The sequence below is a fragment of the Hyla sarda genome, chromosome 6 (genome assembly GCF_029499605.1).
Source record: "Hyla sarda isolate aHylSar1 chromosome 6, aHylSar1.hap1, whole genome shotgun sequence".
Classification (NCBI taxonomy): domain Eukaryota; kingdom Metazoa; phylum Chordata; class Amphibia; order Anura; family Hylidae; genus Hyla; species Hyla sarda.
This window is the reverse complement of record NC_079194.1, coordinates 125,450,504-125,522,592: the sequence shown is the minus strand read 5'-3', so window position 1 is coordinate 125,522,592 and position 72,089 is coordinate 125,450,504. Positions and strand designations below refer to the sequence as shown.

At 44.3% G+C, this 72,089-nt stretch overlaps 2 protein-coding genes across 3 annotated transcripts; both read left to right on the top strand.

Annotated features, from left to right (window-relative positions):
* Positions 1-2,779: 2,779 nt before the first annotated feature.
* LOC130277611 (protein spinster homolog 1-like) lies at positions 2,780-5,660 on the top strand. Its single transcript, XM_056528315.1, has 2 exons — positions 2,780-2,936; positions 4,070-5,660. The coding sequence occupies exon 2, from the start codon at positions 4,095-4,097 to the stop codon at positions 5,607-5,609; it is 1,515 nt and encodes a 504-aa protein (XP_056384290.1). The 5' UTR covers positions 2,780-2,936; positions 4,070-4,094; the 3' UTR covers positions 5,610-5,660.
* Positions 5,661-38,804: 33,144 nt separating this feature from the next.
* Positions 38,805-42,125, top strand: LOC130277610 (protein spinster homolog 1-like). 2 transcript variants are annotated; one of them, XM_056528313.1, is made up of 2 exons: positions 38,805-38,944; positions 40,570-42,125. In XM_056528313.1, the coding sequence occupies exon 2, from the start codon at positions 40,595-40,597 to the stop codon at positions 42,101-42,103; it is 1,509 nt and encodes a 502-aa protein (XP_056384288.1). In that variant the 5' UTR covers positions 38,805-38,944; positions 40,570-40,594; the 3' UTR covers positions 42,104-42,125. The 2 variants fall into 2 exon arrangements, with proteins under 2 accessions (XP_056384288.1, XP_056384289.1); XM_056528314.1 differs by lacking the exon at positions 38,805-38,944 and adding an exon at positions 39,042-39,436.
* The last annotated feature ends 29,964 nt before the right edge of the window (positions 42,126-72,089 follow it).

Sequence of the window (72,089 nt, the reverse complement as noted above, 5' to 3'; positions counted from 1 at the left end):
CATCCAGAAAGTTTGTTAACCCTTTAAGTGTTTCACAGGAATAGCAGCAAAGTGAAGGAGAAAATTCAAAATCTTAATTTTTTACACTTGCATGTTCTTGTATACTCATTTTTATTTTTACAAGGGGTAAAAGGAGAAAAAGCCCCCCATAATTTGTAACTCAATTTCTCTCGAGTAAGGAAATACCTCATATGTGGAGGTAAAGGGCTCTGCATGTGCACTACAAGGATCAGAAAGGAAGGAGCAACAATTGGATTTTGGAGAGGGATTCCTGAAATGGTTTTTGGGGGGCATGTTGCATTTAGGAAGCCTCCCATGGTGCCAGAACAGCAAAACAAATATCCAACACGGCATACTTTTTTGGAAACTCTACCCCTCATGGAACGTAACAAGGGGTAAAGTGAGCCTTAACCCCCCACAGGTGTTTGATGACTTTTTGTTTAAGTCAGATGTGTAAATGAATATTTTTTTCACTAAAATGCGCCCCAAAATTTGTAACCCCATTTCTTCTGAGTATGGAAACACCCAATATGTGGATGTAAAGTGTTCTGTGGGCGAACTACAATGCTCAGAAGTGAAGGAGCACCATTGAGCTTTTGGAGAGAGAATATTTTTGAAATGGTTTTTGGGGGGCATGTCACATTTAGGAATCCCCTATGGTGCCAGAACAGCAAAAAAAAAAAAAAAAATGTAAATAAAAAAACGCACACATGGCATACTAGTTTGGAAACTACACCCCTCAAGGAATGTAACAAGGGGTACAGTGAGCCTTAGCACCCTACAAGTGTTTGACAATTTTTCATTAAAATCGCGTGTTTAAATGAAATAATTTTTTCCACTGAAATGCTGTTTTTTACCCAAATTTACATTTTTACAAGGGATAACAGGAGAAATGCCCCCCAAAATTTGTAAAACATTTCTTCTGAGTATGGAAATACCCCATACGTGGATGTAAAGTGCTCTGCGGGCGAACTACAATGTTCAGATGAGAATAAGCAAATTTTTTTTCCTATTTTCTCTATGAAAATGAAAAATTTAGGTTAACACAGGCATTGTAGTGAAATATATATATTTTTTTTCACATCCAACTTTAATAAAAATTTGTCAAACACCTGTGGGGTGTTACGGCTCACTGTACCCCTTGTTAAGTTCCGTGAGGGGTGTAGTTTCCAAAAAAGGGTCACATGTAGGAATTAATTTTTTTGCGTTTATGTCAGAACATCTGAAAAATCAGCCACCCCTGTGCAATCACCAATTTGGGCCTCAAATGTACATGGCTCTCTCTCACTTCTGAGCCCTGTTGTGCGCCTGCAGAACATTTTACGTCCACATATGGGGTATTTCCGTACTCATGAGAAATTGTGTTACAAATTTTGGGGGTCTTTTTTTCCTTTTTCCTTGTGAAAATGAAAAGTATGGGGCTACACCAGCATGTTAGTGTAATTTTTTTTTTTTTTTTTTTACACCAACAGGCTGGTGTAAAACCCAACTTTTCCTTTCTATATGGGGTAAAAGGAGAAAAAGCCCCCCAAACTTTGTAACACAGTTGCTCCCTAGTACGGAAATACCCCATGTGTGATCCTGAACTGTTTCCTTGAAATACGAAAGGGCTCTGAAGTGAGAGAGCGCCATGCGCATTTGAGGCCTAAATTAGGGATTTGCATATGGGTGGGCATAGGGGTTTTCTACACCAGTGATTCCCAAACAGGATGCCTCCAGCTGTTGCTATACTCCCAGCATGCCTGGACAGTCAGTTTGCAACAGCACGAGGCTCCATTTTGGAAATACTGCCGTACGAAACGTTCAACGCCCTGTTACCAGTGGTGAACAGAAACACCGAGAGCCCTTAAGTCCCACCATGCCCTTGGTCCTAGTGGGGTTATAAGGTCAAAAGATTAAAATACATAAACTAAGAAGACACTGTGAAGTACGGGGATATACACGGCAGGCCTGGAGAAATATTTTTCTAAAAGATGTTTTTATGTACTTGATGTATTTCAAGGTGTATATTAATAAATATATATATATATATATATATATATATATATATTTATACATATATATATATATATATATATATATATATATATATATATATATATATAGATATATATATGTCAAAGAAGAAAGCAACACTCCAAAAGCGTGAGTAGGTGCCTCCAGCTTGGATCCGGGTCCAGGATCCTGCATACGTAGTTCCAAGGAAAATGTTGTGGCACTCAAGGTATGGTGAAAAAATGAAAACAATTTATTCATCCCAAATGTGCAAAGAGCGACGTTTTGATAGTCTCACACCATCATTTTCAAGTGGCTTGATAATGATGGTGTGAGACCATTGAAACGTCGCTCTTTGCACATTTGGGATGAATAAATAGTTTTCATTTTTTCACCATACCTTGAGTGCCACAACATTTTCCTTGGAACTATATATATATATATATATATATATATATATATATATATATATATACAAATCAAAAAAATGTTGCAGTCTCTTGTAATACCTTTTTTATTGGACTAACAGAATTTTGTGGAGACAAGCTTTCAGGATTCCGCCCTTTATCAAGTCCAATAGTCAAGGACTAATGATCAAAGGACTTGATAAATTATCAGGGAGGAATCCCGAAAGCTTGTCTCTACAAAATTCTGTTAGTCCAATAAAAAAGGTATTACAATCTGCATCACTGGACTAATATGGCTACTCACATTTACTATACAGATATACACATACCTGAAGATGGTTTAGAACCCTGTGATGTCACACATGCTTGTGATGATGTCACCGTAAGCTGTACAAGGAGGTGCGCGCCGGCTGCAGTCTCTTCAGTGTGTTTTGCATTCACAACCTGTGGTGCAAAGTGTTTGTTAGAGAGTTTCTATTTGCGATAGAGAATTCGAGATTTTGACCGTTCCTTGTCTGAAGAGAGAACCACAAGGTAAGTCTCAGCCTCTTCTATTCATACATACACAGGGCAATTTGTTTGTCAAAGTTTTTTTTGTTGTTGTTGCTTTTTTTTTAGCATAAAAAAACAAGAAATTAATTTCCAAAAGAAATAACAAAAGTTATATTCCTCATAGCATTGTGACAATACTTGGCTTAGGCATTAAACATAATAAAACGCACAGATAGTATCATGACCAGACCTTTTTCTTGCAAAACTGCTAAAATGCAATTATGCCCAAAAAAGCCCCCAAGAAAAAGAGTCCTAATTCATGAAGTTCGAAATGATATAAGTCTATGAGAAAGATTTGGTGGTGTAGTAAAAGAATGACAGAAAGATTAGGGCAGAAATATAATAGTATATAATAGAATTCTGTGTGTACTAACAATAGAAATACTCCGGGTACTCCGAAAGGGAAAACATTTTTCAAATCAACTAGTGGCAGAAAGTCATATAGGGGACGGATAGATCCCAATGAGGTGGGGTAGGTTCATTATTAGTAAATGTATATAGCAGGATAGCCCAATTGTATCTACAGTATGAAGTTCACATGGCCCAGTGACCATACAGCCAAGCCCTTATAATCCGCCATTACTAAGACAGATTCAGGGTTGTCAGATATAACTAGGACAGGAAAGGTTTAGGGTTATCAGATATTACTAGGACTGAACAGGTTCAGGGTTATCAGATATTACTAGGACCGGACAGGTTCAGGGTTATCAGATATTACTAGAACCGGACAAGTTCAGGGTTATCAGATATTACTAGGTCCGGACAGGTTCAGGGTTATCAGATATTACTAGGACCGGACAGGTTCAGGGTTATCAGATATTACTAGGACCGGACAGGTTCAGGGTTATCAGATATTACTAGGACCGGACAGGTTCAGGGTTATCAGATATTACTAGGACCGGACAGGTTCAGGGTTATCAGACATTGCTAACCTCAGGGAAGACGTCTCCATATAAAACACTTATAGAGAAGCGTCTTCTTCTGAGGCTGCGATGGTCATAGTGTTATCTTGTGGTTCTGTGCTGGACATTTCTGCTCTGTATGAAGGATCTATTGTATAATGACAGGAATGATGACATGTTGTCTAATGTGTTCACTTATCTCTCTCTCTCTAGTGTTTTCAGGCTCTGACCTGTGACCATGGCCTCTCCACAAGACCCATTGCTGAAGGAGGAGGAAGAAGCAATGGAGGACCATAGTGATATGGATGTAGAAAAGGGCGATATCCCTGAGAGGCAGAACCTGCCATCTCTAAGCGTGATGTCCACCGCACGTTCCATCATCACCGTAGTGATCCTCGCCTTTGTTAATTTGCTCATCTATGCAAATCGCTCCAGCGTGGCGGGGGTGCTGCCTTATATACAGAAAGCATATGACACCAATGCTAGTCTGTCTGGCTTATTGAATACATTGTTCATTGGAAGCTACGTGCTGGTCGCACCAATTGCCGGATATTTGGGCGACCACTGTAATAAGAAATATACTGTTTGCGCAGGAGTCATCGTTTGGCTGAGCATGACACTTACCCTGTCATTCATCCCTGACGGGTACTTCCTGCTCTTCCTGCTGACGAGTGGACTGATTGGAGCCGGAGAGGCGACTTTCTGCACCATCGCCCCCTCCATCATTGCAGACCTTTTTACAAGTGACCAGCGGACCCGCATGCTGAACATGTTTTACTCCGTCATACCTGTAGGCTGCGGACTAGGATACATCATCGGGCCCAAAGTGACTGATGCAGCAAGGGGCGATTGGCACTGGGCGTTTCGGGTCACCCCTGGCCTGGGCCTCATAGCTGTGGCTTTGATGATTTTGGTCACAAAGGAGCTTCCAAGAACGACTACAAACGGGAAGAAGAACAACAAATCCCAGAAGTTTGCCAAATGGGCGACAGATCTGAAAAAACTATTTAAAAATCGAAGCTTCATGTTAACCACCATGGGATCGACGGCGGTATCCTTCATAGTGGGAGCCATAGGTGTATGGGGTCCGTCATACCTGACCCACGCACGAACACTCCTACAAGAGAAGGACCCTTGCCGTGCTGAACCGTGTGACTATCACGACATCCTAATATTTGGTGTGGTTACAGTCGTCTCTGGCATTCTGGGAGTTGTAGCAGGGTCAGAGATAAGTAAAAGATATCGCAAATCCAACCCACGGGCGGACCCGCTTGTGTGTGGCTGCGCGATGATGCTCTCTGCCCCTTTTCTTCTGTTGGCATTGACTTTTGGCAACATCAGCCTCGTTGCCACCAACATCTTCATCTTCATCGGAGAGACGCTTCTGTCAGTAAATTTCACCCTCATATCTGACATTATACTAAAAGTAGTAACTCCGTGGAGGAGATCTTCAGCCCTGGCCGTGCAGATGACAATCTATCACCTCCTAGGTGACGCCGGCAGCCCGTACCTCATCGGCCTGATATCTGACACCTACGAACGAGGATATGCCAAATCCCCTCTTCTGAAATACCGCAGCCTGGAGTATGCCCTCATGACCTGCACCATAATGGCAGTCATCGGAGGGGCCTTCTTCATGGCCACGGCCCTATTTATAGAGAGGGACGAAAAAGAAGCAGAGATGGAATCAGAACCTCCGTCATCCTCCTCCTCCTCACTGCTTCCTGCCGATGAGGACCGCGCTTCAGACTGAGGAAAAGTCATTGCTTACCTTTATCTCGTTTACTTCATTAAAAAAAAAATTAAGAAAAAAATTGCTGCATTTGTTCTATGTTTCACTTTACCCCATAAAAATATTCTCTACCTATCCAACTGTGTCCAAACCCCAAATAGAAAAATGTAAATCTCCTACCAAGACCTTAAAAAGACTATTAATAACAAGAGGAATATATATGAGTGTGTATGAGTTTGTGTATATGTGCATGTGTATGTATATGTGTGTATTTGTTTGTGTGTATATGTGTGCATGCGTTTGTGTGTTTGTGTGTATATGTGTGTATGTGTTTGTGTGTATATGTGTGTATGTGTTTGTGTGTATATGTGTGTATGTGTTTGTGTGTATATGTGTACATGTGTTTGTGTGCATATGTGTGTATGTGTTTGTGTGCATATGTGTGTATGTGTTTGTGTGTATATGTGTGCATGTGTTTGTGTGTTTGTGTGTATATGTGTGTATGTGTTTGTGTGTATATGTGTGTATGTGTTTGTGTGTATATGTGTGTATGTGTTTGTGTGTATATGTGTACATGTGTTTGTGTGCATATGTGTGTATGTGTTTGTGTGCATATGTGTGTATGTGTTTGTGTGTATATGTGTGTATGTGTTTGTGTGTATATGTGTGTATGTGTTTGTGTGTATATGTGTGTGAATGTGTTTGTGTATGTACATGTGTGTATGTGTGTGTATTAGGGCTGCAAGATATGTGTATTTGTGTTTATGGAGGTAAATATTGTGATTTCGATATTATAAACAAATGGTGAAGTTCCCCCTATTTAATGTCCAATCCCCCTATTTTATATAGCCATCTCCCCCCAATTTCATGTTCACTGACTAAACATAAAATGGAGGGAATTAGATATGAAATGGGGAGAAATTTGCTTAACTCCTTGGGGACAGAGCACATTATAACCCTAAGGACGGGAGCATGTTTTGCAATTCTGACCACTGTCACTTTAAGCATTAATAACTCTGGGATGCTTTTAATTTTCATTCTGATTCCGAGATTGTTTTTTCGTGACATATTCTACTTTATGTTAGTGGTAAATTTTTGTCGATACTTGCATCATTTCTTGGTGAAAAATTCCCAAATTTGATGAAAAAATAGAAAATTTAGCATTTTTCTAACTTTGTAGCTCTCTGCTTGTAAGGAAAACAGACATTCCAAATACATTATATACTGATTCACAAATACAATATGTCTACTTTATGTTTACATCATAAAGTTGACATGTTTTTACTTTTGGAAGACATCAGAGGGCTTCAAAGTTCAGAAGCAATTTTCCAATTTTTCACAAAATTTCCAAAATCTGAATTTTTCAGGGACCAGTTCAGTTTTGAAGTGGATTTGAAGGGCCTTCATATTAGAAATACCCCATAAATGACCCCATTATAAAAACTGCACCCCTGAAAGTATTCAAAATGACATTCAAAAAGTTTGTTAACCCTTTAGGTGTTTCACAGGAATAGCAGCAATGTGAAGGAGAAAATTCAAAATCTTCATTTTTTACACTCGCATGTTCTTGTAGACCCAGTTTTTGAAACTTTACAAGGGGTAATAGGAGAAAAATCCCCCCAAAATGTGTAACCCAATTGCTCTCGAGTAAGGAAATACCCCATATGTGTATGTCAAGTGTTCGGCGGGCGCAGTAGAGGGCTCAGAAGGGAAGGAGCGACAACGGGATTTTGGAGAGTGAATTTTGCTGAAATGTTTTTGGGGGGCATGTCACATTTAGGAAGCCCCTATGGTGCCAGAACAGCAAAAAAAAAAAAAATGCCATGGCATACTATTTTAGAAACTACACCCCTCAAGGCCCTTAACAAGGGGTCCGGTGAGCCTTAACACCCCACAGGTGTTTGACCACTTTTCGTTAAATTCGGATGTGTAAATGAAAAGAAAAATTTTTCACTAAAGTACAGTTTTTTTCCAAAATTTACCATTTCTACAAAGGGTAATGGGAGAAAAATCCCCCCAAAATTTTTAACACAATTTCTCCCGAGTACGGAGATACCCCATATGTGGCCCTAAACTGTTGCCTTGAAATACGACAGGGCTCTGAAGTGAGAGAGCGCCATGCGCATTTGAGGCCTAAATTAGGAATTTGCAACAGGGGTGGACCCGGTTACAAGGATGGGGCTTGTCTCCACCAAAACCCTACAGCAGTGTTTCCCAAACAGGGTGCCTCCAGCTGTTGCAAGCCTCCCAGCCTGCCAGAACAGTCTATGGCTGTCTGGCAACACTGGGAGTTGTGGTTTTGCAACAGCTGGAGGCGCTGTTTAGGAAACAATGCCGTATGAGACGTTTTTCATTTTTATTGGGGGGGGGGGGGGTCGACGTGTAAGGGGGTGTATGTGTAGTGTTTTACTTTTTATTATTTGTTAGTGTAGTGTAGTGTTTTTAGGGTGCATTCACACAGGCAGGGGTTCACAGTAAGTTTCCTTGAAGGAAACCCACAGTAAACCCGCCTGTGTGAATGTACCCAAACCTTCAGCTGTGGCAAAATGACAACTCCAAGAATGCACTGACAGACTGTACATGCTGGGAGTTGTAGTTTTACAACAGCTGTAGGCACACTGGTGGGGAACCGCTGAGTTAGAAAACAGACTCTAGCTCAGTGATTCCAACCCATGTGCCTCCAGCTGTTGCAAGACTACAACTCCCAGCATGTACGGTCTGTCAGATCACTCTGGGAGTTGTAGTTTTGCAACAGCTGGAGGCACACGGGTTGGAATCACTGAGTTAGGAAACAGACTCTAGCTCAGTGTTTCCCAACCAGTGTGCCTACAGCTGTTGCAAAACTACAATTCCCAGCACTGCCAGACAGTCAGGGTTGCTGGCCCTTCAGATGTTGCAGAACTACAACTCCCAGCATGCCTGGACAGTCTGGGCATGTTCGGAGTTGTAGTTATGCAACAACTAGGGAAGAACAGTGGCCTCCAAACTGTAGCCCTCCAGATGTTGCAAAACTACAACTCCAAGTGTGCCCAGACAGTCAGTGCATGCTGAAAGTTGTAGTTTTGCAACATCTGGAGGACCACAGTTTAGAGACCACTACACAGTGGTCTCCAAACTGTGACCCTCCAGATGTTGCAAAACTACAACTCTCAGCATGCTGGGAGTTGTAGTTTTGCAGCTTTTAGAAGGCCACAGTGAAGATCACTTATCGCGATCTTCACTGCAGCCTTCTCCGACGCACTTTCCGGCCGCCGCTCAGATGATGACGCCGCTGCTCCGGGATGACGCCGCCTCCGACGCCGCAGGTCCGGGTAAGCCGGGCAATATTTCCCCCCCCCTCGCCGCCCGTGTTTCCCCCGCTCTGTACCGACTTCGAACGGTGGGCAAAGCCGAGGGAAATGAACTCCAACCCCCCCCCCGCCCCCCTCCTGCCATTGGTGGTCAGCCTGACCGACCAATGGCAGGCGATAAGAGGGGGTGGCAAAACTGCCATCTCGCTCCTATCCTTTAGGCTGGTCGGAGCTGTCTCTGACAGCTCCAATCACGCTTATTTTCCGGGAGATCGGGTCTACAGTCTGAATTGACCTGCGATTTGCTGTGATTGCCGACATGGGGGGGTCTCAGGACCCCCCTAGGCATTGCCACGGGATGCCTGCTGATAGATATCAGCAGGCATCCCGGTATGATCACCGCCTGGCGAGCAGCAGTGATCGGAAATATGGAGGGCGTATGGATACGCCCTCCGTCCTTAAGTGACGGGACGCGAGGGCGTATGCATACGCCCTCTGTCCCCAAGGAGTTAAAGGAGTACTCTGCCCCTAGTCATGTTATCTCCTCTCCAGTGGCATAGCTATACAGGTCGCAACGGTCGCCATGGCGACTGGGCCCGTTAGCCAGGGGGGCCCGCAGGGCCCCCCTTGCCACAATCACATTATGGCCGGCACCGCCATGAATTAAGGCCAGCACCGCCATTAATTAATCAGTATGACTGCAGCCGCTGCTACCAGACCTGTCCGTCTGGCAGCAGCGCAGTCTACATGAGGAGGACCTGGGGTGGGACCTGAGTGACTATCCCACCCCTGCCTTTCCGCCGTATTAAGTGAGTGGAGGAGGAGGAGCATGGCACGTACGGCACCAACAGGAAGCCCTGCCTCTCTCCTTCCGCAGTGACTGCCTGTAATCTCACCTAGTCACACCGCCTGCAGGACCGTCAGTCACAGCCTGATAATCCGCCCGCAGGACCGTCTGTATGACTGCTTCCCTTTCCTCCGCCCTGTATGAGTAAACCCTGCGCATTATAAATGAACGGTGCTGCAGCGCGCAGCGACGTTCATTTATGGCAGTGTTCTTCAACCTGCGGACCTCCAGATGTTGCAAAACTACAACTCCTAGCATGCCTGGACAGCCGTTGGTGGTCCGGGAATGCTGGGAATTGTAGTTTTGCAACATCTAGAGGTCTGCAGGTTGAAGACCACTGATTTAAGGCATCCCTATGAAGTTAGCGCAGGAACTCCTGCGCTCACTTCATAGTAGTTGCGCATAGTGACATCCTCTGATGTCAGAAGCCAGTGTTTTACAACCATGGAGCCTTATGCTGTTGTAAAACTACAACTCCCAGCATGTGCAGACAGCCTTTGGCTTTCCGGGCATGCTGGGAGTTGTAGTTTTGCAACGGCAGGAGACACAAAACTACAAATCCCAGCATTCCCAAACAACCTTTGGCTGTTTGGGCATGCTGGGATTTGTAGTTTTGTGTCTCCTGCTGTTGCAAAACTACAACTCAAGCCAAATGCTGTCTGGGCATGTTGGGAGTTGTAGTTTTGCAACAGCTGGAGGTGCCATGGTTGGAAAACACTGGCTTACAGTAAATGTCTTAAAGGAGTACTCCAGGATGCAAAAATTGTCATTCAGACTGCCAGCAGTAAAATAATAAATATACATACTTGCTTTCGCTCCCCCGGTGCCTCCAGTAACCCACTCTGGCCTCCGCCCCGATCCTTTTCCTGGTTGCCGGTGGTCGGTGAGTCACACTGCCGCTCAGCCTATCGCCGGCCGAGGCGGCAGGTATGTATATTTAATATTTTACTGCTGGCAGTCTGAATGGCAATCCTGAATTTGCATCCTGGAGTACTCATTTAAGTTAGAGAAATATATATTGTGAAAACCCCTCTTATCATAAATCCTCCTGTACAGATTAACATTAGGGTACAGTTACATGTAACAGATCCGCAGCGTATTTTACGCTGCGGATCCGCCGATGACTTGACTCTATAGAGTGCCTCCTGCTGTTTTCCCCCTTGTGTGCTGCTCACAACAGCAATCTGCCACTAACAAGCAGCCACACAGGGATCTGCGAGTCACCGCGGGCACATGCTATGTACTCGGAAACATCATGGAGCGACTCGTAGCGGCGGATTGCTGCTGTAAGCAGGACACAGGGCAAAACAGCTGGAGGCACACTATAGGGTCAAGTCATTGACGGATCAGCAGAGTAACATACACTACTGATCTGTTACATGTGACCGTACCCTAAGGGTGCATTCACATGTGCGTATTTTTGCTGCAGATTTGCTTCAGCAGATTTTGCTGCCCATTGACTTCAATGGGTAGCAAAATCTACCACAGCAAATCTGCAGCAGAAAATGTATTGAATCTGTGGGGGGAGGGGGGGGGGGCGATTTGTGGGCTGCACAAGTTCAGCCATCCTGAATAATGGTATCTGCTTGTTTATGTTACAATTATGTTAGTCACTTATATAGTTGTGTATTCTCCTGGCTGTGTCCCATCAGTGCTGTAGTCACTGATATGTTTGTGCGGCCGAGTAAGGGATCGTCCGAGATTGGGGAAGCGGGTCGTCAGGGGGTAGGGGGGCCAAGGCAATTTTTCGCACCGGGGCCCTTGGGTTTCTAGCTACGACCCTGATTATTAGAATGGATTATTGTTACTTGTGTAAATCCCCAACATTATTGTCCTGTATGGGATTCATCTTATAACCTATCCTCGATATTTTAAAAAGGAAAAAAGAAAAAATAGTAGTAGTGAATGACGCTCCCCATGTCTGAGCATACAAAGATGAGCATTTTGCAATTCCTCTGTTGAACACTAGGGGCTGCAACATTTTTCTCTTGAAAAGCAGTGAAGAAGTCTTCCAAACAGTGTGCCTCCAGCTGTTGCAAACCTACAATTCCCAGCATGCCCGGACAGCCGCTAGCAACAGCTGGAGTCACACTGGCAACAGATGGAGACACACTGGAGTTTTTTTTTTTAGGGGGAGGAGGAAATAAAATAAATATAGTATAACTCCGCTATCTGTCTTTGTCCCTATCAAGGGTTAACAATGTACCAGGAAAGAAGACAGATAGCTGGCACTGTGCTGAGGGATGATTTGCAGTACACTACTATAGATGGCAAATAGGGGGAAGATGGGGGTTTCTGGTATACAATCAATTTGCCATATGAGCAGCAATAAAGGTTGTCCTGGCATGCTGGAAGTTGTAAGTTAGCAACAGCTGGAGGAACCCTGGTTGAGAAACACTGATTTAAAGACACAGTGTGAACAATCTGAAGCAAGCAGTCAGGCTCACAGATTGCAGGTATACAGCCTTGTCACTCTCCTGCAGAAGCTAAGCCCCACCCCCACTTCCTATGTTCCATAAAAGTCTTTCTGTTACTAGAGATGGACTAAGCCTAACAACAAGAAGTGAACAGCAGGTTGCTGTGAAGAAAGACACCTAGGGGTTAAAGGGATACTCTGCCCTTAGACATCTTATCCCTTATCCAAAGGATAGGGGATAAGATTTCTAATCGCGAGGGTCCCGCTGCTGGGGACCCTCGCGATCTCCCTGCTGCACGTGCCGTTCGTTTATAGCAGTGGTTCTAAAAGGGATTATCCAGGGAAAAAACTTGTTTTTTATATATCAACTAGCTCCAGAAAGTTTTACAGATTTGTAAATTACTTATGTTACATCCTTTCAGTACTTTTGAGCTGCTGAAGTTCAGTAGTTCTTTTCTGCCTAAGTGCTCTCTGATGGCACCTGTCTCAGGAACTGTCCAGAGAAGAATCCCCATAGCAAACCTCTTCTACTCTGTGCAGTTCCCAAGGCAAGCAGATATGTTAGCAGAGAGCACTGTTGTCAGACAGAAAAGAACAACTCAACTTCAGCAGCTGAAAATTACTGGAAGGATTAAGATTTTTTAATAGAAGTAATTTACAAATCTGTTTAACTTTCTGGAGCCAGTATATATATATATATATATATATATATATATATATATATATATATATAGTTCCTGGAATACCCCTTCAACCTTTTTGCCCCTGAGTACCCCTTGGCAGGCCATTTCCAATAATTGTACCCCAATATTAAAGACATGTTTAGAGAGAAACCCCACTTCCCCACAGCTTGCCTTGTGGTGACTTACAGTGGGGATCAAAAGTGTGGGCACCCCAGGTAAAAATTTGTATTGATGTGCATAAAGAAGCCAAGGAAAGATGGAAAAATCTCCAAAAAGGCATCAAATTACAGATTAGACATTCTTATCATATGTCAACAAAAGTTAGATTTTATCATCATTTACACTTTCAAAATAACAGAAAACAAAAAAAAAATGGTGCCTGCAAAAGTTTGGGCACCTTGCAGAATTGATAGCATGCACTGCCCCCTTTGCTAAGCTGAGACCTGCCAGTGTCATGGATTGTTCTCAATCATCATCTGGGAAGACCAGGTGATGTCAATCTCAAAGGTTTTAAATGCCCAGACTCATCTGACCTTGCCCCAACAATCAGCACCATGGGTTCTTCTAAGCAGTTGTCTAGAAATCGGAAACTGAAAATAGTTGACGCTCATAAAGCTAGAGAAGGCTATAAGAAGATAGCAAAAGGTTTTCAGATGTCAATATCCTCTGTTCAGAATGTAATTAAGAAATGGCAGTCATCAGGAAGAGTGGAAGTTAAAGCAACATCTGGAGGACCAAGAAAAACATCAGACAGAACAGTTCGCAGGATTGTGAGAAAAACAATTCAAAACCCACGTTTGACTGCAAAATCCCTCTAGAAAGATCTGGCAGACATTGGAGTTGTGGTACACTATTCTACTATAGAGATACTTGTACAAATATCGTCTTCATGGAAGAGTCATCAGAAGAAAATCTCTTCTACGTCCTCGCCATAAAAATCAGCGTTTGAACTTGGCAAATGAACATATAGACAAGCCTGATGCATTTTGGAAATAAGTTCTGTGGACCGATGAGGTTAAAATTTAACTTTTTGGCTGGAATGAGCAAAGGTACGTTTGGAGAAGAAGGGGGACAGAATTTAATTAAAAGAGTCCCTGTGCAACTGTTAAGCATGGGGGTGGATCAATCATGCTTTGGGGTTGTATTGCAGACAGTGGCACAGGGAACTACTCATGAGTAGAAGAAAAAATTGATTCAATAAAATTTCTGCAAATTTTGATGCAATCTGTGAAAAAGCTGAAGTCAAAGAGAGGATGGCTTTTACAAATGGATAATGATCCTAAACACACCTCGAAATCCACGGGGGATTACATCGAGAGGCGTAAACTGAAGGTTTTGCCATGGCCTTCACAATCTCCTGACCTCAACATAATTGAAAATCTATGGATAGACCTTAAAAGAGCAGTGCGTGACAAACAGCCCAGAAATCTCAAAGAACTGGAAGACTTTTGTAAGGAAGAATGGGCAAAGATAACTTAAACTAGAATTTTGGCTACAAAAAGCGTGTACAAGCTGTGATATTTGCGAAAGGGGGCAGTACAAGATATTATCACTGCAGGGTGCTCAAACTTTTGCAGATGCCATTTTTTTGTTTTCTGTTATTTTGAAAGTGTAAATGATGGAAATAAAATCTAACTTTTGTTGACATATTATAAGAATGTCTAATCTGTAATTTGATGCTTTTTGGGGATTTTTCCATCTTTCCTTGGCTTCTTTATGCACATTAATACACATTTTTACCTGGGGTGCCCAAACTTTTGATCCCCACTGTATTCCCTGCTGTCAGTTCTGAGCCAGAGCCTCCGAGTGTCATGGATCTCTACAGCCGGATGAAAAGTGACGTGTGCATAAGATGACATGACACGAAACAACGTAGAGAAGGTGAGAGAAAAAGATAGTGCTGTAGGGACCTAATGACAAAGGGGACCGGTGAGGAAGTGCACAGTGCCGAGCATACAGGCCGAGAAATACACTACAGATGAGACAACAACCATAATGTATGTTATGGACAAAAAGGAATAAGGAGGTCATTCATTATATAAATATGGTATAATGTGAAGATTATTTATTAATAATAAAAATTCATAAATAATAAGACCCAATGTAAAAATGATAAAAAAAATAAGTAAATAAACACTCACAAATAATGAAATTGGATTGTGTCATGTGAATAGAGGGTACATCAATTAAATTAAATAAACTAAAAACTAGTGGCAAATGTAAGAAAATACTGGTTAAATTAAATATAAAATGGGCAGACAGCCGCAAAGGTAAAGTATACAGAGCACATGGGTCAAACTGCAATAAATATTAAAAATGTCAAAGGTGCAACAAAGCCCGAGCAAAAAGATACCAGACCTACAGGAATACTGTGAAACTAACTATAATGGTGGAAAAAGCTATAAATAAACAATCCAAAGGGCAAATTGTGGTGCAAAAGTATTTATTAACCCCTTAAGGACCAAGCCCATTTTCACCTTATGGACACTTTAAGCATTAATAACTCTGGAATGCTTTTACTTTTCATTCTGATTTCGAGAATTTTTTCGTGACATATTCTACTTTATGTTAGTGGTAAACTTTCGGCGATACTTGCATCATTTCTTGGTGAAAAATTCCAAAACTTGATGAAAAATTTTAAAATGTTGCATTTTTTTTAACTTTGAAATTCTCTGCTTATAAGAGAAAAGGATATTCCAAATAAATTATATATTAATTCCCATTTACAACATATCTACTTTATGTTGGCATCATTTAGTTGACATGTTTTTACTTTTAGAAGACATCAGAGGACAAAGCTCAGCAGCAATTTTCCAATTTTTCACAACAATTTCAAAATCTGAATTTTTCAGGGACCAGTTCAGTTGAAGTGGATTTGAGGGGCTTTCATGTTAGAAATACCCCATAAATGACCCCACTACAAAAACTGCACTCTACAAAGTATTCAAAATGACATCCAGAAAGTTTGTTAACCTTTTAAGTGTTTCACAGGAATAGCAGCAAAGTAAAGGAGAAAATTCAAAATCTTAATTTTTTATACTTGCATGTTCTTGTATACTCATTTTTATTTTTACAAGGGGTAAAAGGAGAAAAAGCCTCCCCACAATTTGTAACCCAATTTCTCTCGAGTAAGGAATTACCTCATATGTGGAGGTAAAGGGCTCTGCATGTGCACTACAAGGCTCAGAAGGGAAGGAGCCACAATTGGATTTTGGAGAGGGATTCCTGAAATGGTTTTTGGGGGGCATGTCGCGTTTAGGAAGACCACCATGGTGCCAGAACAGCAAAAAAAAAAATATCCAACACTGCATACTTTTTTGGAAACTATACCCCTCAAGGAACTTAGCAAGGGGCACAGTGAGCCTTAACCCCCCACAGGTGTTTGATGACTTTTTGTTTAAGTCAGATGTGTAAATTAATATTTTTTTCACTAAAATGGGCCCCAAAATTTGTAACCCCATTTCTTCTGAGTATGGAAAGTGTCTGTGGGAGAACTACAATGCTTAGAAAAGAAGGAGCACCATTGAGCTTTTGGAGAGAGAATTTTGTTGAAATGGTTTTTGGGGGGCATGTCAAATTTAGGAATCCCCTATGGTGCCAGAACAGCAAAAAAAATAAAATAAAAAAAAAACACATGGCATACTAGTTTGGAAACTACACCCCTCAAGGAACGTAACAAGGGGTACAGTGAGCCTTAACACCCTACAGGTGTTTGACAACTTTTCATTAAAATCGGATGCGTAAATGAAATTTTTTTTCACTGAAATGCAGTTTTTTCCCCAAATTTTATATTTTTACAAGGGGTAATAGGAGAAAATGCCCCCCAAAATTTGTAAAACATTTCTTCTGAGTATTGAAATACCCCATACGTGGATGTAAAGTGCTCTGCGGGTGAACTACAATGTTCAGATGAGAAGGAGCGACATTGAGCTTTTTTCCTATTTTCTCTGTGAAAATGAAAAATTTAGGTTAACACCGGCATTGTAGTTAAATCTATATATTTTTTTCACATCCAACTTTAATTAAAATTCGTCAAACACCTGTGGGGTGTTACGGCTCACTATACCCCTTATTAAGTTCTGTGAGGGGTGTAGTTTCCAAAAAAGGGTCATATGTGTGTATTTATTTTTTGCGTTTATGTCAGAACATCTGACAAATCAGCCACCCCTGTGCAATCACCAATTTGGGCCTCAAATGTACATGGCTCTCTCTCACTTCTGAGCCCTGTTGTGCGCATGCAGAGCATTTTACGTCCACATATAGGGTATTTCCGTACTCATGAGAATTAGTGTTACAAATTTTTGGGGTCTTTCTTTCCTTTTTCCTTGTGAAAATTTAAAGTATGGGGCTACACCAGCATGTTAGTGTAAATTTTTTTTATTTTTTTTACACCAACAGGCTGGTGTAGAACCCAACTTTTCCTTTCTATATGGGGTAAAAGGAGAAAAAGCCCCCCAAACTTTGTAACACAGTTGCTCCCAAGTACGGAAATACCCCATATGTGACCCTAAACTGTTTCCTTGAAATACGACAGGGCTCTGAAGTGAGAGAGCACCAAGCGCATTTGAGGCCTAAATTAGGTATTTGCATAGGGGTGGACATAGGGGTATTCTACACCAGTGATTCCAAAACAGGGTGCCTCCAGCTGTTGCTATACTCCCAGCATGCCTGGACAGTCAGTTTGCAACAGCTGGAGGCTCCATTTTGGAAACACTGCCATACAAGACATTTTTCATTTTTATTGGGGGGGGGGGGGACAGTGTAAGGGGGTGTACATGTAGTGTTTTACCCTTTATTTTTTGTTAGTGTAGTGTAGTGTTTTTAGGGTACATTCACACGGGCGGGGGTTTATGGTGAGTTTCCCACTAGGAGTTTGAGCTGTGATGGAAAATTTGCCGTAGCTTAAACTTGAAGCAGGAAACTCACTGTAAACCCGCATGTGTGAATGTACCCTGACAGACTATGCATGCTGGGAGTTGTAGTTTTGCAGCAGCTGGAGGCACTGGTTGGAAAACCCGAGTTAGGTTCTGTTACCTAACTCAGTACTTTCCAACCAGTGTGCCTCCAGCTGTTGCAAAACTACAACTCCCAGCATGTACTGATGCTGGGGCAGATCAGGACCGAACTTTAAACCCCCCCCCCCCCCCCCCCCCCCCAATCTGCTATTGGTAGAGATGAGCGAATTTTTCAAAAATTTGATTTGGCCGATTCGCCGAATTTTCTGAAAAAGTTTGTTTTGTTTCAAATTTTTTCGTGGCGAATCTATATTAATAAAGGCTATTTCTAGCCTACATACAGCCTCTATAGGGGTATAGAACATTTTGCTGTGTTCTAAAACGCATATGGAGTTTGCTGGGTTAGTGAAATAATACTGTTTTTCAGAATAACATGCAGATTATCGGCATCGCTTTTAGAATCACTGCCGTACAGCAGCACAATGACAGAGCCTGGTGGTGACATCAGTGTCAGGAGACCATATAGTGACTGAATGACACAGCGTGGAGGTGTTGGCAGCATGAGGACACCATATAGTGGCTGAATGACACAGCTTGGATGAAGCTGAAGCATGAGGAGACCGTATAGTGGCTGAATGACACAGCGTGGAGGTGTTGGCAGCATGAGGACACCATATAGTGGCTGAATGACACAGCTTGGATGAAGCTGAAGCATGAGGACACCATATAGTGGCTGAATGACACAGCGTGGAGGTGTTGGCAGCATGAGGACACCATATAGTGGCTGAATGACACAGCTTGGATGAAGCTGAAGCATGAGGACACCATATAGTGGCTGAATGACACAGCGTGGAGGTGTTGGCAGCATGAGGACACCATATAGTGGCTGACTGACACAGCGTGGATGTGTTGGCAGCATGAGGAGACCATATAGTGGCTGAATGACACAGTGTGGAGGTGTTGGCAGCATGAGGAGACCATAAAGTGGCTGAATGACACAGCGTGGAGGTGTTGGCAGCATGAGGACACCATATAGTGGCTGAATGACACAGCTTGGATGAAGCTGAAGCATGAGGAGACCGTATAGTGGCTGAATGACACAGCGTGGAGGTGTTGGCAGCATGAGGACACCATATAGTGGCTGAATGACACAGCTTGGATGAAGCTGAAGCATGAGGACACCATATAGTGGCTGAATGACACAGCGTGGAGGTGTTGGCAGCATGAGGACACCATATAGTGGCTGACTGACACAGCGTGGATGTGTTGGCAGCATGAGGAGACCATATAGTGGCTGAATGACACAGTGTGGAGGTGTTGGCAGCATGAGGAGACCATAAAGTGGCTGAATGACACAGCGTGGAGGTGTTGGCAGCATGAGGACACCATATAGTGGCTGAATGACTCAGCATGGATGAAGCTGAAGCATGAGGACACCATATAGTGGCTGAATGACACAGCATGGACAGGTTGTCAGCATGAGGAGACCATATAGTGGCTGAATGACACAGCATGGAGGTGTTGTCAGCATGAGGAGACCATATAGTGGATGAATGGCACAGCCCGGAGTTGCCCGCAGCATGAGTAGGCACTAGGCCTGGATGAAGGTGAAGCATGAGGACACCATATAGTGGCTGAATGACACAGCATGGACAGGTTGTCAGCATGAGGAGACCATATAGTGGCTGAATGACACAGTGTGGAGGTGTTGGCAGCATGAGGAGACCATATAGTGGCTGAATGGCACAGTGTGGAGGTGTTGGCAGCATGAGGACACCATATAGTGGCTCAATGACACAGCGTGGAGGTGTTGGCAGCATGAGGACACCATAATGGCTCAATGACACCGCGTGGAGGTGTTGGCAGCATGAGGACACCATATAGTGGCTGAATGACACAGCTTGGACAGCTTGTCAGCATGAGGAGACCATATAGTGGCTGAATGACACAGCATGGAGGTGTTGTCAGCATGAGGAGACCATATAGTGGATGAATGGCACAGCCCGGAGTTGCCCGCAGCATGAGTAGGCACTAGGCCTTCACAATCCCTAAGTTTAATAGATGAATTAAGAAATTTAAACCGAAGATTTTGGATAGCGGGTACTACCTATGAGAAAATTTGAAATTCCCAGACCCAGGCCCAACAGCGGCATCAGTAACCTATATATTGCCTGAATGACACAGCCAGGAGTTGCTTGATGCACGAGTACACACCAGGGCTTCACAATCCCCCCCCCCCAAAAAAACACCACAATTTTAGAAATTTTTGAAAAAGATTTTGGATAGCGGGTGCTACCTATGAGAAAATTTGAAATTCCCAGACCCAGGACCAACAGCGGCATTAGTAACCCATATATTGCCTGAATGACCTGAATGACACAGCCTGGAGTTGCTTGAAGCACGAGTACACACCAGGGCTTCACAATCCCCCCCAAAAAACACCACAATTTTAGAAAGGTTTGAAAAAGAATTTGGATAGCGGGTGCTACCTATGAGAAAATTTTAAATTCCCAGACCCAGGACCAACAACAGCATCAGTAACCCATATATTGGCTCAAGGACACAGCCTGGAGTTGGCTGATGCACCAGTACACACCGGGCTTCACAATACCCCCCCCCCCCCCCCCCCCCAAAAAAAATCAACAAAATTGTATAATTAAAAAAAAAATGTATACCTTTGTGTAAAAACAAGCGCATATCCAACAGTTCAGAAGATTCTATAATGCAGGACAGTGGACCACCCAAAGACTTTCTTCTCTAAAATAATAAACCACACAATGTTTTAAATGTTTAAAAAAAAATTATGACATATGTGTGAAAGCGCATCTGTCTCCAAAAGATCAGATCACCAAAGGAGTTTTTTCGCTAAAAATGATTAAGCAGAGTTAATCCCTCTCCGTATTTTTATATATTTTTTTCAATAAAAAATCACACGCAACAATCGTTCCATTGTGTAACGGTTAGCATTCTGCAAAATTCAATTTTATTACTGATAAAATTATCAAAAAGTGAAAAGACAGGTCTTGCACTAAATGTAAGGCAAGAGAGGGGAGAAACTAAAACTTAGCTTTTATTGATTATAGATAAAGAATTAAATAAATAAACCAATTGCAACCAAGTGTATAGACCAAAGTCTAAAATGGCCGAATATATTCAAAAGAAGGCTGTAACAGTCCTTCCATGGATATAGTTGATGGAAAATGGTTACCAGGAGGCTATAAGTCCAGCCTCACCATTGATAACTCTAAAGAATAGTATCAAAAATTGGAAATCTCAACATAAGGATGCCCTACGCGTTTCTGTCACAGTGCAGTGACGTCATCAGGGGTAAAGCTTATGTATAAATGTGCTGATAAGGGGGGAAACATAGTGTTGATGGATCGCCAACACTATATATCTATGTGCCGTAAATTATTGGATGATAAACCATATTTGAGACTCTCCATAGTGACCCGACTAATCAATACAAACAGGAACTTGTGCAGTTGATCATACAGGCCAAATATGACAAACTTCTAGGTGAGGGTGAGGTTGAATTTCTAATTCCAAAGACACCGGTTTTGGCAACATTTTAGGCCCTGCCGAAAAATTCACAAAGGTACCACTCCCCTGAAGGAACGTCCCATAGTATCCGGGATAGGTAGCCTAGGACAAAATGTAGGCATATATGTGGATAAAATCTTACGGGAATTTGTACTAGCACTCCCCTCTTACACTAGAGACTCCATGGATCTACTACAAAAAATTGAGGGCATTGCAATAGATAACACCAAGACATTGACTAGTATAGACGTTGAAGCACTGTACTCGTCTATCCCTCATCATGTAGGTCTACAGACAGTAGAATATTTTTTGTCTTTCCGGGGTACCCATATGGTGGCCCATAATCGGCTGATTCTTAAACTTTTGGAATTTATACTCACAAGGAATTATTTTCTATTTAATGGCAAGATCTTCCACCAGCTCAGGGGGACGGCAATGGGGAGCCCTTGTGCCCCCACATACGCCAATCTCCTCCTGGGCTGGTGGGAGGCCACCATAGTTTTTGCCACCCCACGTGAAGTGTTTGGTGAGATGGTCCTTCTTTGGGCCAGGTTCATCAACGATATCTTCATACTTTGGCAAGAGACCAAAGTGACCTTTGAGGCATTTGTGACATCCCTTAATTCCAACAATATCGGATGGCAATTCACCTACGAGATTGGATCGAATCAACTAGCCTTTTTGGATATTTTGATTCGTAAAGAAACGGACAGTACTTTAGCCACATCAATACATCGCAAGCCCACTTCCACCAATAGCCTCCTGAGGTGGGAAAGCTGCCACCCGGGTCCCCTTAAAAAGGGGATTCCTAGGGGGCAGTACCTTCCGCCTCAGGAGGAATTGTTCAAGGCGAGATGAATTTGTAATGGAGGCCAGGGACCTTAGGGCACGCTTCAGGGAGAGGGGATATCCCAATCATATACTTAGCTGTGCATACAAACAAGCTCTTGATACACCGAGGGAATCCCTTCTTACCCCGAGACCCCGAGAAATCGGACCAGATTGTGCTAGAATTATAGCTACTTATGATCAATGTACAGACCAGATCAGAGGGATACTTGATAAGTATTGGCCTATCCTTAAAATGGATCAAGACATTGGAACAACAATCTCTGATAGACCACTTATCACATTTAGAAGAGGATGCAATTTAGGTGATTTACTAATGCAAAGTCATCTGGGTCCCCCAAAGAGAACACAGCAGACCTGGTTGGGAAATATGCCACAAATTCTTGGTAACTTCCCCTGTGGAAGATGCAAAGCCTGCCCACATCTTCAAAAAAGTGATCAGTTTTACAACCATACAACCTCTAAATGGATGAAAGTTCGTCACTTCTTTAACTGCAATTCTAAATTTATCATCTACATGGCTACATGTGAATGCGGCCTAACCTATATAGGCAAAACGAAGAGAGAATCTAAGAAGCGCATTCTTGAACATCTTGGTGACATCAGACACAATCGAGACACACCATTATCAAGACATGTTAACTCGATTCATGCAGGCAATACCAAGAATCTGAAATTTATTGTAATTGATAAGGTCATTCCTTCACCCAGAGGAGGGGACACTGATCGGTTATTGTTGCAGAGGGAGAGCCGTTGGATCCATCAGTTGAACACGGTATCCCCCTCTGGTCTTAATGAGCAATTAAATTTTGCTTGCTTTTTATAACCTGGCTCCATCCTGGTGACTGTTAGGCACATAGTGGAAGTTGTAGGTGACCTCCGGAGGTAGTCTCACCACCCCTAGTTAGGGCATCTGTAGTCCCAGGAGGTTCGTGAGCGGGACCGCCCTTTTTAAAGCTGACCATTCCGCCTAGGATTAGGGCTCATAGTTAGAGTAGGGTCTTATAGGTCTTTAGGCCCCGCTTTCTCCACATCCATCTTCCCCTTAGGGACTCCTAATCACCACCCCTCCTTACCATTACTACAGCATATAGGGAGTCATCCCTATAGCCCTTCATCAGTGTCTCCTCCAGACTGATTTCTATGTCCCCTCTCCTCTGAGTGTGGCCTATTGAGATTATCCCTGTTCCTCTATTGCTGATTAACATAACATCTCCCCTGGGCAAAAGATTTTTATTTGGAAAAATATTTTTATATAAATTCTTAGATAGAGATTCTTATATGGAAAGATGCAATCTGTATAATTTTATCTGGTTATAATTTGCCACGATAAACAGTGGCCAAGTGTCCTATTTAGTTTAGGGATACGTTGTGAATTTAACCACCTCTTTGCATCTCTATGTTAATATTTCTATTGGGAATATATAATAATTTTTTCATTTTTCATTTTTTCTGCTACCTAATTGTTTTTCTAATACGTAAAAACCATCATATACACAGCGATTGTTTTTTTTCCTAACACCCGATCCACTTACCATTATCTCTAGGGCTGTGGGTTTGGTGTTCTGATATAATTAGATACGCTATAGGTGTTTCTAGTGAGGGGACTCTATGTACTGAGTGCCAGAAATCACTGTTCCATTATGCATCTTCTCTTGCTGGACCGACTGCACCCCGGAGCATTGGGCCACGCCCCTCCCCTACAGACGTCAGACGGAGGTGTGACCGCTCTGACGCGGCACAGCAAGGGAAGCGGATATTATGTCAGACGCCGCTGACACGAGTTGACAGCGCTCTGAAGCCGAAGAGTTTGCCTCCCTGCTAATGCAGGTACGCGCTGCATCGCATATGTGCTGAAAGACAGAGACCGTGAGTACCCCGCTGTGCGGTATCCCCCTATCCCCAGCTCTGCTTCCCCTACAGGAGGACTATTTGGCTGAATGTGATTTCTTTTGCTCTTTTAGGTAATCTGACATGCCCATGGACATGCAGAGAGAGACTTCAACAGGGGTGTCGGCTTTGAGAGGCGCAGGTCACAGGACAATCAAGGTAGGTAAAAGCAAGGGTAGTTTATTCTCCCAGCATGCTTTTCTAGATGCCCATGGACAGGCTGTGAGTAAAATTGCATAAAATATGGGGAGGATTTTCCAGGAATGAGTGTTATTAAGTGCATATACAATATGTGTATCTTTCCCTCTCTCTTTTATAGGTTCCTGTGGTCTCGCGGCTGAAACACATATCCATCTGGATGGGTTTTTGTTAATATTTAACCCCTTCAGGACCAAGCCCATTTTGGCCTTAAGGACCAGAGCGTTTTTTGCACATCTGACCACTGTCACTTTAAACATTAATAACTCAGGAATGCTTTTAGTTATCATTCTGATTCAGAGATTGTTTTTTCGTGACATATTCTACTTTAACATGGTGGTAAATTTTTGTGGTAACTTGCATCCTTTCCTTGTGAAAAATCCTAAAATTTGATAAAAAAATTTGAAAATTTTGCATTTTTCTAACTTTGAAGCTCTCTGCTTGTAAGGAAAATGTATATTACAAATAAAAAATTTTTTTATTCACATATACAATATGTCTACTTTATGTTTGCATCATAAAAGTGACGAGTTTTTACTTTGGGAAGACACCAGAGGGCTTCAAAGTTCAGCAGCAATTTTCCAATTTTTCACAACATTTTCAAACTCACTATTTTTCAGGGACCAGTTCAGTTTTGAAGTGGATTTGAAGGGTCTTCATATTAGAAATACCCCACAAAAGACCCCATTATAAAAACTTCACCCCCCAAAGTATTCAAAATGAAATTGAGTCATCATTTTAACCCTTTAGGTGTTTCACAGGAATAGAAGCAAAGTGAAGGAGAAAATTCACAATCTTCATTTTTTACACTCGCATGTTCTTGTAGACCCAATTTTTGAATTTTTACAAGGGGTAAAAGGAGAAAATTAATACTTATATTTGTAGCCCAATTTCTCTTGAGTAAGCACATACCTCATATGTCAATGTAAAGTGTTCGGCGGGCGCAGTAGAGGGCTCAGAAGGGAAAGAGCGATAAGGGGATTTTGGAGAGTACGTTTTTCTGAAATGGTTTTTGGGGGGCATGTTGCATTTAGGAAGCCCCTATGGTGCCAGAACAGCAAAAAACCCTCACATGGCATACCATTTTGGAAACTAGACCCCTTGAGGAACATAACAAGGAATAAAGTGAGCCTTAATAACCCACAGGTGTTTCACGACTTTTGCATATGTAAAAAAAAATATATATTTTTTCACTAAAATGTGTGTTTTCCCCCCAAATTTCACATTTTTCCAAGGGTTAATAGCAGGAAATACCCCCCAATATTTGTAACCCCTTCTCTTCTGAGTATGGAGGTACCCCATAAATTGACCTGAAGTGCACTATGGGCGAACTACAATGCTCAGAAGAGAAGGAGTCATATTTGGCTTTTTGAGAGCAAATTTTGCTCGGGGGCATGTCGCATTTAGGAAGCCCCTATGGTGCCAGAACAGCAAAAAAAAAAACACATGGCATACCATTTTGGAAACTAGACCCCTTTAGGAATGTAATAAGGAATAAAGTGAGCCTTATTACCCCACAGGTGTTTCACGACTTTTGCATATGTAAAAAAAAAAAAAAAATTTTTCCACTAAAATGTGTGTTTCCCCCCAAATTTCACATTTTTGCAAGGGTTAATAGCAGAAAATACCCCCCAAAATTTGTAACCCCATCTCTTCTGAGTATGGAGGTACCCCATAAGTTGACCTGAAGTGCACTATGGGCGAACTACAATGCTCAGAAGAGAAGGAGTCATATTTGGCTTTTTGAGAGCAAATTTTGCTCGGGGGCATGTCGCATTTAGGAAGCCCCTATGGTGCCAGAACAGCAAAAAAAAAACACATGGCATACCATTTTGGAAACTAGACCCCTTTAGGAATGTAATAAGGAATAAAGTGAGCCTTATTACCCCACAGGTGTTTCACGACTTTTGCATATGTAAAAAAAAAATAATAATTTTTCCACTAAAATGTGTGTTTCCCCCCAAATTTCACATTTTTGCAAGGGTTAATAGCAGAAAATACCCCCCAAAATTTGTAACCCCATCTCTTCTGAGTATGGAGGTACCCCATAAGTTGACCTGAAGTGCACTATGGGCGAACTACAATGCTCAGAAGAGAAGGAGTCATATTTGGCTTTTTGAGAGCAAATTTTGCTCGGGGGCATGTTGCATTTAGGAAGCCCCTATGGTGCCAGAACAGCAAAAAAAAACACATGGCATACCATTTTGGAAACTAGACCCCTTTAGGAATGTAATAAGGAATAAAGTGAGCCTTATTACCCCACAGGTGTTTCACGACTTTTGCATATGTAAAAAAAAAAAATAATTTTCCCACTAAAATGTGTTTCCCCCCAAATTTCACATTTTTGCAAGGGTTAATAGCAGAAAATACCCCCCAAAATTTGTAACCCCATCTCTTCTGAGTATGGAGGTACCCCATAAGTTGACCTGAAGTGCACTATGGGCGAACTACAATGCTCAGAAGAGAAGGAGACATATTTGGCTTTTTGAGAGCAAATTTTGCTCGGGGAGCATGTCGCATTTAGGAAACCCCTAAGGTGCCAGAACAGCAAAAAAAAAAACACATGGCATACCATTTTGGAAACTAGACCCCTTGAGGAACGTAACAAGGGGTACAGTGAGCATTTGCCCCCCACTGATGTCTGACAGATCTTTGGAACAGTGGGCTGTACAAGTTTTCATTTTCACGGACCACTGTTCCAAAGATCCGTCAGACACCTGTGGGGGTAAATTCTCACTGCACCCCTCATTACATTCCGTGAGGGGTGTCGTTTCCGAAAATGGGGTCACATGTGGGGTTTTGTTTTTTTTTGCGTTTGTCAAAACCGCTGTAACAATCACCCACCCCTGTGCAAATCACCTCAAATGTACATGGTGCGCTCTCCCTTCTGGGCCTTGTTGTGCGCCCCCAGAGCACTTTGCGCTCACATATGGGGTATCTCTGTAGTCGGGAGAAATTGCGTTACAAATTTTGGGGGTCTTTTTTCCCTTTTACCTCTTGTGAAAATGTAAAGTATAGGGCAACATCAGCATGTTAGTGTAAAAAATAAAATTTTTTTACACTAACATTCTGGTGTAGACCCCAACATTTCCTTTTCATGAAGGGTTAAAGAAGAAAAAGCCCCCCAAACCTTGTAACGCAATTTCTCCCGAGTACAGCGATACCCCATATGTGGCCCTAAACTGTTGCCTTGAAATACGACAGGGCTCCAAAGTGAGAGCGCCATGTGCATTTGAGGCCTAAATTAGGGATTTGCATAGGGGTGGATATAGGGGTATTCTACGCCAGTGATTCCCAAACAGGGTGCCTCCAGCTGTTGCAAAACTCCCAGCATGCGTGGACAGTCAACGGCTGTCCGGCAATACTGGGAGTTGTTGTTTTTCAACAGCTGGAGGCTCTGCTTTGGAAACAGTGGCGTACCGGACATTCTTATTGGGGGAGGGGGGCTGTGTAGGGGTATGTGTATATGTAGTGTTTTTAACTTTTTATTTTATTTTGTGTTAGTGTAGTGTAGTGTTTTTAGGGTACGGTCACATGGGCGGGGGATTACAGCGAGTTTCCCAGCGCAAAATTTGCTGCATCTCAAGATGCGAGAAACCCACTGTAAAAGCCTCGCCCATGTGAATGTACCCTGTACATTCACAGGGGGGGGGGGGGGGTGCACCAGCTGTTGCAAAACCACAACTCCCAGCATGCATGGTCTGTGGTGTTATATGCATGCTGGGAGTTATAGTTTTGCAACAGCTGGAGGCACACAGGTTAGGAATCACTGAGTTAGAAACAGACAATGTTTCCCAACCAGTGTGTCTCCAGTTGTTGCAAAACTACAACTCCCAGCATGCCCAGACAGCTGAAGGGCATGCTGGGAGTTGTAGTTCGGCAACATCTGAAGGGCCAGATGTTGCTGAACTAAAACTCCCAGCATGCCTGGACAGTCAGTGCATACTGGGAGTTGTAGTTTTGCAACAGCTGGAAGAGCACAGATTGGAGACCATTATACAATGGTCTCCAAACTGGGGCCCTCCAGATGTTGCAAAACTACAACTCCCAGCATGCATGGTCTGTTAGTGCATGCTGGGAGTAATAGTTTTGCAACAGCTGGAGGCACACAGGTTAGGAAACACTGAGTTAGAAACAATGTTTCCCAACCAGTGTGTCTCCAGTTGTTGCAAAACTACAACTCCCAGCATGCCCAGACAGCTGAAGGGCATGCTTGGAGTTGTAGTTTGGCAACATCTGAAGGGCCAGATGTTGCTGAACTAAAACTCCCAGCATGCCTGGACAGTCAGTGCATGCTGGGAGTTGTAGTTTTGCAACAGCTGGAAGAGCACAGATTGGAGACCATTATACAATGGTCTCCAAACTGGGGCCCTCCAGATGTTGCAAAACTACAACTCCCAGCATGCCCAGACAGCCAAAGGCTGTCTAGGCATGCTGGGAGTTGTAGTTTTCAGACTCCTAGAAGCAGCAGTGAAGATCTTAGGACCACATACTTACCTGCCGGTCCCGTCCCTGCTCGTCCACGTGGCCGGTCCTGCCGCTGCTCCTCGGTCCCGCCGCTGCTCCAGGTAAGGCCGCCGGTCCCCTCGTGTTCCCCCCCTATGCCGCAGGTCCCCGTGAGCCCCTGCAGCCATCGTCCCCCGTTCTGCCCGACTTCCAGGGGCGGGCAGTGCGGGGGATCTGAACTTTCACCCCAGATCACTGTGATTGGTCCACAGGGACCAATCACAGTGATCGCTGACCAGGACCATCAATGGATGGTCCTGGGGGGTGAAGCAGAAGTTGTCCCCTGCTGGAAACAGCGGGACTTCTGCCAGTTAACCCGTGCGATGCTGCGCATCGCCGGGTTAACTGAATGTCATTTATAAACGTCGGGATGCGCGAACGCACTGCACAACCCGGCGTTTATATATGCCATTCTGCGGGAAGGGGTTAAAAAGGAATGCCTGACATCATGGGCTGCCATCCCCCATGGATATGCTATCATTGACTAGTATCTTTCATATTTAATATTGAGTTCTTGGGCCTAACCTAAGTGAGCGGCTTTTTGTATTACAGCACCACACTAGTTCAGCCACTATATACATAAGCTTTACCCCTGATGACGTCACTGCACTGTGACAGAAACGCGTAGGGCATCCTTATGTTGAGATTTCCAATTTTTGATACTATTCTTTAGAGTTATCGATGGTGAGGCTGGACTTATAGCCTCCTAGTAACCATTTTCCATCAACTATATCCATGGAAGGACTGTTACAGCCTTCTTTTGAATATATTCGGCCATTTTAGACTTTGGTCTATACACTTGGTTGCACTTGGTTTATTTATTTAATTCTTTATCTATAATCAATAAAAGCTAAGTTTTAGTTTCTCCCCTCTCTTGCCTTACATTTAGTGCAAGACCTGTCTTTTCACTATTTGCTTTGGGAGTTTTGTTCACATTATTATTTTGGTCCTTGCTGCTGGACCCGTTATTGTAAAAGCAGTTAGTGTTCATATGATAAAATTATCAGTAAATTTAAAAATAACACTACCCAAGAGTGTTTAATTACCCCATACATTGCACCAGGAACAGTCAGGAGTAGACCTCAGCAGTACCCAAGAGGCTTTAATAACCCCTTACATTGCACAATCAATTGCGAGATCGAGCAATAACAAGTGTGTTATAGCCTCAGATGTCTGGGCCGCACGAGAGCTCCACTGAATGGATTAGCGTGTCTCTATCTTTCACCGACAGGTGTGGGTAACCCACTACCTCTCTGAAAGGTAAGCTGCCTTGAAGCAGGTGGTCTCCCCGGGCACGTTTGTCTCCTGAATTTCCACTACTGCCACACCACGCTGACTGCCAACCGTGCTACCGCCTTGCTGACTCAAGGGCAACCTGCAACTCTCTTCCATTGATGATGAATAAGCCCCTTATTAGGCATCATGGATGTCCCCCAGATTAGGAGCATAGTTGTCCCCCAGATTAGGAGCATAGTTGTCCCCCAGATTAGGAGCATAGTTGTCCCCCAGATTAGGCAGCATAGATGTCCCTCAGATTAGGCAGCATAGATGTCCCCCAGATTAGGAACAAACTTGCCCCCCAGATTAGGCAGCATAGATGTCCCCCAGATTAGGCAGCATAGATGTCCCCCAGATTAGGAGCATAGTTGTCCCCCAGATAAGGCAGCATAGATGTCCCCCAGATTAGGAGCATAGTTGTCCCCCAGATTAGGCAGCATAGATGTCCCCCAGATTAGGAGCATAGTTGTCCCCCAGATTAGGCAGCATAGATGTCCCCCAGATTAGGAGCATACTTGTCCCCCAGATTAGGCAGCATAGATGTCCCACAGATTAGGGAGCATAGATGTCCCCCAGATTAGGCAGCATAGTTGTTCCTGCAGTCAGCGCGGGTCGGTCAGAGCCAATCAAAGGGCCGTATATTGCAAGTGGGCCATACAATGTTCAGGTCTGCCCCAGAGGGTTTCATAACCAACCATAATTGAGAAATTTTTGTTGTAGGAGCATGGTCAATCTACTCTGAGCCATCTGGCATTGGTGGCTGGAAAAATCTTGGCTGATCCATCCCTGATTCATCTTGACAAACGTCAGTCTCTCCACATTTTTAGTGGACAGACAAGTTCGCCTTGGGGTGACTATGGCCTCGGCCGCACTAAACACCCGCTCTGATGGCACACTACTGGCCGGGCAGGACAGCTTTTCCAGGGCAAACTCTGCTAGTTGTCGCCATAAATCAAGTTTGGCTGCCCAGAAGTCCAGCGGATCTTCAATGGTTTTTGGCATGGCCATGTCAAGGTATGCCACCACCTGCTGGTTCAGGTCCTGCTCCATGTCTACCTGCTGCTGATGAGTTGCTTCACTATGCGGGTGAAGAAAGCTACTCATCAGCGACTGTAGACTCAGGCTGCTGCTGATTGAGGTGGTACTGCTCCTGCCACCCCTCCCCTCCCCAGCAGCCATGGCAGTGGAAGGTGAGCGCAGAGGGCCCCCCGAGTCAGACCTGTGAATGTATGGACCATGTGGCCGATAGGCATCAGCCAATTGACTACGTAGAAACTCTCTGTAGTAGGTCAGTTTGTCCTCCCTCTCAGTGGGTGTAAAAAAGGCCCCCATTTTGGGACGGTAGCGAGGGTCTAATAAGGTGGAGATCCAGAAGTCATCCTGCTGACGAATTTTGACAATTCGGGGGTCACTACGCAAGCAACTGAGCATGCATTGTGCCATTTGCGCCAGTGACTCGGAGGAACTACCTGCCTCCATCTCCACAGCATACTGCCACAGTGTGTCTGGGTCCTCTGTCTCAACTTCCTCATAACCCTCCAGCTCCTCTGGCTGCTCCTGCTCCTCCTCTCCTATCCGAAGACTAGAAACACCGGCCATCTCATCCAACCTAAACTGTGCTCCGCTCTGCCCCTTATCATCCTCCTCCTCCAGTTCAGCCCCCACAGGGCCCATGTAGCCTGGAGATGTAGGCGCAGCATCTCCATTGCCGTGACCAGCCATGGTTTCAATCATTTGTTGTAGGAAATGTAGGAGTGGAATTACGTAGTTCATGGCGTAATCCAGGCGACTCACAAATAATGTGGCTCCCTCAAAGGGCCTCAGCAAACGGCAGGTGTCACGTATGAGCTGCCACTGGTTCACATTGAAGTTACACAGGGGAGTACTCCTATCTGCTTGGATCATCAAGAAATCGGTGATGGCTTTTCTTTGTTCGTATAGTCTGTCCAACATATGGAGGGTGGAATTCAAACGTGTGGACACGTCACAAATAAGACTATGTTGTGGGATACCGTTCTGACGCTGCAGCTCAAGGAAGGTGTGCTTGGCGGTGTACGAGTGGCTGAAGTGCATGCACAGTTTCCTTGCCATTTTCAGGATGTTTTGCAAATGGGGTGAAGACTTGAGGAAGCGCTTGACAACCAGATTCAACACGTGTGCCATGCAGGGCGCATGTTTCACACTTCCTTGTCGCAGCGCGGACACAATGTTCTTCCCGTTGTCGGTCACCATGGTTCCCATTTCCAGATTTCGTGGAGTAAGCCATACCTGGATTTCTTTACGAATGAACTTTAGCAGTTCCTCCCCTGCGTGACTCCGTTCGCCAAGGCAAACCATGTGAAGAACAGCTTGACACCGCCGTGCCCTACACATATGGTACGATGAAGGGCCGAGGACACGGTGGAGGATGAGGAGGCGGCGTCGCACACTGTAACAGGACCAACTGTCTGTGAGCGAGAGCGTGGAGGAGGAAGCGGTGTGACCTGTTCAAGTTGCTGTTGTGGCTGTGCATTTACCCAGTGAGCCGTAAAAGACAAGTATTGTTCCTGTCCGTAGTTACAGCTCCACACATCGGCACTGCCGTGCACTTTTGAACACACCGACAGGCTCAAGGACTGGCCCACCTTCTCTTGCACAAATTTATGCAGGGATGGTACTGCCTTCTTCACAAAGAAATCACGGCTTGGGACTCTCCACCTCGGCTCGGCACAAGCCATCAATTCTCTGAAAGGTGCAGAGTCCACCACTTGAAAACAGAGGGACTGCAACACCAGCAACTTGGACAGGAGCACATTCAACTTCTGCGCCGTTGGATGAGTGGGCACATACTGTTGTCTCTTGGACATGGCTTCGCCAATGGATTGTTGGCGGAATGGCTGACTAAAACCGGAAGAAGCAGGAGCGACGGAAGGAGGGTTTGACACACAGCTCCCTTCGGCTGAGGTGGTGGAGCCTTGGCTGGATGAAGGAGGTAGCGGATGGCCACTGGGTGATGCAGCAGGCTGGACCACTACATCAGAGCCACGGTTCTCCCAGGCTGCTTTATGGTGGCGAAGCATGTGTTGACGCAGGGCCGTGGTGCCGACATTGAGACCCTGGCCACGCTTCACCTCCTGTCGACAGATCTTGCATGTGGCTACGTGAACCTCCTCTGGATGCCTTATGAAAAACTTCCACACCGCCGAGTAGCTGATTTTCCCACCCGCAGTCCGAACTAATTGACTGCTACTGGCGCCGTCTCCAGGAACCCCTGTTCCACTACCTCCCGGAAAGGTAGGCTGCCGCAAAGCAGGTGGCTTCCCCCGGGCACGTTTGGCTCCTGAATTTCCATTACTGCCACCATGCTGACTGCCAACCGTGCTACCGCCTTGCTGCCTCAAGGGCAACCTGCAACTCTCTTCTCCTGATGATGATGATGAAGCCCCTTCTGCACCCGGCTCCCAATTGCGATCGGCTTCAACATCATCAACAGTTGTGTGCACGTCACTGATGTCCTCCTCAGGTTCCCCAACAGTGTCTGCTTCAGGACCCTGAACACTTGCAACACCACCTCCCACGTCACTCTCCGCATCACTACTTGGCTGCCTAGCAGAGCAAGCGGTGCATGTCTCCTAGCCTTCTTGGCTGTCCAGTAGCTGCTGACTGTCCTCTATTGGATCGTCCTCAGTAAATAGTGGAGCTGAACCCACAGCATAAGATACTTCTTTAGGAGAGGTAACAGCATAGGACAAAGGCAATGGGAGGACAAGGACTGCTCCCGGGCCATGCCAACTGAGGGTTGTGTCTGAGGAACCCACCGACTGTTCACTGGGGGGTGTCAGATGTCACTTGTGATTATGTGGATGAGCGTATTAACCAATCAACGACGGCAGATGGGTTGCTGGTGGAGACACGACCGCTGGCTGATAACGGAAGCTCAGGCTCAGGCTGCGACTCCTGCTGCCACTCGCCCCAAGTCTGCTGCCAACTCTGCCTGAAGTATTTAGGCCTCTGCCACTCCTCTGTGCACGTCCTGGCACTTCTCTGCCTGACATACTTAGTGCGTTTATGAGGGTATTACAATACGCTACACTACTCTTTAAACAGTATTTGTCTAGAACAGCAGCAGGTGATTACTTACGGCTGTCCTTGAACAGTATGTAGGCCCTTGACAGATTAACAGGTACTAGATGGTACAATACTTGGATGTACGTATGCGGTATGCACTGATTAGGGCAGTAATATGCCTAACTATTAGCAGAAAAAACTCTGTATTTTTGTAATACACCAGCCGGTGGATACTATTGTTTGGACTTTGACGGTTTGGAGCACCTTGACAGCTACTAAATGGTACAGTACTTGGATGTACCTATGCGGTATGCACTGATGAGGGCAGTAATATGCCTAACTATTAGCAGAAAAAAACTCTGTAGTTTTTGTAAAACACCAGCCGGTGGATACTATTGTTTGGACTTTGATGGAATGGAGCACCTTGACAGCTTAACAGGTACTAAATGGTACAATACTTGGATGTACCTATGCGGTATGCACTGATGAGGGCCTATTAGCAGAAAAAACTCTGTATTTTTGTAGTACACCAGTCGGTGGATACTATTGTATGGACTTTGATGGTATGGAGCACCTTGACAGCTTAACAGGTACTAAATGGTACAATACTTGGATGTACCTATGCGGTATGCACTGATGAGGGCAGTAATATGCCTAACTATTAGCAGAAAAAAAATCTGTATTTTTGTAAAACACCAGCCGGTGGATACTATTGTTTGGACTTTGACGGTATGGAGCACCTTGACAGCTTAACAGGTACTAAATGGTACAATACTTGGATGTACCTATGCGGTATGCACTGATGAGGGCAGTAATATGCCTAACTATTAGCAGAATAAAAATCTGTATTTTTGTAAAACACCAGCCGGTGGATAGTATTGTTTGGACTTTGACGGTATGGAGCCCCTTGACAGCTTAACAGGTACTAAATGGTAAAATACTTGGATGTACCTATGCGGTATGCACTGATGAGGGCAGTAATATGCCTAACTATTAGCAGAAAAAAAATCTGTATTTTTGTAAAACATCAGCCGGTGGATACTATTAATTGGACTTTGACGGTATGGAGCACCTTGACAGCTTAACAGGTACTAAATGGTACAATACTTGGATGTACCAATGCGGTATGCACTGATGAGGGCCTATTAGCAGAAAAAACTCTGTATTTTTGTAATACACCAGCCGGTGAATACTATTGTTTGGACTTTGATGGTATGGAGCACCTTGACAGCTTAACAGGTACTAAATGGTACAATACTTGGATGTACCTATGCGGTATGCACTGATGAGGGCAGTAATATGCCTAACTATTAGCAGAATAAAAATCTGTATTTTTGTAAAACCCCAGCCGGTGGATACTATTGTTTGGACTTTGACGGTATGGAGCCCCTTGACAGCTTAACAGGTACTAAATGGTAAAATACTTGGATGTACCTATGCGGTATGCACTGATGAGGGCAGTAATATGCCTAACTATTAGCAGAAAAAAAATCTGTATTTTTGTAAAACACCAGCCGGTGGATACTCTTGTTTGGACTTTGACGGTATGGAGCACCTTGACAGCTTAACAGGTACTAAATGGTACAATACTTGGATGTACGTATCCTGTATGCACTGATGAGGGCCTATTAGCAGAAAAAACTCTGTATTTTTGTAATACACCAGTCGGTGGATACTATTGTTTGGACTTTGATGGTAAGGAGCACCTTGACAGCTTAACAGGTACTAAATTGTACAATACTTGCATTTACCTATGCGGTATGCACTGATGAGGGCAGTTATATATGCGTAATTATACGCAGAAAAAACTGTTTAAAAAAACAAACAGCTGGTGAATAGTATTGTTTGGACTTACACAGTATGTAGCCAGCCCCTTGACAGATTAACAGGTACAAAATGGTGCAAATGCACTACAGTCCACTGAACAATCACGTATTTCTGAACAGCAGCAGGACCCAACAGTGCAGCACCACAAAAGAAAATCAAGGGATTAAACCCTAAATTGCACTCTGTCACACAATTCTGAGCAGCAGAAGATTTGTGGAGCAAATAAAAATAAACTTAATTGGGCTGAAAAATGAGGAGATAAGATGCTTCAGAAAGTTCAGGCAGCTTGGAGATCTGTATGAGGCAGCTGACAGCTATCTGCCCCTCTCTGCTGCAATGCTCAATAACGTGAATAGGAGGTTTAGCAATCAATGATCCTTCTCAGAGTAACAGCACAGCACTCTGCACTCCTGCCTTTCCCTAATGCTGATGTGACTAGCAGTTGCAGTGTAACGCTGTGGTATGAGCTATTCACACACACACATAGTCCCGTCCTCTCCATCTGAGTGCATAGATGAAATGAAGAGAGGCAAGATGGCCGCCGATTATATAGGGGCTGTGACATCACAGGGGTCAGTGAACATTGATAGGCTGCATATCACATGTGATTCAGGGTCAGCCTGCCTACCTTCATTCCTGCCGCTGTTTCCCGCCCTCCCATAATCCCCTGCCCCATGTACTCACATGTGGATCCGCCATCTTAGGTCCCCAATATCCTGGAACGCTGTAAATTGGAGTTTAATGAAGCTATTCGTGGGATAGAATCGCGGCGATATTTGTATTATTTGCGAATCAAATTTTTCATGAAATTCGTAACAAATTCGGGTTCGTCAACTTCGATTCGCTCATCTCCAGCTATTGGTTGGTCACCTCTGACTGACCAATAGCAGGGAAAGGAGGGGTGGCACCCCTACCACCTCACTCCTATCCTTTCAGGGGGAACAATGCTGTCTTGTCAGCCCCGATCCTCCTTATTTTCCTGGTCACCGGGTCACTGGAGACCCGTTTTACCCGGGATCTTCGCAGATCTCAATCGCTGACATGGGGGGGGGGGGGGTAGGGTGGTCACGTTCCGTTCAACGCCCTGTTACTGGTGGTGAACAGAAACGCCGAGAGCCCTTAAAGGGGTATTCCAGGCAAAAACCTTTTTTTATATATATCAACTAGTGTTGAGCGGCATAGGCCATATTCGAATTTGCGAATATTCGCGAATATATGGACGAATATTCGGCATATATTCGCGAATATTCGCAATATTCTCGATTTATTTTCCCACATGCGATAATTCGCGTATGCAAAAATTTACATATGCGAAAATTAGCATATACAGAGATAAACATAAGCTAAAATTCGCATATGCGAAAATTAGCATATGCACATTTTCGCATATGCGAAAATTCGCACACCGGTCTCACACAGTAGTATTAGAGCCTTCTTTACACCACACAAGCTGGAAGCAGAGAGGGATGATCACTGTGATGTGTACTGTGAAAAAAAATAAAATAAAAAAACCAATATTCGTAATTACGAATATATAGTGCTATATTCGCGAATATTCGCGAATTCGCGAATATGCGATATTTGCGAATAAAATTCGCATTGCGAATATTCGCAAGCAACACTAATATCAACTGGCTCCGGAAAGTTAAGCAATTTGTAAATGACTTCTATTACAAAATCTTAATCCTTCCAATAGTTATTAGGAACTGCTCAATGATGATGTCACGTCCCGGGAGCTGTGCAAGATTGGAGAATATCCCCATAGGAACTGCACAGCTCCCGGGACGTGAGTCATCAGAGAGCAGTTAGACAGAAAACAACAACTCAACTTCAGAAGCTAATAACTATTGGAAGGATTAAGATTTTTTAATAGAAGTAATTTACAAATCTGTTTAACTTTCCGGAGCCAGTTGATATATAAAAAAAAGTTTTGGCCTGGAAAACCCCTTTATTTCCCAGGATGCCCTTGGTCCTTGTGGGGTTAAAAGGTCAAAAGATTAAAATACTTAAACTAAGAAGACACTGTGAAGTACGGAGATATACTCGGCAGGCCTGGAGAAATATTTTTCTAAAAGATGTTTTTATGTACTTGATGTATTTCTAGGTGTATATTAATATATATATATATATATATATATATATATATATATATATATATATGTCAAAGAAGAAAGCAGCACTCCTAAAGCGTGAGTAGGTGCCTCCAGCTAGGATCCGGGTCCCGGATCCTGCTTACGTAGTTCCAAGGAAAATGCTGTGGCACTCAAGGTATGGTGAAAAAATGAAAACTATTTATTCATCCCAAATGTGCAAAGAGCGACGTTTCGATGGTCTCACACAATCATTATCAAGTGGCTTGATAATGATGGTGTGAGACCATCGAAACGTCGCTCTTTGCACATTTAGGATGAATAAATAGTTTTCATTTTTTCACCATACCTTGAGTGCCGCAACATTTTCCTTGGAACTATATATATATTTATATATATATATATATATATATATATATATACATATATATATATATATATATATATATATATATATATATACATATACACAAATCAAAAAAAATTTTGCAATATCTTGTAATACCTTTTTTATTGGACTAACAGAATTTTGTAGAGACAAGCTTTCAGGATTCCGCCCTTTATCAAGTCTAATAGTCAAGGACTAATGATCAAAGGACTTGATAAATTATCAGGGAGGAATCCCGAAAGCTTGTCTCTCCAAAATTCTGTTAGTCCAATAAAAAAGGTATTACAATCTGCATCACTGGACTAATACGGCTACAAACATTTACTATACAGATATACACATACCTGAAGATGGTTTAGAACCTTGTGATGTCACACATGCTTGTGATGATGTCATCGTAAGCTGTACAAGGAGGTGCGCGCCGGCTGCAGTCTCTTCAGTGTGTTTTGCATTCACAACCTGTGGTGCAAAGTGTTTGTTAGAGAGTTTCTATTTGCGATAGAGAATTCGAGATTTTGACCGTTCCTTGTCTGAAGAGAGAACCACAAGGTAAGTCTCAGCCTCTTCTATTCATACATACACAGGGCATTTTGTTTGTCAGGGTTTATTTTATTGTTGTTGCTTTTTTTTTAGAGCAATAAAAAACAAGAAATTAATTTCCAAAAGAAGTAACAAAAGTTATATTCCTCATAGCATTGTGACAATACTTGGCTTAGGCATTAAACATAATAAAACGCACAGATAGTATCATGACCAGAGCTTTTTCTTGCAAAACTGCTAAAATGCAATTATGCCCAAAAAAGTCCCCAAGAAAAAGAGTCCTAATTCATGAAGTTCTAAAAGATATAAGTCTATGAGAAAGATTTGGTGGTGTAGTAAAAGAATGACAGAAAGATTAGGGCAGAAATATAATAGTATATAATAGAATTCTGTGTGTACTAACAATAGAAATACTCCGGGTACTCCGAAAGGGAAAACATTTTTCAAATCAACTAGTGGCAGAAAGTCATATAGGGTACGGATAGATCCCAATGAGGTGGGGTAGGTTCATTATTAGTAAATGTATATAGCGGGATAGCCCAATTGTATCTACAGTATGAAGTTCACATGGCCCAGTGACCATACAGCCAAGCCCTTATAATCCGCCATTAATAGGACAGATTCAGGGTTGTCAGATATTACTAGGACCGGACAGGTTTAGGGTTATCAGATATTACTAGGACTGAACAGGTTCAGGGTTATCAGATATTACTAGGACCGGACAGGTTCAGGGTTATCAGATATTACTAGGACCGGAAAGGTTCAGGGTTATCAGATATTACTAGGACCGGACAGGTTCAGGTTTATCAGATATTACTAGGAACGGACAGGTACAGGTTTATCAGATATTACTAGGACCGGACAGGTTCAGGGTTATCAGATATTACTAGGACCGGAAAGGTTCAGAGTTATCAGATATTACTAGGACTGGACAGGTTCAGGTTTATCAGATATTACTAGGAACGGACAGGTACAGGTTTATCAGATATTACTAGGACCGGACAGGTTCAGGGTTATCAGATATTACTAGGACCGGAAAGGTTCAGGGTTGTCAGATATTACTAGGAACGGACAGGTTCAGGGTTATCAGATATTACTAGGACCAGAAAGGTTCAGGGTTATTAGATATTACTAGGACTGGACAGGTTCAGGCTTATCAGATATTACTAGGACCGGACAGGTTCAGGGTTATCAGATATTACTAGGACCGGACAGGTTCAGGGTTATCAGATATTACTAGGACCGGACAGGTTCAGGGTTATCAGATATTACTAGGACCGGACAGGTTCAGGGTTATCAGATATTACTAGGACCGGACAGGTTCAGGGTTATCAGATATTACTAGGACCGGACAGGTTCAAGGTTATCAGATATTACTAGGGCCGGACAGGTTCAGGGTTATCAGATATTACTAGGACTGGACAGGTTTAGGGTTATCAGACATTGGTAACCTCAGGGAAGACGTCTCCATATAAAACACTTATAGAGAAGCGTCTTCTTCTGAGGTTGCGATGGTCTTAGTGTTATCTTGTGGTCCTGTGCTGGACATTTCTGCTCTGTATGAAGGATCTATTGTATAATGACAGAAATGATGACATGTTGTCTAATGTGTTCACTTATCTCTCTCTCTCTAGTGTTTTCAGGCTCTGACCTGTGACCATGGCCTCTCCACAAGACCCATTGCTGAAGGAGGAGGAAGAAGCAATGGAGGACCATAGTGATATGGATGTAGAAAAGGGCGATATCCCTGAGAGGCAGAACCTGCCATCTCTAAGCGTGATGTCCACCGCACGTTCCATCATCACCGTAGTGATCCTCGCCTTTGTTAATTTGCTCATCTATGCAAATCGCTCCAGCGTGGCGGGGGTGCTGCCTTATATACAGAAAGCATATGACACCAATGCTAGTCTGTCCGGCTTATTGAATACATTGTTCATTGGAAGCTACGTGCTGGTCGCACCAATTGCCGGATATTTGGGCGACCACTGTAATAAGAAATATACTGTTTGCGCAGGAGTCATCGTTTGGCTGAGCATGACACTTACCCTGTCATTCATCCCTGACGGGTACTTCCTGCTCTTCCTGCTGATGAGTGGACTGGTTGGAGCAGGAGAGGCGACTTTCTGCACCATCGCCCCCTCCATCATTGCAGACCTTTTTACAAGTGACCAGCGGACCCGCATGCTGAACGTGTTTTACTCCGTCATACCTGTAGGCTGCGGACTTGGATACATCATCGGGCCCAAAGTGACTGATGCAGCAAGGGGCGATTGGCACTGGGCATTTCGGGTCACCCCTGGCCTGGGCCTCATAGCTGTGGCTTTGATGATTTTGGTCACAAAGGAGCTTCCAAGAACGACTACAAACGGGAAGAAGAACAACAAATCCCAGAAGTTTGCCAAATGGGCGACAGATCTGAAAAAACTATTTAAAAATCGAAGCTTCATGTTAACCACCATGGGATCGACGGCGGTATCCTTCATAGTGGGAGCCATAGGTGTATGGGGTCCGTCATACCTGACCCACGCACGAACACTCCTACAAGAGAAGGACCCTTGCCGTGCTGAACCGTGTGACTATCACGACATCCTAATATTTGGTGTGGTTACAGTCGTCTCTGGCATTCTGGGAGTTGTAGCAGGGTCAGAGATAAGTAAAAGATATCGCAAATCCAACCCACGGGCGGACCCGCTTGTGTGTGGCTGCGCGATGATGCTCTCTGCCCCTTTTCTTCTGTTGGCATTGACTTTTGGCAACATCAGCCTCGTTGCCACCAACATCTTCATCTTCATCGGAGAGACGCTTCTGTCAGTAAATTTCACCCTCATATCTGACATTATACTAAAAGTAGTAACTCCGTGGAGGAGATCTTCAGCCCTGGCCGTGCAGATGACAATCTATCACCTCCTAGGTGACGCCGGCAGCCCGTACCTCATCGGCCTGATATCTGACACCTACGAACGAGGATATGCCAAATCCTCTCTTCTGAAATACCGCAGCCTGGAGTATGCCCTCATGACCTGCACCATAATGGCAGTCATCGGAGGGGCCTTCTTCATGGCCACGGCCCTATATATAGAGAGGGACGAAAAAGAAGCAGAGATGGAATCAGAACCTCCGTCATCCTCCTCACTGCTTCCTGCCGATGAGGACCGCGCTTCAGACTGAGGAAAAGTCATTGCTTACCTTTATCTCGTTTACTTCATTAAAATAAATTAAGAAAAAAATAGCTGCATTTGTTCTATGTTCCACTTTACCCCATAAAAACATTCTCTACCTATCCAACTGTGTCCAAACCCCAAATAGAAAAATGTAAATCTCCTCCCAAGACTAGTGTTGCTCGCGAATATTCGCAATTCGAATATTATTCGCGAATATCGCATATTCGCGAATTCGCGAATTTCGCGAATATAGCGCTATATATTCGTAATTACGAATATTCGTTTTTTTTTTTTCACAGTACACATCACAGTGATCACCCCTCTCTGCTTCCAGCTTGTGTGGTGTAAAGACTTGTGTGGTGTAAAAAAGGCTGTAATACTACTGTGTGAGACTGGCGTGCGAAAATTCGCATATGCGAAAATTAACATATGCTAAGTTTCGCATATGCGAATTTCCACATATACTAAGTTTCGCATGCGCGTAGTTTCGCATACGCGAAAATAAAACGAGAATATAACGAATATGCGAATATTCGCGAATATATGACGAATATTCGTCCATATATTCGCGAATATTCGCGAATTCGAATATGGCCTATGCCGCTCAACACTACCCAAGACCTTAAAAAGACTATTAATAACAAGAGGAATATATATGAGTGTGTATGTGTTTGTGTATATGTGCTTGTGTATGTATATGTGTGTATGTGTTTGTGTGTATCTGTGTGCATGTGTGTTACGCCGAGCGCTCCGGGTCCCTGCTCCTTCCCGGAGCGCTCTTGGCGTCTCTCTCTCTGCAGTGCCCGGTCAGACCCGCTGACCGGGAGCGCTGCACTGACATTGCCGGCGGGGATGCGATTCGCATAGCGGGATGCGCCCGCTCGCGAATCGCATCCCAAGTCACTTACCCGTCCCGGTCCCCGGCTGTCATGTTCTGGCACGCGCGGCCCCGCTCTCTAGGGTGCGCGCACGCCAGCTCTATAAGATTTAAAGGGCCAGTGCACCAGTGATTGGTGCCTGGCCCAATCAGTCTAATTAGCTTCCACCTGCTCCCTGTCCATATTACCTCACTTCCCCTGCGCTTCCTTGCCGGATCTTGTTGCCTTGTGCCAGTAAAAGCGTTTAGTGTTGTCCAAAGCCTGTGTTCCAGATCTCCTGCTATCCTCATTGACTACGAACCTTGCCTCCTGCCCCGACCTTCTGCTACGTCTGACCTTGCCTCTGCCTAGTCCTTCTGTCCCACGCCTTCTCAGCAGTCAGCGAGGTTTAGCCGTTGCCGGTGGATACGACCTGGTTGCTACCGCCGCAGCAAGACCATCCCGTTTTGCGGCGGGCTCTGGTGAAAACCAGTAGCAACCCTAGAACCGGTCCACCGACACGGTCCACGCCAATCCCTCGCTGACACAGAGGATCCACATCCAGCTAGCCGAATCCTGACAATGTGTTTGTGTGTTTATGTGTTTGTGTGTATATGTGTGTATGTGTTTGTGTGAATATGTGTGTGTATGTGTTTGTGTGAATATGTGTGTATGTGTTTGTGTGTATCTGTGTGTATGTGTTTGTGTGTATATGTGTGTGTATGTGTTTGTGTATGTACATGTGTGTATGTGTGTGTATTAGGGCTGCAAGATATGTGTATTTGTGTTTATGGAGGTAAATATTGTGATTTCGATATTATAAACAAATGGTGAAGTTCCCCCTATTTAATGTCCAATCCCCCTATTTTATATAGCCATCTCCCCCCAATTTCATGTTCACTGACTAAATATAAAATGGAGGGAATTGGATATGAAATTGGGAGAAATTTGCTTAACTCCTTGGGGACAGAGCCCATTATAACCCTAAGGACGGGAGCATGTTTTGCAATTCTGACCACTGTCACTTTAAGCATTAATAACTCTGGGATGCTTTTAATTTTCATTCTGATTCCGAGATTGTTTTTTCATGACATATTCTACTTTATGTTAGTGGTAAATTTTTGTCGATACTTGCATCATTTCTTGGTGAAAAATTCCCAAATTTGATGAAAAAATAGAAAATTTAGCATTTTTCTAACTTTGTAGCTCTCTGCTTGTAAGGAAAACAGAAATTCCAAATAAATTATATACTGATTCACAAATACAATATGTCTACTTTATGTTTACATCATAAAGTTGACATGTTTTTACTTTTGGAAGACATCAGAGGGCTTCAAAGTTCAGAAGCAATTTTCCAATTTTTCTCAAAATTTTCAAAATCTGAATTTTTTAGGGACCAGTTCAGTTTTGAAGTGGATTTGAAGGGCCTTCATACTAGAAATACCCCATAAATTACCCCATTACAAAAACTGCATTCCTCAAAGTATTCAAAATGACATTCAAAAAGTTTGTTAACCCTTTAGGTGTTTCACAGGAATAGCAGCAAAGTGAAGGAGAAAATTCAAAATCTTCATTTTTTACATTCGCATGTTCTTGTAGACCCAGTTTTTGAAACTTTACAAGGGGTAATAGGAGAAAAATCCCCCCAAAATTTGTAACCCAATTTCTCTCGAGTAAGGAAATACCTCATATGTGTATGTCAAGTAATCAGCGGGTGCAGTAGAGGGCTCAGAAGGGAAGGAGCGACAACGGGATTTTGGAGAGTGAATTTTGCTGAAATGTTTTTGGGGGGTATGTCACATTTAGGAAGCCCCTATGGTGCCAGAACAGCAAAAAAAAAAAAAATGCCATGGCATACTATTTTAGAAACTAGTGTTGCTCGTGAATATTCGCAATTCGAATTTTATTCGCGAATATCGCATATTCGCGAATTCGCGAATATTCGCGAATATAGCGCTATATATTCGTAATTACGAATATTCGTTTTTTTTTTTTCACAGTACACATCACAGTGATCATCCCTCTCTGCTTCCAGCTTATGTGGTGTAAGAAGGCTCTAATACTACTGTGTGAGACCGGTGTGCGAATGTTCGCATATGCGAAATTTTGAATACGCAAAGATTCGCATATGCGAATTTCCATTTATGCTAATTTTCGCACACATGAATATTCGCATATGCGAAAATAAAACGGGGATATTACGAATATGACGAATATTCGTCCATATATTCGCGAATATTCGCGAATTCGAATATGGCCTATGCCGCTCAACACTATTAGAAACTACACCCCTCAAGGCACTTAACAAGGGGTCCGGTGAGCCTTAACACCCCACAGGTGTTTGACGACTTTTCGTTAAATTCGGATGTGTAAATGAAAAGAAAAATTTTTCACTAAAGTGCAGTTTTTTTTCCAAAATTTACCATTTCAAGGGTAATAGGAGAAAAATTCCCCCAAAATTTGTAACGCAATTTCTCCCGAGTACGGAGATACCCCATATGTGGCCCTAAACTGTTGCCTTGAAATACGACAGGGCTCTGAAGTGAGAGAGCGCCATGCGCATTTGAGGCCTAAATTAGGAATTTGCAACAGGGGTGGACCCGGTTACAAGGATGGGGCTTGTCTCCACCAAAACCCTACAGCAGTGTTTCCCAAACAGGGTGCCTCCAGCTGTTGCAAGCCTCCCAGCCTGCCAGGACAGTCTATGGCTGTCTGGCAACACTGGGAGTTGTGGTTTTGGAACAGCTGGAGGCGCCGTTTAGGAAACACTGCCGTATGAGATGTTTTTCATTTTTATTGGGGGGGGGGGGGGGCGACGTGTAAGGGGGTGTATGTGTAATGTTTTACTTTTTATTATTTGGTAGTGTAGTGTTTTTAGGGTGCATTCACACAGGCAGGGGTTCACAGTAAGTTTCCTTGAAGGAAACCCACAGTAAACCCGCCCGTGTGAATGTACCCTGTAAAACGCCCAAAACCTTCAGCTGTGGCAAAATGACTACTCCCAGAATGCACTGACAGACTGTACATGCTGGGAGTTGTAGTTTTACAACAGCTGTAGGCACACTGGTGGGGAACCACTGAGTTAGAAAACAGACTCTAGCTCAGTGATTCCAACCCATGTGCCTCCAGCCGTTGCAAGACTATGACTCCCAGCATGTACGGTCTGTCAGATCACTCTGGGAGTTGTAGTTTTGAAACAGCTGGAGGCACACGGGTTGGAATCACTGAGTTAGGAAACACACTCTAGCTCAGTGTTTCCCAACCAGTGTGCCTACAGCTGTTGCAAAACTACAATTCCCAGCACGGCCAGACAGTCAGGGATGCTGGGCGTGTAGTTCTGCAATATCTGGCCCTTCAGATGTTGCAGAACTACAACTCCCAGCATGCCTGGACAGTCTGGGCATGCTAGGAGTTGTAGTTATGCAACAACTGGGGAAGAACAGTGGCCTCCAAACTGTAGCCCTCCAGATGTTGCAAAACTACATCTCCAAGCATGCCTAGACTGTCCAGGCATGCTGGGATTTGTAGTTCTGCAACATCTGAAGGGCCAGATATTGCAGAATTACATGCCCAGCATCCCTGACTGTCTGGCCATGCTGGGAGTTGTAGTTTTGAAACATCTGGAGGGCTACAGTTTGGAGACCCCCATATAGTGGTCTTCAAACTGTGCCACTTCAGATGTTGCAAAACTACAACTCCCAGCATGCCAAGACAGCCTTTGGCTATGTGGGCATGCTGGGAGTTGTAGTTTTGCAGCTTTTAGAAGGCCACAGTGAAGATCACTTATCGCGATCTTCACTGCAGCCTTCTCCGTCTCAAGCCGGGCAATATTCCCCCCCCCCCCCTCGCCGCCCGTGTACCCCCCACTCTGTACCGATTTCGATTGGTGGGCAGAGCGGGGGGAAATGAACTCTAACCCCCCGCCCCCCTCCTACCATTAGTGGTCAGCCTGACCGACCAATGGCATGGGATAGGAGGGGGTGGCAATGCCACCTCGCTCCTATCCTTTAAGCTGGTCGAAGCTGTCTCTGACAGCTCCGATCACGCTTATTTTCCGGGAGATCGGGTCTACAGTCTGAATTGACCTGCGATTTGCTGCGATCGCCGACATGGGGGGGTCTCAGGACCCTCCTAGGCATTGCCATGGGATGCCTGCTGATAGATATCAGCAGGCATCCCGGTCCGATCACCGCCCGGCAAGCGGCAGTGATCGGAAATACGGAGGGCGTATGGATACGCCCTCTGTCCTTAAGTGACGGGATGCGAGGGCGTATGCATACGCCCTTCGTCCCCAAGGAGTTAAAGGAGTACCCCCCTTGCAGGGCCCCCCTTGCCACAATCACATTATGGCCGGCACCGCCATCAATTAAGGCCGGCACCGCCATTAATTAATCAGTATAACTGCAGCCGCTGCTACCAGACCTGTCCGTCTGGCAGCAGCGCAGTCTACATGAGGAGGACCTGGGGTGGGACCTGAGTGACTATCCCACCCCTGCCTTTCCGCCGCATTAAGTAAGTGGAGGAGGAGGGGCATGGCACGTACGGCGCCAACAGGAAGCCCTGCCTCTCTCCTTCCGCAGTGACTGCCCGTAATCTCACCTAGTCACACCGCCTGCAGGACCGTCTTTTACAGCCCAGTAATCCGCCCGCAGGACCGTCTGTCTGACAGCTTCCCTTTCCTCCGCCCTGTATGAGTAAACCCAGCGCATTATAAATGAACGGTGCTGCAGATGTTGCAAAACTACAACTCCCAGCATGCCCGGACAGCCGTTGGCGGTCCGGGCATGCTGGGAATTGTAGTTTTGCAACAACTAGAGGTCCGCAGGTTGAAGACCACTGATTTAAGGCATGCCTATGAAGTTAGCGCAGGAATTCCTGCGCTCACTTCATAGTAGTTGCGCATAGTGACATCCTCTGATGTCAGAAGCCAGTGTTTTCCAACCACGGAGCCTTCAGCTGTTGTAAAACTACAACTCCCAGCATGCCCAGACAGTCTTTGGCTTTCCGGGCATGCTGGGAGTTGTAGTTTTGCGACAGCAGGAGACACAAAACTACAAATCCCAGCATGCCCAAACAACCTTTGGCTATTTGGGCATGCTGGGATTTGTAGTTTTGTGTCTCCTGCTGTTGCAAAACTACAACTCAAGCCAAAGGCTGTCTGGGCATGCTGGGAATTGTAGTTTTGCAACAGCTGGAGGTGCCATGGTTGGAAAACACTGGCTTACAGTAAATATCTTAAAAGAGTACTCCAGGATGCAAAAATTGTCATTCAGACTGCCAGCACTAAAATAATTAATATACATACCTGCTGTCACTCCCCCGGTGCCTCCAGTAACCCGCTCTGGCCTCCGCCCCAATCATTTTCCTGGTTGCCGGTGGTCGGTGGTCGCCGGCCGAGGCGGGGCTTGGCTGAGTGCCTGATATGACTCACCGACCACTGGCAACCAGGAAAAGGATCGGGGCGGAGGCCAGAGCGGGTTACTGGAGGCACCGGGGGAGCGACAGCAGGTATGTATATTTATTATTTTACTGCTGGCAGTCTGAATGGCAATTTTTGCATCCTGGAGTACTCCTTTAAGTTAGAGAAATATATATTGTGAAAACCCCTCTTATCATAAATCCTCCTGTACAGATTAACATTAGGGTAGAGTTACATGTAACAGATCCGCAGCGTATTTTACGCTGCGGATCCGCCGATGACTTGACTCTATAGAGTGCCTCCTGCTGTTTTCCCCCTTGTGTGCTGCTCACAACAGCAATCTGCCACTAACAAGCAGCCACACAGGGATCTGCGAGTCACCGCGGGCACATGCTATGTACTCGGAAACATCATGGAGCGACTCGTAGCGGCGGATTGCTGCTGTAAGCAGGACACAGGGGAAAACAGCTGGAGGCACACTATAGGGTCAAGTCATTGACGGATCAGCAGAGTAACATACACTACTGATCTGTTACATGTGACCGTGCCCTAAGGGTGCATTCACATGTGCGTATTTTTGCTGCAGATTTGCTTCAGCAGATTTTGCTGCCCATTGACTTCAATGGGTAGCAAAATCTACCACAGCAAATCTGCAGCAGAAAATTTATTGAATCTGTGGGGGAGGGGGGGGGACGATTTGTGGGCTGCACAAGTTCTGCCATCCTGAATAATGGTATATGCTTGTTCATGAGGTGATCATAGAATTTGGGGTCCGGAGGCAGCGTGTGTATGTATGGTGTGTGTGTATGTATGATGTATGAATGATGTATGTGTATAAATGATGTGTGGGTATGTACTGTATCTATGATGTATGAATGATGTGTGTATGTACTGTATGTATGATGTATGAATGATGTGTGTGTATAAATGATGTATGTGTGTATGTACTGTATGTATGATGTATGAATGATGTGTGTGTATGAATGATAGATGTGTGTAAACAAGATGTATGTATGATGTGTCGAGATGTATTATGCGGGGGGATCTGGAGGCGGCGGGTGTATGCATGATATGTGTATGCGTGGTGTGTGTGTATGTATGTATTATGCATGTGTGGGGTGGGGGGCGGAGGAGGCGTGTCTATGATGTGTGTGTATGTACTATATGTATGAATGGTGTGTGTGTATATACTGTATGTGGCAGTATTATTTTCAGGGGGTACATTGGTGGCAGTATTATATGCAGGGGGTACATTGGGTGGCAGGATTATATTCAGGGGGTACAGTGGGTGGCAGGATTATATTCAGGGGGTACAGCAGGTGGCAGGATTATATTCAGGGGGTACTGTAGGTGGCAGGATTATATTCAGGGGGTACAGTGGGTGGCAGGATTATATTCAGGGGGTACATTGGTGGCAGGATTATATTCAGGGGGTACTGTAGGTGGCAGGATTATATTCAGGGGGTACAGTAGGAGAAAAACAATCAAGAAAATAGATCAGCTCAACAAAGTGCATATGTGTCAAGCATCTGGCAATGATTCCGGAGCACGGATGCAGGGACTAAGAGCAACTGCTCGAAGCGCATCAGCGTTTCATTCCTTTTTTAAAGTGACATGTCACTTGCCACTCAGTGGCGAACCTCCATGTTTTATATTCGTTATTAAAGGTTAAGTTTTATTGGACAAGCACACCCAGGAGAAGGACCCTTGCTTCTATTTTTTTTCCCGGTACAGTGGGTGGCAGTATTATATTCAGGGGGTAGAGTGGGTGGCAGTATTATATTTGGGGGGTACAGTGGGTGGTAGTATATGCAGGAGGTACAGTGGATGGTAGTTTTATATTCAGGGGGTACAGTATTTAGCAGAATAATAATGATTATTGTCTTCATACAGAGGATGAGGAGCCTATGATGTCCGGGCGTCAGACTCTGCAGAGAAGATGGAGCTGGAAGACGTCCTGACGTCTGAACCAGATGAAGAAGAAAAGAAAAGACAACAGAGAAGACATCACTCAAGTCACTGATATCATTGTGTATTCTCCTGACTGTCCTATCAGCTGGAGTCACTTGTAAGTTCCACAGTGATGATGGGTGATGCTGTACCCTAATCTGGGGCTCTCCAGCTGTTGCAAAACTACAACTCCCATAATGCTGGAGGCTCTCCAGACATGATGGGAGTTATAGCTTTATAACAGCTGGAGAGCAACTGGAACCAGGGTGATTGGGTGATTGGTGGGGGTCCCAGCAGTTGGACCCCACTAGAAAAATAGTCTGCTTATTCTTAAATGCCTGGGCATATGTTTTGTCTGTCTGGCCCTGCCTGTTAGTCACTTATATAGTTGTGTATTCTCCTGACTGTGTCCCATCAGTGCTGTAGTCACTGATATGTTTGTGCGGCCGAGTAAGGGGTCGTCCGAGATTGGGGAAGCGGGTCGTCAGGAGGTAGGGGGGCCAAGGAAATTTTTTGCACCGGGGCCCTTGGGTTTCTAGCTACGCCCCTGATTATTAGAATGGATTATTGTTACCTGTGTAAATCCCCAACATTATTGTCCTGTATGGGATTCATCTTATAACCTTTCCTCCATATTTTAAAAAGGAAAAAAGAAAAAATAGTAGTAGTGAATGACGCTCCCCATGTCTGAGCATACAAAGGTGAGCATCTTGCAATTCCTCTGTTGAACACTAGGGGCTGCAACATGTTTCTCTTGAAAAGCGGTGAAGAAGTCTCCTAAAAAGTTCTTCACATGCCAGAAGGTCTAATGTTGTGTTTTCCAAACAGTGTGCCTCCAGCTATTGCAAACCTACAATTCCCAGCATGCCCGGACAGCCGCTGGCAACAGCTGGAGACACACTGGTCTAAGGGGTTTTTTTTAGGGGGAGGAGGAAATAAAAGAAATATAGTATAACTCCGCTATCTGTCTTTGTCCCTATCAACGGTTAACAATGTACCAGGAAAGAAGACAGATAGCTGGCACTGTGCTGAGCGATGATTTGCAGTACACTACTATAGATGGCATATAGGGGGGAGATGGGGGTTTCTGGTATACAATCAATTTGCCATATGAGCAGCAATAAAAGTTGTCCTGGCATGCTGGAAGTTGTAAGTTAGCCACAGCTGGAGGAACCCTGGTTGAGAAACACTGATTTAAAGACACAGTGTGAACCATCTGAAGGAAGCAGTCAGGCTCACAGACTGCAGGTATACAGCCTTGTCACTCTCCTGCAGAAGCTAAGCCCCACCCCCACTTCCTATGTTCCATAAAAGTCTTTCTGTCACTAGAGATGGACTAAGCATAACAACAAGCAGTGAACAGCAGGTTGCTGTGAAGAAAGACACCTAGGGGTTAAAGGGATACTCCGCCCCTAGACATCTTATCCCTTATCCAAAGGATAGGGGATAAGATTTCTAATCGCGAGCGTCCCGCTGCTGGGGACCCTCGCGATCTCCCTGCTGCACGTGCCGTTTGTTTACAGCAGTGGTTCTAAAAGGGATTATCCAGGGGAAAAACTTGTTTTTTATATATCAACTAGCTCCAGAAAGTTCACCAGATTTTAAATTACTTCTATTAAAAAAATCTTAATCCTTTCAGTACTTTTGAGCTGCTGAAGTTGAGTAGTTCTTTTCTGCCTAAGTGCTCTCTGATGGCACCTGTCCCAGGAACTGTCCAGAGAGGAAGCGAATCCCCATAGCAAACCTCTTCTACTCTGTGCAGTTACCAAGACAAGCAGAGATGTCAGCAGAGAGCACTGTTGTCAGACAGAAAAGAAAAACTCAACTTCAGCAGCTGAAAATTACTGGAAGGATTAAGATTTTTTAATAGAAGTAATTTACAAATCTGTTTAACTTTCTGGAGCCAGTTGATATATATATATATATATATATATATATATATATATATATATATAAAATCCCAAACAGAACAGCACAACTACAAATTTAAAAATGTAGAAAAATAAATGAAGAGGTGTTCGCAGAGGTCAGAGTCTAGGTGAAGGACTCCTTCAGTATATAACATCCAATGATTCCACAGCACACAGGAGTTTTTCCAAAAAAGAGAAGGTGATTTATTCCATTCCCAGTGTTACAAAATAGGTGCTACGTTTCAGCAGCCTCTCGCCGCCATTTTCAAGCATGTTCAAGTGACTTATGGGGAGGGTATATATAGCCCCTCCCATTATTCAGTGTCATTACATAATTGTACATAATTATACATAATTTTACAATTAAAATTTTAAAATTATGTATAATTATGTACAATTATGTAATGACACTGAATAATGGGAGGGGCTATATATACCCTCCCCATAAGTCACTTGAACATGCTTGAAAATGGCGGCGAGAGGCTGCTGAAACGTAGCACCTATTTTGTAACACTGGGAATGGAATAAATCACCTTCTCTTTTTTGGAAAAACTCCTGTGTGCTGTGGAATCATTGGATGTTTTATATATATATATAAGTTTTTTTTCCTGGAATACCCCTTTAACCTTTTTCCCCTGAGTACCCCTTGGCAGGCCATTTCCAATAATTGTACCCCAATATTAAAGACATGTTTGTAGAGAAACCCCACTTCCCCACAGCTTGCCTTGTGGTGACTTACAGTGGGGATCAAAAGTTTGGGCACCCCAGGTAAAAATTTGTATTGATGTGCATAAAGAAACCAAGGAAAGATGGAAAAATCTCCAAACGGCATCAAATTACAGATTACACATTCTTATAATATGTCAACAAAAGTTAGATTTTATCATCATTTACACTTTCAAAATAACAGAAAAAAAAACAGTTCGCAGGATTGTGAGAAAAACAATTCAAAACCCAGGTTTGACTGCACAATCCCTCCAGAAAGATCTGGCAGACATTGGAGTTGTGGTACACTATTCTACTATAAAGAGATACTTGTACAAATATGGTCTTCATGGAAGAGTCATCAGAAGAAAACCTCTTCTACGTCCTTGCCACAAAAATAAGCGTTTGAACTTTGCAAATGAACATATGGACAAGCCTGATGCATTTTGGAAATAAGTTCTGTGGACCGATGAGGTTAAAATTGAACTTTTTGGCTGGAATGAGCAAAGGTACGTTTGGAGAAGAAGGGGGACAGAATTTAATGAAAAGAACCTCTGTGCAACTGTTAAGCATGGGGGTGGATCAATCATGTTTTGGGGTTGTATTGCAGACAGTGGCACAGGGAACATCTCATGAGTAGAAGGAAAAATGGATTCAATAAAATTTCTGCAAATTTTGATGCAATCTGTGAAAAAGCTGAAGTCAAAGAGAGGATGGCTTTTACAAATGGATAATGATCCTAAACACACCTCGAAATCCACGGGGGATTACATCAAGAGGCGTAAACTGAAGGTTTTGCCATGGCCTTCACAATCTCCTGACCTCAACATAATTAAAAATCTATGGATAGACCTTAAAAGAGCAGTGCATGACAGACAGCCCAGAAATCTCAAAGAACTGGAAGACTTTTGTAATGAAGAATGGGCAAAGATAACTCAAACTAGAATTTTGGCTACAAAAAGCATTTACAAGCTGTGATACTTGCCAAAGGGGGCAGTACAAGATATTATCACTGCAGGGTGCAGACGCCATTTTTTTGTTTTCTGTTATTTTGAAAGTGTAAATGATGAAAATAAAATCTAACTTTTGTTGACATATTATAAGAATGTCTAATCTGTAATTTGATGCTTTTTGGGGATTTTTCCATCTTTCCTTGGCTTCTTTATGCACATTAATACACATTTTTACCTGGGATGCCCAAACTTTTGATCCCACTGTTTCCCCTGCTGTCAGTTCTGAGCCAGATCTCTACAGCCAGATGAAAAGTGACATGTGCGTAAGATGACATGACACGGAACAACGTAGAGAAGGCGAGAGAAAAAGATAGTGCTGTAGGGACCTAATGACAAAGGGGACCGGTGAGGAAGTGCACAGTGCCGAGCATACAGGCCGAGAAATACACTACAGATGAGACAACAACCATAATGTATGTGATGGACAAAAAGGAATAAGGAGGTCATTCATTATATAAATATGGTATAATGTGAAGATTATTTATTAATAATAAAAATGCATAAATAATAAGACCCAATGTAAAAATGATAAAAAAAAATTAATAAATAAACACTCACAAATAATGAAATTGGATTGTGTCATGTGAATAGAGGGTACATCAATTAAATTAAATAAACTAAAAACTAGTGGCGAATTTAAGAAAATACTGTGTAAATTAAATGTAAAATGGGCAGACGGCCGCAAAGATAAAGTATACAGAGCACATGGGTCAAACTGCAATAAATATTAAAAATGTCAAAGGAGCAACAAAGCCCGAGCAAAAAGATATCAGACCTACAGGGATACTGTAAAACTAACTATAATGGTGGAAAAAGCTATAAATAAACAATTCAAAGGGCAAATTGTGGTGCAAAAGTATTTATTAACCCCTTAAGGACCAAGCCCATTTTCACCTTATGGACACTTTAAGCATTAATAACTCTGGAATGCTTTTACTTTTCATTCTGATTCCGAGAATGTTTTTTTCGTGACATATTCTACTTTATGTTAGTGGTAAATTTTCGGCGATACTTGCATCATTTCTTGGTGAAAAATTCCAAAACTTGATGAAAAATTTTAAAATGTTGCATTTTTTTTAAACTTTGAAATTCTCTGCTTATAAGAAAAATGGATATTCCAAATAAATTATATATTGATTCACATCTATAAAATATCTACTTCATGTTATCATCATAAAGTTGACATGTTTTCACTTTTAGGAGACATCAGAGGACAAAGTTCAGCAGCAATTTTCCAATTTTAAACAATTTCAAAATTGGAATTTTTCAGGGACCAGTTCAGTTGAAGTGGATTTGAGGGGCTTTCATGTTAGAAATACCCCATAAATGACCCCACTATAAAAACTGCACCATACAAAGTATTCAAAATGACATCCAGAAAGTTTGTTAACCCTTTAAGTGTTTCACAGGAATAGCAGCAAAGTGAAGGAGAAAATTCAAAATCTTAATTTTTTACACTTGCATGTTCTTGTATACTCATTTTTATTTTTACAAGGGGTAAAAGGAGAAAAAGGAACGTAACAAAAGGTACAGTAAGCCTTAACACCCCACAGGTGTTTGACGACTTTTTGTTTAAGTCAGATGTGTAAATTAATATTTTTTGCCCCAAAATTTGTAAAACCATTTCTTCTGAGTATGGAAACACCCAATATGTGGATGTAAAGTGTTCTGTGGGCGAACTACAATGCTCAGAAGAGAAGGAGCACCATTGAGCTTTTGGAGAGAAAATTTTGTTGAAATGGTTTTTGGGGGGCATGTCACATTTAGGAATCCCCTATGGTGCCAGAACAGCAAAAAAAAAAAAAACACGTGGCATACTAGTTTGGAAACTACACCCCTCAAGGAACATAACAAGGGTACAGTGAGCCTTTATACCCTACAGGTGTTTGACAACTTTTCATTAACCCCTTCCTGCAAATGGACGTGTATACACGTCCATTTTTATCAGTGACTTAACGCAAATGGACGTGTATACACGTCCAATACATTTTCTATCACCATGTCCGTTGGCATGGTGATAGAAACGTCATCTCAGCTGTCCTGGACAGCTGACCGATGACACTATGCAGCTGGGGACCAATCAGACTGGTTCACTGCTGCAGATCATTGTCATTAGTCAGTCAGTTAGTGACTGACTAATGACAAGAACTTGCGGGGTTCCGGGCTGATCGGGTCTCTGGTGACCCGATCGCCCGTAAAATAACGATGATCGGAGGAGTCAGAGACTGCTCCGGATCATCCTGAAGGAATAGGACCGAGGTGGCAGCTGCCACCTTGCTCCTAAACCCCTGCCATTGGTCGTTAGGACTAGCGACCAATGGCAGGAGGGGTCAGGGGGTTAAAGGTGAAATCCCCGCTTTGCCCCGCCCCTGGATGTTAGGGCAGAGCGGGGGGAAGATGGCGGAGGGTCCAGCGATCGTGTCCCGGGACCAGCGATCATGTCCCGGGGCCAGCGATCGCAGCGGGACCCGCGGCAGTACCGGACAGAAAGAGCGGGACCGTCGGAGGCAGCGGCGGACGGAGCTGTGAAGATCAGCGGTAAGTGATCTTCACTGCTGCGTTCCAGGAGTTGCCAAACTACAACTCCCAGCAAGCCCAGACAGCCAGCTGGGAGTTGTAGTTCTGTAACATGTGGCCCTACAGATTTTGCAGCACTACAACTCACAGCATACCTGGACAGTCTGGGCATGCTTGAAGTTGAAGTTCTGCAACATTTGGAGGGCTACAGCTTGGACACCACTGCACAGTGGTCACCAAACTATGACCCTCCAGATGTTGCAAAACTAACTCCCAACATGTCTTTCAGCGGTCTGGGCATGCTGGGAGTTGTAGTTTTGCAACAGCTGGAGGCACCCTTTTTGGAAACACTGAGTTAAGTAACAAACTCAGTGTTTTGCAACCAGTGTGCATAACTACAACCCCCAGCATGCATGAACAGCCAGAGGGCATGACTACAAGTCCCAGCATGCCCTCAGTTGTCACTGCATGCTGAGAGTTGTAGTTTTTGCAACGGCTGAAGGATCACTGGTTGCGAAGTTTGTTACCTAACTCTGTGTTTCGCAACCAGTGTGTCTCCAGCTGTTTCAAACTACAACTCCCAGCATGCACTGATAGACTGTACATGCAGGGAGTTGTAGTTCTGCAACAGCTGGAGGCACACTGGTTGCGAAACACTGAGTTAAGTAACAAACTGTGTTTTGCAATCATTGTGCCTTCAGCTGTTGCAGAACTTCAACCCCCAGCATGCACGGACAGCCAAAGGGCATGCTGGTTGTGGTAGTTTTGCAACAGCTGAAGGTTTGACACCCCCCCCCCCCCCCCCATATGAATGTACAGGGTACATTCACATGGGCGGGGGTCTACAGCGAACTTCATGATACAAGTTTGAGATGCAGCAAATTTTCCGCCGCAGCTCAAACTCTCAGCGGAAAGCTCGCTGTAGACCCCGGCCGTGTGAGTGTACCCTAAAAACACTACACTATACAAAATGAAAAGTAAAACACTACATACACACATACCCCTACACAGCCCCCCTTCACCCCCCCCCCCCCCCAAATAAGAATAAAAGATTTCTCGTATGACACTGGTTCCAAAACGGAGAATCCAGCTGTTGCAAGACAACTCGCAGTATTGCTGGACAGCAGTTGACTTTCCAGGCATGCTGGAAGTTTTGCAACAGCTGGAGGCACCCTGTTTGGGAAACCCTGCCATAGGGTATTTTTGGTATCGGAGGCAAGTGTAATTCTTGCATCAGATTCCGTCCTCATGCAAATCCCTTATTTAGTCCTCAAATGCGCATGGCGCTCTCTCACTTCGGAGCCCTGTCGAATTTCAAGGAAACAGTTTAGGGCCACATATGGGGTATTTCCGTACTCAGGAGAAATTGCCTAACAAATTTTGGGGGGCTTTTTCTCCTTTTACCCCTTATGAAAAGGTGAAGTTGGGGTCTATACCAGCTGTCACTGTAAAAATGTTTTTACATTTTTTACACTAACATGCTGGGGTTGCCCCATACTTTTCATCTTCACAAGAGGTAAAAGGAAAAAAAGACCCCCAAAATTTGTAACGCAATTTCTCCTGAGTATGGAAATACCCCATATGTGGACATAAAATGCACTGCGGGTGCACAACAAGGCTCAGGAGTGAGAGGCCCATGTACATTTGAGGTGATTTGCACAGGGGTGGCTGATCGTTACAGCGGTTCTGACATAAACACAAAAAAAAAACACCCACATGTGACCCCATTTTGAAAACTACACCCCTCACGTAATGTAATAAGGGGTACAGTGAGCATTTACGTCCCACAGGTGTCTGACGGATTTTTTGAACAGTTGTCCGCAAAAATGAAAAATCAAATTTTTCATTTGCACAGCCCACTGTTCCAAAGATCTGTCAAAGGCCAGTGGGGTGTATATGCTCACTGCACCCCTATTACATTCCTTGAAGGCTGTAGTTTCCGAAATAGGGTCACATGTGGGGGGTCCACTGTTCTGGCACCACGGGGGGCTTTGTAAAGCACATGACCCCCAACCTTCATTCCAAACAAATTCTCTCTCCAAAATCCCAATGGCGCTCCTTCTCTTCTGAGCATTGTAGTTCGCCCACAGAGCACTTTACATCCACATATGGGGTATTTCCATACACAGAAGAAACGGGGTTACAAATTTTGGGGGGCATTTTCTCCTATTACCTCTTGTAAAAATGGTAAGTTTGGGGAAAAAAACTGCATTTCAGTGAAAAAATTTTTTTTCATTTACCCATCCGACTTTAACGAAAAGTCATCAAACATTTGTGGGGTGTTAAGGCTCACTGGACCCCTTGTTACGTTCCTTGAGGGGTGTAGTTTCCAAAATAGTATGCCATGTGAGTTTTTTTTTTTTGCTGTTCTGGCACCATAGGAGCTTCCTAAATGTGACATGCCCCCCAAAAACCATTTCAGAAAAATTCACTCTCCAAAATCCCATAGTCGCTCCTTCCCTTCTGAGCCCTCTACTGCGCCCGCCGAACACTTGACATACACATATGAGGTATTTCCTTACTCGACAGAAATTGGGTTACACATTTTGGGGGGATTTCTCTACTTTTACCCCTTATAAAGATTCAAAAACTGGGTCTACAAGAACATACAAGTGTAAAAAATGCAGATTTTGAATTTTCTCCTTCCCTTTGCTGCTATTCCTGTGAAATACCTAAAAAGTTAACTTCCTTACTGATTGTCATTTTGAATACGTTGAGGGGTGCAGTTTTTATAATGGGGTAATTTATGGGGTATCTCTAATAGGAAGGCCCTTCAAATCCACTTCAAAACTGAACTGGTCCCTGAAAAATTTAGATTTAGAAAATTTTGTGAAAAATTTGAAAATTGCTGCTATACTTTGAAGCCCTCTGATGTCTTCCAAAAGTAAAAACATGTCAACTTTATGATGCAAGCATAAAGTAGACATATTGTATATGTGAATCAAAATATAATTTATTTGGAATGCCTATTTTCCTTACAAGCAGAGAGCTTCAAAGTTTGAAAATTGCTAAATTTTCTAATTTTTCATGAAATTTTTGAATTTTTCACCAAGAAAGGATGCAAGTATCGACGAAATTTTACCGCTATGTTAAAGTAGAATATGTCACGAAAAAACAATCTCGGAATCAAATTCATGAGTAAAAGCATTCCAGAGTTATTAAAGCTTAAAGTGACAGTGGTCAGATGTGCAAAAAAACGCTCTGGTCCTTAAGGTGAAAATAGGCTTGGTCCTTAAGGGGTTAAAATTGGATGTGTAAATGAAATAATTTTTTCCACTGAAATGCTGTTTTTTTCCCCTAATATTACATTTTTACAAGGGGAAATAGTAGAAAATGCCCCCCAAAATTTGTAAAACATACGTGGATGTAAAGTGCTCTGCGGGTGAACTACAATGTTCAGATGAAAAGGAGCGACATTGAGCTTTTTTCCAATTTTCTCTGTGAAAATGAAAAATTTAGGTTAACACCGGCATTGTAGTGAAATATATATATATATTTTTTCACATCCAACTTAAATAAAAATTCGTCAAACACCTGATGGGTGTTACGGCTCACTATACCCCTTGTTAAGTTCCATGAGGGGTGTAGTTTCCAAAAAAGGGTCACATGTGGGAATTAATTTTTTTGCGTTTATGTCAGAACATCTGAAAAATCAGCCACCCCTGTGCAATCACCAATTTGGGCCTCAAATGTACATGGCTCTCTCTCACTTCTGAGCCCTGTTGTGCGCCTGCAGAGCATTTTACGTCCACATTTGGGGTATTTCCGTACACATGAGAAATTGTGTTACAAATTTTGGGGGTCTTTTTTTCCTTTTTCCTTGTGAAAATTAAAAGTATGGGGCTACACCAGCATGTTAGTGTAAATTTTTTTTATTTTTTTTACACCAACAGGCTGGTGTAGAACCCAACTTTTCCTTTCTATATGGGGTAAAAGGAGAAAAAGCCCCCCAAACTTTGTAACACAGTTGCTCCCAAGTATGGAAATACCCCATATGTGACCCTAAACTGTTTCCTTGAAATACGACAGGGCTCTGAAGTGAGAGAGCACCATGCGCATTTGAGGCCTAAATTAGGGATTTGCCTAGGGGTGGACATAGGGGTATTCTGCACCAGTGATTCCCAAACAGTGTGCCTCCAGCTGTTGCTATACTCCCAGCATGCCTGGACAGTCAGTTTGCAACAGCTGGAGGCTCCATTTTGGAAACACTGCCATACGAGACATTTTTAATTTTCATTGGGGGGGACAGTGTAAGGGGGTGTGCATGTAGTGTTTTACCCTTAATTTTTTATTAGTGTAGTGTTTTTAGGGTACATTCACACGGGCGGGGGTTTATGGTGAGTTTCCTGCTAGGAGTTTGAGCTGTGACGGAAAATTTGCCGTAGCTTAAACTTGAAGCAGGAAACTCACTGTAAACCCGCCTGTGTGAATGTACCCTGACAGACTATGCATGCTGGGAGTTGTAGTTTTGCAGCAGCTGGAGGCACTGGTTGGAAAACCCGAGTTAGGTTCTGTTACCTAACTCAGTATTTTCCAACCAGTGTGCCTCCAGCTGTTGCAAAACTACAACTCCCAGCATGTACTGATGCTGGGAGTTGTAGTTATGCAACAGCTGGAGGCACACAACTACAACTCCTAGCATGCCGAGACAGCCGTTTGCTGTTCGTGCATGCTGGGAGTTGCAATTTTGCAAGATCTAGAGGGCCACAGTTTAGATGCCTTGGCACAGTGATCTCCAAACTGTACCTCTTAATCTTGCAAAACTACAAATCCCAGCATAACTAAACAGCAAATGGCTGTCTGGGCATGCTGGGAGTTGTAGTTTTGCAACATCTGGAGGGCTACAGATAAGAGACCACTGTATAGTGGTCTCCAAACTGTGGCCCTCCAGAAGTTGCAAGGCAACAACTCACCTACTGGCTTCCGTTAGGAGCAGGATCGCCGGCCGCCACCGATCGCCACCCGCTTTCGGTAAGGGACCTCCAACGCGGCTCCCAGCACAGTTCCCCCCCCCCCCCCCCACTACCAAAGGGGGGCAGAGCTATTGGTAGAGATGAGCGAATTTTTCAAAAATTCGATTCGGTCGATTCGCCAAATTTTCCGAAAAAGTTAGCTTCGTTTCAAATTTTTCCGTGCCGAATATATTAAAAAAGGCTAGCCTACATACAGCCTCTATAGGGGTATAGAACACTTTGCTGTGTTCTAAAACGCATATGGAGTGTGCTGGGTTAGTGGAATAATACTGTTTTTCAGAATAACATGCAGATTACCGGCATCGCTCTTAGAATCACTGCCGCACAGCAGCACAATTACAGAGCCTGGTGGTGACATCATTGTCAGGAGACCATATAGTGACTGAATGACACAGCGCGGAGGTTAGAGATGAGCGAACTTTTCAAAAATTCGATTCGGCCGATTCGCCGAATTTTCCCGAAAAGTTTGTTTCGATCCGAATCGATGTTAGAAAAGGCTATTTCTAGCCTACATATAGCCTCTATAGGGGTATAGAACACTTTGCTGTGTCGTAAAATGCATATGGAGTGTGCTGGGGTAGTGAAATAATACTGTTATTCAGAATAGTATGCAGATTACCGGCATCGCTCTTAGAATCCCTGCCGCACAGCAGCACAATGACAGAGCCTGGTGGTGGCATCAGTGTCAGGAGACCATATAGTGACTGAATGACATAGCGTGGACATAGCGTGGCAAGAGGAGACCATTTAGTGGCTGAATGGCACAGCGTGGAGTTGGCTGATGCACTAGTACACTACACACCAGGGCTTCACAACACAGTATATGAAATTTTTGTCAAAGATTTCTCATTGGTAGCACCCGCTATCGAAAAATTTGAAATTTCCAGAACCAGGCCCCACCCCGTGGCATCAGTAACCCATATATTGCCTGCATGACACAACCTGGAGTTGGCTGATGCAAGAGTACACACCAGGGCTTCCCAATCCCCCCCCCCCCCCCCACAAAAAAAAACCAACACAATATATGACATTTTTGTCAAAGATTTCTCATTGGTAGCACCCGCTATCCAAAAATTTGAAATTTCAAGACCCAGGCCCCACCTCTGCAGCATCAGGAACCCATATATTGCCTGTAGGACACAGCCTGGAGTTGGCTGATGCACCAGTACACACCAGGGCTTCACAATCCCCCCTCCAAAATCAACACAATGAGAAATGTTTGTCAAAGATTTCTCATTGGTAGCACCCGCTCTCCAAAAATTTTAAATTTCCAGAACCAGGCCCCACCCCTGTGGCATCAGTAACCAATATATTGCCTGCATGACACAGCCTGGAGTTGGCTGATACAAGAGTGCACACCAGGGCTTCCCAATCCCCCCCCCCCCCCAAAAAAAAAAACAACACAATATATGACATTTTTGTCAAAGATTTCTCATTGGTAGCTAGTGTTGCTCGCGAATATTCGCAATTCGAATTGTATTCGCGAATATCGCATATTCGTAATTACGAATATTGTTTTTTTGTTTTGTTTTTTCACAGTAAAAATCACAGTGATCATCCCTCTCTGCTTCCAGCTTATGTGGTGTAAGAAGGCTCTAATACTACTGTGGGAGACTTGTGTGCGAATTTTCACATATGCGAAAATTTACATACGCTAATTTTCGCATATGCGATTTTTCGTTTATGCAAATTTTTGTATATGCAAATGTTCGCATATGTTAATTTTCGCACACGCGAATATTCGCATATGCGAAAATAAAACGAGAATATTACGAATATGCGAATATTCGCGATTATGACGAATATTCGTCCATATATTCGCGAATATTCGCGAATTCAAATATGGTCTATGCCGCTCAACACTATTGGTAGCACCCGCTATCCAAAAATTAGAAATTTCAAGACCCAGGCCCCACCTCTGCGGCATCAGGAGCCCATATATTGCCTGAAGGACACAGCCTGGAGTTGGCTGATGCACCAGTACACACCCGGGCTTCACAATCCCCTCCAAAAAACAATAACATTTTAGAAATTTTTTAAAGAAATACCTTTGTGTAAGAACAAGCACATATCCAACAGTTCGCAAGACTCTATAATGCAGGACGGTGGAACACCCAAAGACATTCTTCTCAAAAATAATAAACCACACAATGTTTGAAATTTTTTTACAAAAACTAATTCAATATGTGTGTAAGCGCATCTGTCTCCAAAAGATCAGATCACCAAAGGACTTTTTTCGCCCAAAATGATGAAGCAGAGTTAATCCCTGTCCGTATTTTTTTTTTCATAAAAAAATCACACGCAACAAGCGTTCCGTTGTGTAACGATTAGCATTCTGCAAAATTCAATTTTATTACTGATAAAATTATCAGTAAATTAAAAAAAACACTACCCAAGAGTAGTAGTGTTTAACTACCCCATACATTGCACCAGGAGCAGTCAAGAGTAGGCCTCAGCAGTACCCAAGAGGCTTTAATAACACCCTACCTTTGCACGATCAATTGCGAGATCAAGCAAGCTGCAGGCGCGCTCCACTGAATTGATTAGAGTGTCTCTATCTTTCATCAACCGGTGCTGATAACCCGCTAACTCCCGGAAAGGTAAGCTGCCGCGAAGCAGGTGGTCTCCTCCAGGCACGTTTGGCTCCGGAATTTCCACTACTGCCACACCACGCTAACTGCCAACTGTGCTACCGCCTTGCTGACTCAAGGGCAACCTGCAACTCTTTTCTCCCGATGATGAACCCCATTCTCCTGAGATCGAGCAATAACAGGTGTGTTATGCCCTCATATGTCCGGGACCGCAGGCGCGCTCCACTGAACGGATTAGGGTGTGTCCATCTTTTTTTGAAGCACCCGCAATCCAAAAATGCTTAATTCCCAGACCCAGGCCCCACCTCTGCAGCATCAGGAACCCATTTATTGCCTGAAGGACAAAGCCTGGAGTTGGCTGATGCACCAGTACACACAGGGCTTCACAATCCGCCCGAAAATCAACAAAATTGTATAAATTTTTTTTTTAAATGTACAACTTTGTCTAAGCACAAGCGCATATCCAACATTTCAGAAGACTCTATAAGGCAGGATGGTGGACCACCCAAAGACTTTCTTCTTAAAAATAATGAACCACATAATTGTTGAATTTTTTTTTTTTTAATTGAAATTCCTAGACCCAGGCCTCAGCTCAGCTGCATCAGTAACCCATAGATTGCCTGAAAGACACAGCCTGGAGTTGGCTGATGCACGAGTACACACCCGGGCTTCACAATCCACCCCCAAAAAACGATTTTTTTATAAAAATTGTCTGACAGAATACCTTTTTGTTAAAACAATAGCATATACAGCAGTTCAGAAGACTCTATAATGCAGGACGTGGGACCACCCAAAGACATTCTTCTATAATATAATAAACCACACAATATGTTACATTTTTTTAAATGATTGAAATTCCAAGACCAAGGCCCCACCTCTGCTGCATCAGTAACCCATATATTGCCTAACGGACACAGACTGGAGTTGACTGATGCACGAGTACACACTACACACCCGTCACCCGGGCTTCACAATCCACCCCAAAAAACCGCAACATTTTTTCGAAATTGTCTGACAAAATACCTTTTTGTTAAAACAAGCGCATATAAAGCAGTTCAGAAGACTCTATAATGCAGGATGGTGGACCACCCAAGGACATTCTTCTCAAAAGTAATAAACCACACAATGTTTGAAATTTGGTAAAAAAAATTATTACATGTGTGTAAGTGCATCTGTCTCCAAAAAATTAGATGGCAAAAGGATTCTATTTGCCAAAAATGGTTAAGCAGAGTTAATCCCTCTCCATCTATTTTTTATTTTATTTTTTTCATTAAAAAATCACATGCAACAATCGTTCTGTTGTGTAACGGTTAGCATTATGCAAAATTCAATTTTATTACTGATAAAATTACCAGTAAATTTAACAATAACACTACCCAAGAGTGTTTAATTACCCCATACATTGCACCAGGAGCAGTCAGGAGTAGGCCTCAGCAGTACCCAAGAGGCTTTAATAACCCCTTACCTTGCCCGATCAATTGCGAGATCGAGCAATAACAGGTGTGTTATGGCCTCAGATATCCTGGGCCGCACTAGCGCTCCACTGAACGGATTAGCGTCTCTCTATCTTTCAAGGACAGGTGCGTGTTGCACGCTGAAACCAGTTCGTGATAGGGATCTGTGATTTCAATTATTTAATCTTAAAACGAGGAATTACCAGTAAGTGAGGGTCATAAGCTGGCGCTTATTAAGTCCCTGCCCTTTGTACACACCGCCCGTCACTATAAGCGATTGGATTAGTTAGTGAGTTGGTTAGTGAGGTCCTCGGATCGGCCCAGGCGGGGTAGGAGAAAGCCCTGGCAGAGCGCCGAGAATTTACCAATCATTGTTGAAATTTACATTAAGCATGTATTTAGCTACTGCTAAACATCCAAAAATTTAAGGCCCAAGGCCAGAGGCACCAGGGAGGCAAGTAGTTCCTGAAAGACACAGAATGAGTCTGGAGCATGCATTTGCAGTACCCAAGAGGTTTTCATAACCCCTTACATTTAAAGATCAATGTTTACATTTGCATTAAGCATGTATTTAGCTACTGCTAAACTTCAAAAAATTATAGGCCCAAGGCCTGAGGCACCAGGGAGGCAAGCAGTTTGTGAAAGACACAGAATTAGTCTGGAGCAGTCATTTGCAGTACCCAAGAGGGTTTCATAACCCCTTATATTTAAAGATCAATGTTGTCATTTGCATTAAGCATGTATTTAGCTACTGCTAAACTTCAAAAAATTATACGCCCAAAGCCAGAAGCTTCAGTTTTCCCCATATTAGGAGCATAGTTGTCCCCCAGATTAGGCAGCATAGATGTCACCCAGATTAGGAGCATGCTTGTCCCTCAGATTAGGCAGCATAGATGTCCCCCAGATTAGGCAGCATAGTTGTCCCCCAATCAGCGCGGGCCGGTCAGAGCCAATCAAAGGGCCGTATGTGTCAAGCGGGCCGTACAATGCCCAGGTCTGCCCCACAGGGTTTCATAACCAACCACAATAGAGAAAATTTTGTTGTAGGAGCATGGTCAATCTACTCAGACCCATGTGTCATTGGTGGCTGGAAATCCTGGCTGATCCATCCCTGATTCATCTTGACAAACGTCAGTCTCTCCACATTTTTAGTGGACAGATGAGTTCGCCTTGGGGTGACTATGGCCCCGGCCGCACTAAACACCTGCTCTGATGGCACACTACTGGCCGGGCAGGACAGCTTTTCCAGGGCAAACTTCGCTAGTTGCGGCCATAAATCGAGTTTGGCTGCCCAGAAGTCCAGCGGATCTTCAATGGTTGTTGGCAGGGTCATGTCAAGGTAAGCCATCACCTGCTGGTTCAGGTCCTGCTCCATGTCCAACTGCTGCTGATGAGTAGCTTCACTATGCGGCTGAAGGAAGCTACTCATCAGCGACTGTAGACTCAGGCTGCTGCTGATTGAGCCGGTACTGCTCCTGCCACCCCTCCCCAGCAGCCGTGGCAGTGGAAGGTGAGCGCAGAGGGCCCCCCGAGTCAGACCTGCGAGTGGATGGACCATGTGGCCGATAGGCATCGGCCAACCGACTACGTAGAAGCTCCCTGAAGTAGGTCAGTTTGTCCTCCCTCTCAGTGGGTGTAAAAAAGGCCCCCATTCTGGGCCGGTAGCGAGGGTTTAATAAGGTGGAGATCCAGAAGTCATCGTGCTGACTAATTTTGACAATTCGGGGGTCACTACGCAAGCAACTCAGCATGCATCGTGCCATTTGTGACAGTGACTCACTGGGACTACCTGCCTCCATCTCGACTGCATACTGCCACGGTGTGTCTGGGTCCTCTGTCTCGCCTTCCTCGTAATAACCCTCCAGCTCCTTTGGCTGCTCCTGCTCCTCCCCTCCTGTCCAATGACCAGAAACACTGGCCATCTCATCCACCGTAAACTGGGCTTCGCTCTGCCCCTCATCATCCTCCTCCAGTTCATCCCCCACAGGACTCATGTAGCCTTCTGATGTAGGCGCAACATCTCCATTGCCGTGACCAGCCATGTTTTCAATTATTTTTTGGAGTAAATGTAGGAGTGGAATTACGTTGTTCATGGCGTAATTCAAGCGACTAACAAAAATGTGGCTTCCTCAAAGGGCCTCAGTAAACGGCAGGTGTCACGTATGAGCTGCCACTTGTTCACATTGAAGTTACACAGGGGAGTACTCCTATCTGCTTGTATCATCAAAAAATCTGTGATGGCTTTTCTTTGTTCGTATAGTCTGTCCAACATATGGAGGGTGGAATTCCAACGTGTGGCAATGTCACAAATGAGACTATGTTGTGGGATACCGTTCTGACGCTGCAGCTCAATTAAAGTGTGTATCAGGATTCGGCAGGCTGGAGGTGGATCCTCTGTGTCAGAGAGGGATTGGCGTGGACCGTGTCGGTGGACCGGTTCTAAGTTGCTACTGGTTTTCACCAGAGCCCGCCGCAAAGCGGGATGGTCTTGCAGCGGCGGTAGCAACCAGGTCGTATCCACCGGCAACGGCTCAACCTCTCTGACTGCTGAGATAAGCGCAGTACAAGGGATTAGACAAGAGCAAGGTCGGACGTAGCAGAAGGTCAGGGCAGGCAGCAAGGATCGTAGTCAGGGGCAACGGCAAGGGGTCTGGAACACTGGCTTGGGATGCACAAGGAACGCTTTCACTGGCACAATGGCAACAAGATCCGGCAAGGAAGTGAAGGGAAAGTGAGGTAATATAGGGAAGTGCACAGGTGAACACACTAATTAAAACCGTGCGCCAATCAGTGGCGCACCGACCCTTTAAATCGCAAAGAGCCGGCGCGCACGTGCCCTAGGGAGCGGGGCCACGCGCGCCGGGACAGCACAGACGGGGAACGAGTCTGGTAAGCGGGTCGGGATGCGCACCGCGAGCGGGCGCGTCCCGCAACGCGAATCGCATCCCGGCTGGGGACATTATCGCAGCGCACCCGGTCAGCGGGTCTGACCGGGGCACTGTGAACAGGAGAACGCTGTGAGCACTCCGGGGAGGAGCGGGGACCCGGAGCGCTCAGCGTAACAGTACCCCCCTTGGGTCTCCCCCTCTTTTTTGAACCCAAAAATTTGTAGATAAGGTCCTTGTCAAGGATGTTATCCTCGGGTTCCCATGACCTCTCCTCAGGACCGCAATTCTCCCAATCTACAAGATTTTTTTTTTTTTACCTCTGACTGTCTTGGATGCAAGAATTTCTTTAACCGAGAAGATGTCTGAGGACCCGGAGACAAGAGTAGGAGCAACAACCTTAGGAGAAAAGCGGTTAAGGATAAGTGGTTTAAAGAGAGAGACATGAAAAGCATTGGGAATACGGAGAGAAGGGGGAAGAAGGAGTTTGTAGGAGACAGGGTTGATTTGGCATTTGATTTGAAAGGTCCAAGATAACATGGTCCCAGTTTATAACTGGGGACACGGAAGCGGATATACTTGGCGGAGAGCCACACTTTGTCTCCAGGAGAAAAGACAGGAGAAGTTCTTCTTTTTTTGTCGGCATGTTTCTTCATCCGGGAGGAGGCCTTTATGAGAGATTTTTGAGTCTCTTTCCAGATGGTGGAGAAGTCCCGGGTCACCTCATCAACAGCGGGCAAACCAGAAGGCGTGCGAATGGGGAGGGGGGGAAGAGGGTGACGGCTGTACACCACAAAGAATGGGGATTTAGCGGAGGACTCAGAGACTCTGAAATTGTACGAAAATTCGGCCCATGGTAGGAGATCGGCCCAATCATCCTGGCGGGAGGAAACAAAATGTCGCAAATAGTCACCAAGAACCTGATTAACTCTCTCCACTTGCCCATTGGATTGGGGATGATAGGAAGACGAGAAGTTTAATTTGATTTTAAGCTGATTACAGAGGGCCCTCCAGAATTTCGACACAAATTGAATGCCTCTATCCGAGACGATATGCGTGGGCAGCCCGTGAAGGCGAAAAATGTGCACAAAAAATTGTTTCGCCAGCTGTGGCGCAGAAGGAAGACCTGGAAGAGGAATAAAATGTGCCATCTTGGAGAAACGATCAACGACCACCCAAATAACTGTGTTGCCATGGGATAAAGGTAGGTCAGTAATAAAGTCCATAGCAATCTGAGACCAAGGTAGCTCAGGAACAGGCAGAGGATGAAGGAGACCGGCAGGCTTCTGGCGAGGGGTCTTGTCCCGGGCACAGACTGTACAAGCCCGAACAAAATCAGCAACATCTGCTTCCAGGGTAGGCCACCAATAAAAACGAGAGATGAGCTGGATGGATTTTTTGACGCCAGCATGGCCGGCGAGGTGTGAGGAGTGTCCCCACCTGAGAATCCTGAGGCGCTGGCGTGGAGGGACGAAGATCTTTCCAGGAGGAGTTTGTCTGATGGAAGCTGGGGAAGCAGAGATCAGACAGTCAGGAGGAATAATGTGTTGCAGGGAGGCTTCCATTTCAGAGGCATCCGAGGAACGAGAGAGGGCGTCAGCCCTAATGTTCTTGTCAGCGGGGCGAAAATGAATCTCAAAGTTAAAACGGGCAAAAAACAACTACCACCTAGCCTGGCGAGCGTTGGGCAGACTGAAGATAAGAGAGATTCTTGTAATCAGTGTATATAATAACTGGGTATTTGGACCCCTCCAGCAGGTGCCTCCATTCCTCGAGGGCCAGTTTTATGGCCAGTAGTTCTCGATCACCAATGGAGTAGTTTTTCTCCGCCGGAGAGAAGGTCCTAGAAAAGAAACCACAAGTAACACCATGTCCGGAAGAGTTTTTCTGTAGGAGTACAGCTCCAGCTCCCACCGAGGAGGCATCTACCTCCAGTGAGAAGGGTTTAGATGGATCAGGTCTGGAGAGTACGGGAGCAGAAGAAAAGGCAGTTTTGAGACAGTTGAACGCCTCCTCCGCTTGAGGAGGCCAGGACTTAGGGTTGGCGTTTTTCTTGGTAAGAGACACAATTGGGGCCACAATGGTTGAAAAATGTGGAATAAATTGTCTGTAGTAATTGGCAAACCCCAAGAAACGTTGGATAGCTCGGAGTCCGGAGGGGCGTGGCCAATTCAACATGGCTGACAGTTTGTCCGGGTCCATTTGGAGTCCCTGGCCAGAGACTAAATATCCTAGGAAGGGAAGAGATTGGCATTCAAAGAGACATTTCTCCATTTTGGCATATAACTGATTGTCCCGGAGTCTCTGAAGAACCATACGGACATGACGGCGGTGTTCTTCTAGGTTAGAAGAGAAAATCAAAATATCGTCCAGGTAGACCACAACACAGGTATATAATAAATCACGAAAAAATTGAATTTCTGGTGCTCTCTAACTGCACCTCTGAAATTCTTCTTTTTTGTGATGGGGTCCAATGCACATTAGGAGGGGTTCTGTGCGGTAACGCACAGTACAGTCCAATCTTTCACCATTAACTGAGGCGATGTAGAGAGGTCTGGCGAGACTGGTCACTGAGATGTTGAACCTGTTAACGAAAGAGGCCAAAATAAAATTTCCTGCAGATCCGGAATCCAAGAAGGCCACAGCTGAGAAGGAGAAGTTAGAAGAAGAAATCTGCACAGGCACAGTAAGAGGTGGAGAAGCAGAGTTCACACCTAGAGCTGTCTCACCTTTGTGCGGAATCGGAGTGCGTCTTTCCTGACGTGGAGGTCGGATAGGACAATCCTTCAAGAAGTGTTTGGTACTGGCACAGTACAGGCATAGGTTCTCATTGCGGCGGCGTGTCCTCTCTTGAGGTGTCAGGCGAGACCGGTCTACTTGCATAGCCTCCACGGCGGAAGGCACAGGAACAGATTGCAGCAGACCAGAGAAGAGAGGAGCCGGGGGGAGAAACCGCCTCGTCGAACAAAGTCCATATCCTGGCGGAGCTTCTGGCGTCTTTCGGAAAAACGCATGTCAATGCGGGTGGCCAAATGAATAAGTTCATGCAGGTTGGCAGGGATTTCTCGTGCGGCCAGCACATCTTTGATGTTACTGGATAGGCCTTTTTTGACGGTCGCGCAGAGGTCCTCGTTATTCCAGGATAATTCGAAGGCGAGAGTACGTAATTGGATGGCGTACTCGCCAACAGAAGAATTACCCTGGACCAGGTTCAGCAGGGCAGTCTCGGCAGAAGAGGCTCGGGCTGGTTCCTCGAAGACACTTCGAATCTCCGCGAAGAAAGAGTGTACAGAGGCAGTGACAGGATCATTGCGGTCCCAGAGCGGTGTGGCCCATGACAGGGCCTTCCCAGACAGAAGACTGACCACGAAAGCCACCTTTGACCTTTCAGTTGGGAATTGGTCCGACATCATCTCCAAATGCAGGGAACATTGCGAGAGAAAACCACGGCAAAGTCTAGAGTCCCCATCATATTTGTCCGACAATGATAAACGGAGGCTGGATGCGGCCACTCGCTGCGGAGGAGGTGCAGGAGCTGGCGGAGGAGATGATTGCTAAGGCTGTGGTAGAAGCTGCTGTAGCATCACAGTACTCTGAGACAGCTGGTGGCCTTGTTGCGCTATCTGTTGCGACTGCTGGGCGACCACCGTGGTAAGGTCAGCGACAACTGGCAGCGGGACCTCAGCGGGATCCATGGCCGGATCTACTATCAGGATTCG

Coding starts and splice junctions, on each gene's coding strand:
- LOC130277611 (XM_056528315.1), top strand. CDS start 4,095: ATGGCCTCTCCACAAGACCCATTGCTGAAGGAGGAGGAAGAAGCAATG.
- LOC130277610 (XM_056528313.1), top strand. CDS start 40,595: ATGGCCTCTCCACAAGACCCATTGCTGAAGGAGGAGGAAGAAGCAATG.